The sequence below is a fragment of the Cheilinus undulatus genome, linkage group 13 (genome assembly GCF_018320785.1).
Source record: "Cheilinus undulatus linkage group 13, ASM1832078v1, whole genome shotgun sequence".
In the NCBI taxonomy this organism is placed as follows: domain Eukaryota; kingdom Metazoa; phylum Chordata; class Actinopteri; order Labriformes; family Labridae; genus Cheilinus; species Cheilinus undulatus.
The window spans coordinates 9,627,387-9,685,285 of NC_054877.1; the positions used below are offsets into that span (position 1 = coordinate 9,627,387).

The 57,899-nt window shown below is 39.7% G+C and overlaps 3 protein-coding genes and 1 long non-coding RNA gene across 5 annotated transcripts; 2 read left to right on the plus strand and 2 right to left on the minus strand.

The window, feature by feature from the left end:
• Positions 1 to 7,262: 7,262 nt before the first annotated feature.
• nol7 (nucleolar protein 7) lies at positions 7,263 to 12,677 on the minus strand. The gene is made up of 8 exons (XM_041802505.1): positions 12,482 to 12,677; positions 11,826 to 11,886; positions 9,863 to 9,918; positions 9,748 to 9,773; positions 9,566 to 9,647; positions 9,039 to 9,160; positions 8,306 to 8,383; positions 7,263 to 7,824 (listed from the first exon to the last, which is right to left on the minus strand). Exons 1-8 carry the CDS (start codon positions 12,664 to 12,666, stop codon positions 7,751 to 7,753), a joined length of 684 nt encoding a protein of 227 aa, XP_041658439.1. The 5' UTR covers positions 12,667 to 12,677; the 3' UTR covers positions 7,263 to 7,750.
• A 7,874-nt stretch (positions 12,678 to 20,551) lies between these two features.
• On the minus strand, positions 20,552 to 27,537 carry LOC121520622. Its single transcript, XR_005992791.1, has 4 exons — positions 27,451 to 27,537; positions 26,042 to 26,081; positions 20,781 to 20,898; positions 20,552 to 20,680 (listed from the first exon to the last, which is right to left on the minus strand). It is a non-coding gene; the product is annotated as an uncharacterized LOC121520622 (long non-coding RNA).
• Positions 27,525 to 46,793, plus strand: LOC121520621 (zinc finger protein 721-like). 2 transcript variants are annotated; one of them, XM_041804168.1, is made up of 3 exons: positions 27,525 to 27,676; positions 28,056 to 28,147; positions 43,645 to 46,793. In XM_041804168.1, the coding sequence occupies exon 3, from the start codon at positions 43,668 to 43,670 to the stop codon at positions 46,626 to 46,628; it is 2,961 nt and encodes a 986-aa protein (XP_041660102.1). In that variant the 5' UTR covers positions 27,525 to 27,676; positions 28,056 to 28,147; positions 43,645 to 43,667; the 3' UTR covers positions 46,629 to 46,793. The 2 variants fall into 2 exon arrangements, with proteins under 2 accessions (XP_041660102.1, XP_041660101.1); XM_041804167.1 differs by lacking the exon at positions 27,525 to 27,676 and having other exon boundaries at positions 27,869 to 28,147.
• A 3,883-nt stretch (positions 46,794 to 50,676) lies between these two features.
• epdr1 (ependymin related 1) lies at positions 50,677 to 54,815 on the plus strand. The gene is made up of 3 exons (XM_041803777.1): positions 50,677 to 51,007; positions 53,390 to 53,598; positions 54,317 to 54,815. The coding sequence occupies exons 1-3, from the start codon at positions 50,772 to 50,774 to the stop codon at positions 54,508 to 54,510; spliced, it is 639 nt and encodes a 212-aa protein (XP_041659711.1). The 5' UTR covers positions 50,677 to 50,771; the 3' UTR covers positions 54,511 to 54,815.
• Positions 54,816 to 57,899: the final 3,084 nt, after the last annotated feature.

The window sequence follows — 57,899 nt, forward strand, 5'->3', positions numbered from 1 at the left end:
TTCATCCTTGAGTTCACACTGCTCACTGGTAGCATAAAGCTGTCTGGTTATTGTTTCTAAAGCTGCTGTTTTCAAGCCTTCAGGTAGGAAAAGCCCTCAAACTACCCAGCATCCCTCATTGGCGAGCGTACTCTGCCCGCCAAGTTACCGTTTGTTACAATACTTCATTGGTAGATGCACATAGATGCCACTTCTCGGCTCTTACGCTTGCTCAGTCTTGGAGAAGGGTAGATCTATGATGATGGAGGTCTATCCACAATTAAATAAGCATGACTAGCTGAAATATTAATCTTTTATCAAGGATTGTTCTGTTACAAACATCAAACGTCTGTTAGAACCAAGATAAGGTCCAAAAATCCCAGCCCTACCCTACCCCACCCCATGCATATTCTCTATGAAGACTGCCCCATCCCATGTCATTAACTGTATTAGATGTAACATTCTTTTTCCCACAACACCTGCACCAAGTCACACAGATGGGAAAAAAGAATCTTACATCAGCATTGAGCCGTTCTTTGACCTTTCCTTTTTTTTTTTTATCTTATCATTTTTATGTTTAAATCGTAAAAGGAAGATCAAAGATTAGAACACAGGGCTGTAACATTCTTTTTTTTCCCCACTATTTGTGAGTAGGTCCAGGTGTTGTGAAGAAAAGTGTTATTGCCCTAATGTTCCATTCTATGAGCGTACTTTAAAGATCCAAAAAAATTCTTAGCTTAAAAAAAGAAGATCAAAGAACAGAATACTGCTGACATAACATTCTTTTTCAAAACACACGCACCAAGTTAAACATATGGAGAAAAAAGAATGTTACAGCCCAGTGTCTGTTCCTTGATCTGGCTTTTTTGATCCAAAAATTAGATAAAGAAAAAGAGGCAAAGGGGATTTTTTTTCTTATCCTAAGATCAAAGAATGTTACACTGGTTTGTAACATTCTTTTTTCCTTCCATTCGTGTGACTTGGACCAGGTGTTTTGAAAAAGGTACTGCCCTAGTGTTCCATTCTGTAACCTTACTTTTTTGATCCAGACATAAAAAGAGATTAACAAATGGAAAATCAGAGAACAAGAAAAATGGTAATGTAACATTCTTTTTTTGCACAATACCTGCACTAAGTCACAAGGCTGAACAGTAGAAATATGAACAGTCTGTTTTCGGTCCTCATTTTTCATTTATTTTTTTTTCTGTTTTTGTTTTGGATTTAAAAAGGACGATCATACAATGGAATATTGGGGCTGTAACATTCGTTTTTCACGACACCTGGAGTCACAAAAATAGGAAGATAATGTTGCAGCCCACTGTTCCGTTCTTTGATCTCACTTTTTTGATCCAAACGTAAAAATGTTTTCAAAAAAGTTATCTCAAAGAACAGAACACTGGGGCTGTAACATTCTTTTTTTCCCCTATTTTCATGACTTAGTGAAGATGTTGTGAGAACAAAAAAAAACATTACCAGTGTTCCATTCTTTGACTTAGTTTTTTTATTATTCTTTTGTCCAGATCAAAAAAGTAAGATAAAAGAACGGAAATGGCTGTAACATTATTTTTCCCCCATTTGTGTGACTTGGTCCAGGTGTTGTGAAAAAAAAGTTGCATCACCGGTGTTCTGTTCTTTGATCTTCCCTTTTTATCCAAAACAAAGACAGAGAAACAGAAAATGAAAAAACGAACAAGCTGTTCGTTTTTAATGAAAACACCTTTATATTTATGATGAGCCATGCCTGCCCCTCTCCAAGATGGCGCCTGTGTTGAGATATTCCTACTGTGAAGAGTAGGTGGCATCTACGTGTATATATCTATGAAAAGAACCTCGTCTGACCTCTTTTGGTTTGGTTTTAGTGCTCAGAGTATAAAGGAGAAAAACATTAGAGAAGATCCAGTATTTTCCACTACACTGTGGCTGCCGCACTAACAAGATAAAGAACCAAATAGTGAGAGAGCATCGCAGCTGTGAGTGTGTTCGTGTTCAAAATGCCGAGGCTTTTACGAGAAAGGAGCTCCACCCTTTCCCCGTAGTTTTTACCCAGGGGACTGGAGTTGACTTTTCCCCTCACGGTGGAACCGAGCTTTTCTGTACCTTGGTTTGTTTGGGTTTTTCTTTTTCTTTTTCTTTTCTTTTTGTTTTTTTTTAATTTTATTTTTTAATTTGGATCGCAAGCAGTCACGGCATCGTTTAGAAAAACTTCTTAGACAAAGTGTCTGTTGTCTCTTTCTGAGTAAGGTCTGAAACCTATGCATGCCATAGTAAAGTGGTGGTAAGATCAAGTTAGATGTCTCTTATTTGATTCTTTTTGTTTCTCCTTCTTTTATAGCCAGTTCACGGTGTATAAGGAAGATGTCAACCAGTAAGTTGTCCACTGCTGACTGTGTGTCCATTTGGAGAAAAAAAAAGTGCAATTTGTGTGAGGGTGAAAAGATTTATATTAAAAATGAGAAATGATGAAGTGATTGTCTGGATGCTGCATGACCACTCTGGAGCTCGAGTCTGTCTGTACATCTAGAAATGTCTTTTTCCTGATTGAAATAATGGAGTCGCCGATCGTCTAAGGCGGAGATCACCGTAATGACAGGAGAATCCTAAAGTGTTCTTTAATTTCATCTGGATGGAGACGTTCACCTTTACAGAAAGTAGAAATTGTTTAAGTAGAACTACAGATAAGGATGAAGTTATTAGCCCCCCATGATACAGCTTTTCCTAACATCCTAGTTTTATTTTGGGTGCTAACATTATTTTACTTTGCACACAGAAACAAAAATATTTCACCAAAACCAAAAACTACCGGGGTGTAAATGATGGTCCCCCTAGTCCGAATAGTCGGTCATCCCCTTTTTGCTGGATAACAGCCTGCAGTCGCTTGTTGTAGTTTTAGTCTCCAACTCGTCTCCTGAGGAATCCCAGCCCATTTTTCTTCAGCTAATCTCTCAAGCACATATTTGATGGCCTTCTGGCTCAGACCTTCATCTTCAGTTCGCTCTGCAGATTTCCAATGGGGTTCAAGTCAGGGCTTTGGTCAGGCTAGTCAGTAAAGTTCACTTTGGTCTGAAGGTAGTTCTTCACCAGGAGCCACAGATGTTCTGGGTCGTCATGGTGGTGAAGACAAAGCGATGACCCAGACCCAGTTTAGCTGCTGGCTGCTGGAGGTTTTCTTTAAAAATCTTCACATATCCTGTCTTCATAATTCTTTCCACCTTTTCGAGATCCCCAGTTCAAGACACACTGAAGAATCCCCAAAGCACAATCCTTCCAGCGCCGTGTTTCACTGTGGAGACGGTGTTCTTTGGGTTATATGCCTCGCTCTTATTCCTCCAAACATCAGCATCATCTCTATGGCCAAAGAGCTCTAGTTGGGTCTTGTCTGACCAAAGGCTTCCAGTATGCAGAATCTTTCTCCAGGTTGTCCTTAGCAGATTTCAGTCTGGCTTGAGGGTATCTCTTCTGCAGAAGTGGACTTTTTCTCGGTCCATTGTCTTCTTTGAGACTACTTAGCTAAAGCCTGGTATACACTGAGCGATTTTGGGCCATCCCAGACAAAAGACAACCAGTCATGGTGATATCTCTGGTCATGCCTCTAGAACACGGGCGTCAAACTCAGTCACAGCAGGGGCCGGATTCGGGATTCAGGTCTAACCTGAACAGGGTCACCTTTTTAACCATAACCAGTCAACCTTATTTCACCAGTAATAAAATGTAAAAAACAACAACAACAACAAAAACTAAGCACTGATGATAATTGATTTTGAGGTTAATAAAGTAAAAAAGATACATTTGAAAGCTTGTAACCTGAGAAAAGTAAATTTATTTGTTCAAAAAGGTCAAAACATGAAATAAATTTTTTTTTTAAGGCAAATATGTTAGAAAGTCAAAATTGAGTTTAAAGGGTCAAAATAAGAAATAAAATTGGCTATCATGAAATTAAAAGTCAAAATATGATTCAAATTGTGAGTCTAAAGGGTCAAACTATGGGATTATGAAGTCAAAGTTTGAGAGGAAATATGAGACACAAATACAAAACTAGAATGGCCGTCTGAGGCAGCAGACCCACGCCTAAGCAGCGCCACTGAGGAACTTACGCTCCCATTGATTACTATGATGTTCAAAAATTTGAAGTCCGAGAAAAACCAAACAGGTGCGCGGATCATCACCAAAATCTAATCGATTCTTCCCTGTCACCATCCCGATTTTCCCTGAAAGTCTGGTGAAAATCTGACTTTCCGTTTTGGGTTATCTTGTACACATACAAACAAAGAAACAAAGAAACGAACAAAGATACGGAACCCTTTACACAACCCTCTGCCGATTTCATCGCCGTGGGTAATAATCTGTTAAAAAGGTCAAACTATGACTCTAAAATTATGAATCTTAAAGCTCAAAATATTATATAAGAAGTCAAAATTATGAGTTGAAATGCTCAAGGTATGAAATAAAAAGTCAAAATACTAAGTTTGAGTCCTAATTGTGAGGTGCAAAATTTGAAATTGGAAATTAAAACACAAATCAATTTATTTTCCCACATTCCTGACTTCTTATCTAATTATTGCTACTCCTTGCTTTTTCAGATTTTATGACTTAACAAGGATATCTGAAATCATCAAGGATAAGTTCACATTTTTATACTTGAGGAAATCTGCAGACCTCAGACTGATGGGCTAGTTATAACAGAAATATGAGATCATCTTGAGGGATGGACTGAACTGTTCCACGGGCCAGATTTGGCCCCCGGGCCTTGAGTTTGACACCCCTGCTCTAGGAGGTGGTCCTACATCACACTGTGAGACAGGTCGACAGACGGCTGTTGTCCTGGTCTTGCCACCAAAGATAGCCTGGGATAAAATTCTGACCGTGTCAGAAATTTAGACCATCTCACAATGTGACTGCTGTAACGTATGTCGACTAACCAGCCAATAGGAATGCAGCAAGAAACAAAACAATAAATGTGACACTGGAGCCAACTAACAAACAAGTTAGCATAAGAATGGTGAAGATGGCAAAACACAAAAGTTTGTGGGATTCCAACAATGAGGAAAATCCTGATTTCAGATGTTTTTATAAGTGACTGAATGCTAGTTACAGCAGTTTTGTTGTTGCTTTGCTTCATTATTTCCCATGGCACTGGTGGTGTAGATTGATGGTGCCCACTGATGACGTTTATTTCTTGCATATCAGCGTACGACGTAGCCTGTGATTCAGTGTCTTCAGTCTCTGAAATCTTTCTCTTCCTATCTCTGCCAGGCTTGTTCTGGACTGTGTGGTTCTCTTCAAATTCTTGATACTTCTCACTCCAGTCCTTGGCTCTTGGAAATGCTGTGATAACTTTGTAGATCCTTCTCCTGCTTTGTGAGCATCATCAGCTCTTTTTCTCAAGTCTAAACTGGTTTCTTTGTTTTTTGCCATAATGCTTCCTCCAGTGACAGCTCAAACCTTTCCTAACGTTTTTAGACTGTGAACATGAAGATAAGCCTAAGTTTAACTGATTTTACAAGCTTTGAGAAATACAAATTTAAAGAACGTCATTGAACAACAGTGGCTGGTGCTATGGCATAACAAAAAGGTCAGTTCTAAAGGGATCATCATTTAGACCCTGGTAGTTTTTGTGAAATAATTTTGTTTGTGTTTAAAGTAAAATAATGAAAGCAGCCAAAATAAAACTAGGATGTTAGGAAAAGCTGTTATTTCCAGCACTTTGGAATACTTAAAAATGTTATTTTCACAAGGGGGCTAATAATTTTATCCCTGGGCCCTTTACCAAGCGCTGATTATTTCTACCGGTGTTTCACTGACTTATCCTCATATCTACAGTTATAGTAAAACAACACAATCAAATTCAATAGAAAGGATTCTTAATATTACAATATTCAGGACAGTTTCTATTGAAAAATCGAATGTTTACAAATTCATAGCTTTCAGTCATGTGACTGCGCTGAAGCCTTTAGGGCAAAAAGAGTTTAGAACAGCAGCTGTTACCATTGACCACTATGTGGAGCTGCAGCACTGAGCATTTAATCTGAATTTATCTATTTATACTGTAGAGTCTCTTGTGCTTCAGCCCCTCCACAGGTGGAGGTTGGTGCTCACAGAAAGGACCAGCAGGTGTTTCAATGGATCTACCATGTAGGTAAACCCAAGGAAGAAACTGGAACTCACAACCCACTTCATGCAGTTTAATCAGGTGCAGAGGACCAACATTTCAACGCACATTGCATCTTCATCAGTCAAAAACTAGGAATTTAGACAAGTTTTCTCAGCCAATTAAAACAAAACAAAACAAAAAAAAATTAATGATAGACCTTGTAACTAATTGTAATTAACTGCTTATTGATAATATGAGAAAAACTGCATTACTGATAAGACTTCAAGATGGTAACAACATGCTTCTGAACGGCATTAAATTCTCTTATTGCTTTTGAAACACAAGTGGAGACTGAATTCCAGTTTATCTAGGATGGCGTTAATCTGTGAAATATGAACTTTTTCCATAAAATTACTTTAAAAATTAAGAGCACAAAATTTTTACGTACTCCAACTAAGTTACAAATTTACTTTAGATGGTCATGTGATGGCATCAGAGTGCGATTATTCAGCAAATGTTAAACTGCATTTCCGACCCTGTGATTAAATAAAAAATCTTAATGGCACAAATTTAAACTGCATATTTAAGCCAAGTTGGACCCTTATCCAGCACCCAGGACACTATCTAAATCACTAAAACCAGAAAAATCTAAGCCAGATATTAGCTTCAGTGATAATGTCAGCTGTCTGTCAGTGTTCTGGTGCTGTAATGTTAAACATAATTTCACCAAATTAACACTTATTTGATAGCAGGATTAAGAAACGACAGTGCTATTGTAACTTTGACACTAATTTCATCCTCTGGGTTGGTGGGTTTTCTTTCTGAGGACATCCTGTAGAATTAAAACCAAGGCCCTTCTCATTAGTCAGTGCATCCAGTTAAACAACTGTCTTAACTAAACCGGCTAAAACACATAAGATGACAGCCGAGATGACCAACCTCTCTGTAGCGTACAGCGGTAGGAAGGCTTGCTTTCACTCCACGGGGCGGCTCCATGACTGATATCATGTAAAAGCTTTTAAAGGTAATTTTGCTGCCTCTATCGCCGGCTTTCACTGCCTATAGGACACTTAAAATTTAAAAACGTGAAGAGCTGATAACTGAACTCTCCTAGAGGAAGTCATGTTCAGACTGTATTTTTTGAGGATTCTCTGTTTCTGCTCCCTCATTAGTCTGAAATAAACAGAAAATACTCTTAAATTTTAACAGTTTAATACCAATCTCACTATGGGTTTGAAGCTCTACATACAAAGGAAACCTGTAACATTGAGATTATCTTTTAAAGATACATTAGATTTGATAAACAGTCATTCAAGAAAACAAAATGTAGAAAAGTCAAAGGTTTCTTCAGAATGGTTATCAAAGACTTTGAAACACTTTTTAAACACGTTCTGCTCTTTAATAAACGAGAGCAAAGTCCCATGTTTGTCACTGACCCAAAGACCGCAGCTTTTTACAGTCCAGCCTCCGATAAATCCATGAACAGTTTGATTTTTATTTGCCTGTAATCTTCGGTCTTTCACAGAGTCTGCTTCAGTCTGTTTTATTTGCAATATTTATCTCCCCCCCCCTGGTCCAAATCCTCCTCTGATTGTGGCCATGACACTTGCAGCTGCAGAATCAGAGCTGGAAGAGTGAAGTGGTGGTCTGCTGAACCTTGCCGAGGTTTATCAGAGACGTGGGTCAGCAGGGGGAAATCTGCTGCTTATGGATCCATCGCTTCTTCAGCTTCTCTGCTTTGGCTTTTTCTTTACAGGCTGCAGGAGTAGACGGACAAAATGAGGGCCATAGGACAAACGGCAGCTAGTACATTTCATCTTGCATGGAATGATTTTGTGCTGAAAAAAGTTCCACTTCCTCTGAGAACTGGCCAGGTAGATTTTCCCAGTCCTCTAGGTCCACTGGGACTTTATGCTAGCTAGATTCACCGGGACCACTGTCTGTTCGATCTTCATGTAAATTAGCGATGTGCTGCTGCTTCACATAAACCTCAGCTCAGTCTCTTCATCAAAGCTCTAAAGGCGACACTTCTTAACATGCAATTATTTTTATTTATACATTTAGTAACGGGCTTACTTTCCATCCTGACATTTTGGCTGATAATGTCTGTTTAAGGGAAATTATGGACAGAAATGTTTATAAGAAACGTCTTGGTTCATTCCTACTGTGTTGAATTAGGTTCCTTTAAAATACAAATGTGATTATTAGTATCAGAGGTTTTTAGAAATAATAACTCACCCCAGTCTTTCTTGACAAACTGCACAGCCGCACTTTTATTTCTCCCCTTCTTGTTCTGGAGGGAGAGCATCTCATTACCTGAAAATAGAGGGAACAAACCTTAGAAACATTAAAACACATGATTAATTCACTAAAGACACATTTAGTCAAGCTGAAAAAGATGAATGTCGCTGTCGTCTCAGCAGAAAACGTCCTGGCAGCGCGGACGCCTCGGTGGAGCAGACAGCCGTCTCTATAGCAACGCTCAAATTGAGACAGATCATCGTCTTTACAGACTTCTGCCACAGAGTGTAGCGTGCTAAAAACAGCTTTATCATAGTAAATAAGCAGAAGGAAAAGCTGGTTGAAGATGTGTTTCTACATTTCTTTTAAAAATCAGTCATATTTACTCACTAGAGTTCAGGTCAACCAAAACTAAAACTAATTTCAGTCAAATTTTACTCTATATTGGATAAGTCTGAAATTTAAACTAGCATCTGCTTCATCCTTGGCCTTAAAGATACAATCCTTTCCACTTTAAACAGAGCTCAAGTCCAGCTGGTGCCCAGAGTAAAGCTTTAAGTTTGTAATAACTTCCTGCCTAAATGTCGGATGTGACATTACACCCGGGCGTACGCCCAGCAGGTGCACTCCGCTCCTGGATTGGTGATCACCAGACGTCAAACAAAGCCAAAGCTTCATGAATGTTTTCATCGAGTGAAAGGAAAGCGTGGTGAAGAGCGGCTTCTCTCACTTGTAGTCCTGCAGCTTCCTGGTCCGTACAGTCTGGACTTGATGAAGTCTTCAGCTGCCTGCTGCTGGCAGGACACCAACTCTCGCTCCTTCACTGTTGTCACCGTGTAGTTTCCCTTCAGGCTGAAAAACACAAAAAACAACAGTTAATGAGGTAATGGTTTAAACCACATCATTATTTTAATGCCCAGGAAAATACTTCAGTCCTGTTAAATTTAGATCCAGCTGTGGTGTTCTGGTTTCTCTGTATTAAAGCGTATTATCACCACTCACCACATGTCTGGTTCTGATGAGGTTTCTGTCTGGTAAAGGATCTTTTTTTCCCTGCCACTGCAGCGTTGTTAAATGTTTAGGTCTGAGTTTAATGTAGATTAAAGCTGGGTCTTTATAATAACATGTAAGAGTACAGTGCAGACCTCTTAGTAAAGTGCAGCGATACCTTGGGTTATGAATTGACACCACACAAAAAAATCATCCACCCATCCATCCCAGTCCTAACAGTTCTAAAAAAGGTGAATGTTTACAAACCTTCTGGAATGTGGCGGGTTCTTGCTCTTCTTTTTCTTCATCCTGATCTCCTCCTCACCCTCTTCCTGCTGCTCCTCTTCATCTGGGTTGAGAGTAAATTAGCCATATTAAAACTAACTGTAAGGCTCTTATAGCTTCCTGTCAGCTCAACATATTAATATTAGAAAAATGAGCCTCTTTACCTTCATCCTCGCTCTCTTTCTGCTTCCTGCAAAATAAAACAGATTTAATTGAGCTGATAGAGGCAAACATGCTTAAAGTCAAAGAACCAGTGAAACTGAACAAACATGAACTTACTTTGAAGGGGCAGAGTCGATTTCCTCCAACACATCAGCAGGTAAAAGTTTCCTTTTCTGTCAGAAACAGCAGAGTAAGGACGATTAGCTGAAGGACGATTCCAACTAAATCCAGGATGCTGTTTTATTGTTTCACACAGATAAAAGGGCAAATAAAGAAAATATCAAAAGATGTGTGGGTGTGATGAATGCACCCACATTTCTGAGACATTGCCGCTGCGAAGCGAAGCTGTAATAACGCCGTAAACATTCATATTGTGCTACGGTGCTGCTCCTAACTGGTTCAGTTGATCCTGTCTAACTTCTGTACCACCTTCATGATTTCTTAAAGCTGACAACAGAGGGGATGAAATCGTCCCTGCCCCTTTTGCACATCTAGGACATTCACTGTGAAGGCAGAACATCACAGGGGCGTAAATATCATATCTTGAAACACCGGCAATGTGAATCAGCCAAACAGCTTTTATGAAAAATTCACACACAAGTCATAAAGGGTAAGGAACCAGTTTTTGATACTATTTGATGCCCTATGTTTGGACTCAACAAGAGACCCATGTCATTTCCTAAAGACATGGTGGACACCTGGCATTGATATGTGGTCATAAATAGGGTTTCCTGACATTATATGGACCTGTTTTCAAGTACACAAAGCCTGGTTTGTCAGTGATAAATGCGAAACTGAATTTGAAGAGTTTTGTTAATACGAAGCTTCAGATCAGGGCTGTCAATACTTTTTCCACTGAGGGACACACTGAAAATTGTAAGGATTGTGGGGCCACTTTTATATACCTCACCTCTGTGATACTGAAGCCAGAAAATCCAGACTAATATCGGTAAAGATGTGCTTAGTGATTGGATAAGTTTGAATGGCTAACAACTGTCTGACAATGCAAACAGCCAATCATTTGAAGGATTTTAAGAAGGCCTATCAGATGTCAGTTGAGACCTTGTTGGCCCTGGCTATCACTAGATGTCCAGATCAGAACTATGTATCAGAGAATTTAGTTTTGTCTTAATTTAAGTCCAAAAAAAGCACATCAATAAATTGTCCTGTCAAAATGTTTGTTAACAATTTTCACAGTAGCACTGCCAAACTATAATTTTTGTGTTTTTCTGTGTAACAGATAAGTAAAGTTTTGTGTGACCTATCTGGACAAGTCCCCGAGGTAACAAAACTATAAAGTCACTCAATAAGAAAACACAGATAAAATATACACTACAGTCAAGCACGAGCTTCATGATCTAATGTGGCCTATTTTTCATTTATATTATAGAATTTGCTATGCTATGCGATTAAAAATGGACCAAGGGCCATATTTGGCCCCAGGCCATGGTTTGGATACCCCTGCTTTAGATCCACAGCCCGGCTTGGTCTAGTGGCTTCTGCGGTACTGTTCAGATCCAAACATATTATTATAAATATATTCTATCAGCTGAGGATCTATACAGGCCACGGTGAATATCATTAGCATGTAGTTATCATAAAATAATTTTTCAGCTGAAATAACGTCGCTAACGGTTTACGAGTAACTGACTCCTGTCGCCAACTCCTGTTTTCTGTCACTCAGCAGCCACCAGAGACCTGCACTGCAGGTGTTGATATATATATATATATACTTTAATACAGAGAGATATGTTTGTAATTTTGTGCAATTGTACAGTTGCACTTCAGCATAACGACAACAAAGCTTTTATTCATAGCTTACACTTTTAAAATGTTATTTGCTAATTGGCTCTTCGTGGGAGGTACAGTTTTTTCTTTCTCACTAATGATCAGACTTTAATTGCCTTAATTTGGATCATGCATTGGCAATAAAAGTCAAGGTTAAGAGGTCTGTTTGGGTTGTTCACAGTTGTGACAAGCATTTTCTACATCTTTTGGGGCATTTGTAGTTATTTACCCATGAAAATCTTGTGCAGATTCATCTTCTTATAAGACTTAGATCTTACATCCATGCTCTTACCTTCTGTTCCTGGAACAGTTCCTGTCTTTTTCGTCTCTTCTCTTTTAGTAGCTCCTTTTCTCTGTAAAAACATAAATGTTTTTTTTTAATTCAAATCAGGTGCAAAGAATCCAATGTAGTTCAATGTGAAGACAGGCGTATGCAAACACTATAAACTGGCTGTTTATAGTATCTCTACTAAAGCTCTGTTTATTCAGTGATTAACACAATATTTCCCACAAGTTCTACAAAATAAAGCCCCTTTTTGTTATATAGCTAAAATACTTTTATTGTGAAACAGCCATACCAGGAAGTGAGGTGTTTTCAGTGGCTGCAAGAAAACTGAACACAAATGCCAGAAGGCACCTTTTGCAAGGATGTATGCACAGACATGAGTGAATCCCAGGGGTAGCAGGAGGTCAGATGGCTTAGAATTGCATTTCAATGTGTGACCTCTTTAATTTTGTAAAACCGCTTTTACAAAAGACTGAAGTTACCCCAAAGAGCTAGAAAAATAACGTGATATAACTGTAGGTCATATCTTCCAGCTCCAGTAACAACAAATACTGAAGAAAGCCAGTGTCCCAACGAATAAAACCAAGGTCTCTAGTTAACACGGTCACTCTTTAGACCATAACACCGGCTGGTCTCTTCATATAGAGGAGGGCGTTCTGTACCTTCTGGCTCTGTCCAGCGCCTGTCTCATGCTCTGTAAAGCTTCAGTCTTCGCATCTTCAAATGTCACCTCTTCGGGAGCTTCGTCATCACTGGACTGAAGAACTAGACTGAAATTTTCCGACTGCTCGTCGATATTTGCCATCTTTGACGACGAGGTCTCTTCCCCACGTTGTTTCTTCGCCATGTTGGCTTGGCTCGAGGCTGACGTCATCATCCTGCGCCACACTGTGACACCGTTATGTCTGCCCTCTAGCGACAGGGGAGGCTGAACATTTTTACTCAAAAATAGTGCTGGGAATATTTTTTATATAAAATGAGCAGACTCTAGAGAGGAACTGAGACCCAGACCAGGAGGGGCTAGAGTCTACATGGATTAAAGAGGACCAGGAGGGGCTAGAGTCTAAATAGATTAAAGAGGACCAGGAGGGACTAGAGTCTACATGGATTAAAGAGAACCAGGAGGGACTAGAGTCTACATGGATTAAAGAGGACCAGGAGGGGCTAGAGTCTACATGGATTAAAGAGAACCAGGAGGGACTAGAGTCTACATGGATTAAAGAGAACCAGGAGGGACTAGAGTCTAAATAGATTAAAGAGGACCAGGAGGGACTAGAGTCTAAATAGATTAAAGAGAACCAGGAGGGACTAGAGTCTAAATAGATTAAAGAGAACCAGGAGGGACTAGAGTCTACATGGATTAAAGAGAACCAGGAGGGACTAGAGTCTACATGGATTAAAGAGAACCAGGAGGGACTAGAGTCTACATGGATTAAAGAGGACCAGGAGGGGCTAGAGTCCACATAAGGACCAGAAGGAAGAGCAGGCCATAGTGAAGGAGGATAGATAAATTCATGCTGACTAACCTAGGGTGAACATATTTTGATTACCAAAAACCAGGACACTCGGCCCAGCAATGAGATACTCAAATGATACTCGAAGTTTACTCAAAGATGCCTGATAATTTCAATACATTTAAAGTATGCCTCCTCTGTGTGGATAGAAAATTGTTATATTACCAAATGCTATCTATAACCAAAGACAGATTCAGATAGGCTTCTCAGAGGTCACTCAACATCAGGGCCGTCACTAGGATTGAAAGAGGGGGGCTTAGCCCCGAGGGCTGCAGGTGATGCTTGGCATATAGCGTGCACCAAATTCTTTTCTCCACACCTTAAAATACTTCATTAATTATCAGTTGTAGAGCATTTATCAGGACATATAATCTGGCTCACTCTCCTCTCCTTAGAAGACTGTCCTGTCCTGAGCCTTGAGCAGGTCTTCCTTTTTCCTAACAGCCTGAGTGAGTTTATGAGTTGGTATTTAAAGGTCTATATGTGGAGTGAGTTCATGCAAAAGATGCTGAAAAACATACCCATTAATGCATTTAGTTTAAAAATGTGTTATATAATCTAAAAATGTACAGTTTCATAACTCCTCTTCCTTCTTTCAGTCTGTTCACGCTTTCCAAATAAAGCTAGTTTATTCTGCCTGTCACTGACATTTCTCTGTCTGAAGACAGCCTATACCAGTGGAACCCAACCTTATTCTACCAGAGGGCCTTATTGTCCATATGGTCTTAAAATACTTTAGAGAGAGCCACATCCCAACACAGAGGATGTAAGAAGATCCATAGATCAGCTGATCCATAGTGGAAATAAAATAAAACAGTGAATTGTTGGATTATTGTGTAGTTAAATAGGATGCAATAGGCCACATAAAAATGTCTATAGTGTTAGAGTAGAGGATGTTACTAATAATGAACATATATTCTTTTTTATTTATGCAAGTTCCACCTGGTCTAATGACGTGTTAAATCAACATTTAGTTTAGATCTGTAGCTTTATTAACATCAAAGAGATGTTTTCTATTTTTTCCTCTCACTATTGATGCTTTTAGCTAAAGGGGGAGGGGCCTCATAGTGGTCTTTGCCCTGGGCCTCAAAATAACTAAAACCAGCCCTGCCTCACACCTGCAGCTCTCCAGACACATCGTTCCACCCCACCTCATTCTGTAGCTTTAGTTTTCTGTTTCTGCACTTTTGACAGTTTTTATTATCAGCAGTACATTAAAGATCAAATAAAACACTCACGTTTGGACAAGTTTCACTAGTTATTACATTATCTCAACATGTGATCGGTGTGTGTGAGGGTCGCTGATGACTGACAATGCGTATCACAATGATCATTATAAAACACGAGTGTGGGAGAGCGTGGACAGGAAGAGACTGAAGAAACCTGTTAAAATGAGGGCAGAAGAAGCTTCAGTTTGAACACCAGACAGCACTACTGCATGAATGACCTTACTGAAGAGACGCAGCACCAGCTGACTTACTCTGCTCTCTCCTGCGCGCATTCCTCCACCTGACGATCATAATACACGGGCTAAATATTAATCTCTGCTCGACGTGTTTTATTATGCCTGTCAATTTAGTGGCCCAATGAAAAACAATGAAAACCAGGACATTTTCATCACTTTATAAAAAACAGACAGGACGGCCAGGACAGGACCTGAAAACAGGACATGTCCTGGGAAAACAGGATGTTTGGTCATCCTAGACTAACCTAGGTAAAGGGGAACTACAAAACGAACAGCTGATACTTTCTAAAGGCTCTCATGTCGCTAAAAATCAAAATCCAACAGGAAATGATCACGAAGACTCAGAAACATCTAGAAAATCAGAACCAAAAGAAAAGATTAAACTTATTTATAACTATCAGCGAGATAAAAGGCGATAGGTACATGCGGTAAAGTTATTTTTCAGTCGACTTTTTACTTCTACTTCTTACATTTTCAAGCAGTTATCTGTACTTTCTACTCCTTACATTTAAAAACAGTCTTGTTACTCCTATTTCATTTCAGCTTGGTTTCATTCCAGCTTGTCATCGTTCAAAAAAACACAAAAAAAAAACCCCAAAAAACTACCCAGATAAATTGCGCCATCTGGGTAGAGTGAATTTGATTGTGGTTGGATGAGAGGTATAAACAAAATACCATTCTGACACCCTATTGGTTTGTACGCAATCCATCGCACCTGCGCACGACGTGAATCACGTCACACTCCAACAAGGAAATAGCAGACGTGTGTAGCCTAGTACAAAGATGTCCGTGGCAGAGACTCAAGAGAACTGGAGCGAAATGTCCCAACCAAGCACCAGTGAGGAAGCTGGTAGTACACATATATGGTTCTTGAATGAATTTGCATTGTACTAAAATGTGTTCATTTTCAATGGGCATAAATGCGGCTGAAATAAGTGCATCCCAAATTTTTCATGACTGTTCAAATGAGAAGAGCTCACACAGGTGAGAGGCCATACCTTTGGAAGATCTGGAGCAGAAGCTTCTCTGACTCCTCTACTCTTCCACAGCACATGCAGACATGTAGCTGTATGTGTGCAGAAGCATTGGAGATGATTTTGGGTTTACATTTCTCCAGTTCAAACATGCAGTTCCTCTTCCTAGAGCCATTAAGATGTTTCATTGCTTTTATGACTCCGCCATGGTGATCGTAAAGGTCAGAGGCCTTATGTTTCTGAGTCGTCCGTCTTTCGGAGCCATTCTTGTGAACAGAATCGCATGAATTTTAATCAAAGTTTTCATCAGTTGACCTAAAACTGTCTGTGTACAGTCCCCTCCAAAAGTATTGGAACGGTGGGCCCAATTCCTTTATTTCTGCTGTGGACTAAAAACATTTGGGTTTGACACAAAAATATGAGACAATAGATCAGTATTTCAGCTTTTATTTCCAGGTATTTACACCTGGATCTGATGAACAACTTAGGAGATAGCATTATTTGTAACGCAGCACCAAATTTTTAGGTGAGCAACAGTATTGGAACAGATAGACTTTAAGCAGATTAAAGTGAATTAGACTTACTATTTAGTTGTAAATCCTTTTCTTGCAGTAACTGCATCAATCCTGTGACCCACTGACACCACCTAACTTTTGCATTCTTCTTCTGTGATCCTTTTCCAGGATTTCACTGCAGCCTCTTTCAGATGTTGTTTGTCTTGGGGTGTTACTCCCTTCAGTCTCCTCTTTAGCAGATAAAATGCTCTGTAGGGTTTAAGTCTGGAGATTAACTTGGCCAGTCTTAAACTTTCCACTTCTTGCCCCTGATGAACTCCTTTGTTGTTTTGCCAGTGTGTTTTGGGTCATTATCTTGCTGCATGATGAAGGATCTCCTAATCAGTTTGGTTGCATCTCTTTAAATTGGCAGACAAAATGTTTTTGTAGACTTCTGAGTTCATTTCTGCTGCTATCATGTGTTACATCATCAATGAAGATAAACTCATTGAGTGCCATTGACGTATATATACGTAATTTAAAAAACAACACTTGAGTGCCATTGACATATATATATGTCAAAGTGTTTTTTTGGCGGCTGGCACAAGGGGGCGCTCTCACGCTCCCTGTGAGTAATTTTGGGGCTTCTGGGATACGTAGTCGGAACACTACAGTTGGAAGTGACAGTAGATCAAACATCATAGGTGGAGACCCTGGGGTCAAAGAGCAGAGCGATTGTTACAGAGGTAATCTAAGCTAAAAGTTCTAACTTAGACGCTGGAAGAAACTTGAAACTTTTGCCTGAGAAATCGCTTACTCACTGAAACCGACACTGAACTTAACGACAGCGAAACCAGGGATCAGTGCTTTTATTGATCTGCCTCAGCCAGCAAAGAGGCTAAAGAATGCCGTAAGGTCTCCCCCGTGAGTGGGAGAAATAAGGCAGCCTCTCACCAGCTGGATGCATACAGCGACAAGCAGGAGAGGACGTGGGCGTATAGGGGGGTCCTGTGGAGGCCGTCCAGTCCCAGAGTGTGAATGACATGACAGTGACTGGAAGCATTGTTATTTATTTTACAATAAAATAACATTTGTAATACAATTTTCAGATGTCTTTTATGTCACTGAAGGCAAAATTATAACATTCAAATCACTGTTCTGCTCGACAGACTCTCTTTCACTAAAAAAGGCATTTTTCTCAACTTTCTAGAAAAAAAGTGTCTTTTTGGTGAAACTAGCCTCTATTCAACTTACGATAAATCAAGAACGGAACAAGCTACAAACAAATGTTTTTTACCATGATGAAATAGAGAGTTTCTTCTTTCATTTGAGCTATTTGGTGTTTTCAGAGTCATTGTACAAAATATTCTGTGGGTCTTGAAAGATGACTCAAAATGGCCAAAAACACTGGCACAAGCCACTTTCCGTTTTATAAAAGGGCTGACACTCAATGAGTTAATGAGCCTGTCCCAGAAGAAGCCATGCAAGCCCAAGCCATGACATTACCTGTGTTTTACAGATGAGCTTGTATGTTTGGGGTCATGAGCAGATCCTTTATTTCTACACACTTTAGCCTTTAAATCACTTTGGTAAAGGTTCATCTTTGTCTCATAAGTCCATAAAACTTTGTCACAGAATTGTTGAAGCTCATGTCTGTACTTTTTGGCAAATTTCAGCCTGGCCTTCCTGTTCCTCTTGCTAATAAGTGGTTAGCATCTTCTGGTGTAGCCTCTGTACTTTTGTTCATGTAGTCTTCTGTGAACAGTAGATGGTGATTCCTTCACTCCTGTCCTCCTGAGGTTGTCACTGATGTCTCTAACAGTAGATGGTGATTCCTTCACCCCTGTCCTCCTGAGGTTGTCGCTGATGTCTCTAACAGTAGATGGTGATTCCTTCACCCCTGTCCTCCTGAGGTTGTCACTGATGTCTCTAACAGTAGATAGTACGGTGGCCGAGAAGGGTCACAACACATGCAAACGCCACAATCCTTGCATAATTAGAAAACACATGCAAACTCAGAAAACGGAAATGTTTCTAGGGGACCATAATCAGTGACGGACCCACATCCTGTTTAAATCGGCCAAAACAAAGACATAATATACGTAGACACCTCATTGGCCAGAGGTATTCCTGGGCAAGATGCCTCACTCATGTGCTGCGTGGCGCTGCACAGAAGAGACAAGATCGCGTGGAATAACATTTCATGGGTAAATGAAACAGTTTTTTTTTTCATATTTGGCTAGAATAACTACACGTTCAGAAGCATTTTCCCTAACATTGTTGTTTAGTGGATTAATATCCGCAGTTAAGCTAACTTTATGAAGGGGACATATTATGCAAAAATCATTTTTTCAGGCTTTTTTAACACAATTATGTGCCCCTGGCCTGTCCACAATCCCCTCAAGTACCAGAAAAATCCATTCCCTCTCTCTTTCTCCACCTTTCAGAAAATGTGTGCTGAAACAAGTCTTTACATCTAGTGACCTCACCAGGGGCCTAAACACCCGCCCCCAGGTTTGGTTGGCCCTCCCCCACTTGGAGGAAAGTTCGGCCCTCCTCTACTGATCCGCTCAGCGACCAGCTAGAATGCTGGATAGCTCAGTGGGTTACCCTGCTGACTACAGTCTAGGAGATTGATGGTTCAAATCCCAGTCTAAACTTTGGGGATAAAAAAGTGTCAGTGATATCACAAGTGCTGCATCCATTTCCTGAGAGGGGTGTGGTCAGGGGTGGAGTCAGACAACTAATTACCATTTAAAGCCACAGAAACACCTTGTTCTGAGAAGGGCTGAAACAGAGGGGTTTTTAGACATGCAAAAATCCAATACTGGAGTTTTTTTTTAGCAATAAACTTCACAAGCATGTTTTAGAGACCTCTGAGAGCTATATAAACTTGTCTTAAAAGGGGAAAATATGTCACCTTTAACAACATTTTGCCTAATGGTTATTTTGTTTCTAGGAGAGAAGGATGACTCGATTGCTGTCGGTTAAAAGATTTGATGCAAAAATGTATCATAGAGAAGGAAGAAAGTATCCAAATTAACAATGTCACTGTTGTACACGTCTAGCTAACTTTATTTCACTTTAAAGATTTCCAAAAGATGTTAACCGACGGAGGCTGTGTAGAGCCAACTTTGTTGTTAAGCGGATTAATATCCGCGGTTAAGTGAAATTGGTTTTATATTCGACATTTGCTAGTTTTTTGCGTTTCTAACTGTAATAACGTGATGAAAAATGTACCAATTTCTTCCAGGTTGATATTATTTTGTACAGACAAGAAAGGCTGACATTTCACAGGTCTGACTAACTCACCAACATCAGCAGGTCTGATGAAAGTTTGAAGAAACTATGCCGAATATGCCTCTGAGTACCGTACGGCAGCCAGGATGCCAAGGGACCATCATGAAAGTGCAATCGCTGTAAATTATTTTTTAAATAACTCATTGAAATTAAAAGCTATCAACACCAAACTACTTCTCATCTGTTTATAAGCTTAATATGATACTTTCACAGCCACTAGTTAAAAAAAATTAACCCTTTAAATTTTTTGAGACAGAATAAGTAGTCAGTGAGCATAATTTTTTGATATTTCTCACTTTATTTTTTAATATCTCGCTGGAATTTCAAGTAATCAATGCCAAACTACTTCTCATCTGTTTATAATCTTATTATGCAACTTTCACAGCCACTAGTGTATTAAAAAAAACTTTTAAAATTTCTTAGACAGGATAAGTAGTCAGTGAGCATCATTTTTTTATATTTCTCACTTTAGTTTTTTAATAGCTCACTGGAATTTCAAGATATCAACACCAAACTACTTCTCATCTGTTTATGAGCTCATTATTAAACTTTCACAGCACTTGTATTTCAAAGAAAACCTTTAGAAATGTCTTGGACAGAATAAGTAGTCAGTGAGCATCATTTATTCATATTTCTCACTTTATTATCTCACTTATATATATATATATATATATATATATATTAAATAGACACTTGTTTGCTGAAATCCACAAAGGCCACAGTCCCATTGAGATGTATTTTCATCTCTTTCCCTAGCCCACTCTTCGTCTGACATGGCAAACATGATGGATGGTACCATCTCCTGCAGTTGTTGCACTCGATCTGAAATCAATTTTTAAATCACATATCCAACATCATTAGATTATGCTTTCACGAATATACTGATCATTGCACATCTGAAATCAGATGTTTTCAAAATCTGTATCCATTATAGGTGCTGCTGTGACGTGTAGGTGTGGTTGAACCCAAAATGCAGAGGCGGATGGCCAGTTTTAACAGATTTATTGAACACTGAATTGTGCAGGAGGGAGGGGGAAATCCACGGGTCCAGAGTAGTGAGAGTTAAGGGGAGAGAGTGCTGTGGCTGGGCTGTGGTGGAGCGGTGAGGGAGGCACTGAAAAGGAAGGAGAGGCAAGTTAGTAAAAGGTTTACACAATAAACACTGGAAATGCACGAAATCTTCCAGAGAGCGTGAGCCGTGAGCTGGAGGTTACCACTAGCGAGTGGCAGGCAAAACTCTGGCACTGAGGGGAGTCTCCGGAGGTCTCTTGTAGAGAGCACTGATGATTAACTGTGATCAGTCTCCTCAGTACCGTGGGGGAGGGTGGCAGCCTCAGGGGAAAGCACAGTGAAGTTAGCAGCAATAAGTCACGAAACTGGAAACTGGAAATGTCCAAAAACAAAACTAAGGCAATGAATAAACAGCACAGCTACAGCCATCCTTTTGGATGGTGTGTTTGAGTGTAGCTGGCTGCCACTTAACACCCACCCAATCAGTCTTCTGATTCTGCCTCATTCTGAAGAACTGGCTGTAGTGATTGTTGAGGAATTTAAACAAAATCTTAGCCTGATTGTTAATATAATTTAATTGAGGGCATACTTTGCTACAAGAAAGAAAAAAATTAAAGACAAAATAATTGGAAACAACAGGTCTAAACAGATAAATACATATTATTTAGTGTTAAATAAAAATTCACCATTCTGTATGTAGTTGACAGATATAATTTATTAAAAACACACTGAGGATCTCCGGACAGTAGTATGGATTTTCCTTACAATTTCCATTCATATCTTGGCCATCTGACTGCTGATTTTCCAGGACATCTTCGAAAATAAGTCGAAAGGGTGAGTTTGAGAGAACAGCTTTAGCTCTCTTTGGTGGTTCAGGTTGTGTTTTGATTGACTGTGTACTGTAATCACCCGGACTGCTTTCTCTAAGCTCTAAGCTCTTTGTAACTAACTCAGTGGAGGACCTAGTTGCAAAAATCCAAAAAAGTGACTGCAGAATTGAGATTGCTGCTGTTTATGAGATGTGCCACATAATGATTGGCATATTCCTTCAAGCCTTTATCTCTGGTCTTCCTAGAAAAGGACACTGAAACAGCCTTCAGGATATGTGCTGAGCACAGATGGAGCACAGGGATGGCCTTCAGCTCTTTCTTGGTAAAAGAGCCCTGAATGATTTTGTACATCATGTCAAGGTATCCCAGAACATCTTGCTTGTTGAAGGCCAGCTAAACACCTTGCATTAGAGCCCAACTGTAGTCAGCTTCTATTTGGCTTATGTTATTTACTGTAATTCTTCTTCCTTTCGCCAAAAATTTCATCAGCCAAAAAGACAGATTGGCGACTGTGTGGTCATTGGTGAGATTTCACAGACAGGAAGACAGGAAGAGGAGGTTTGTTTCTTCCATCACCTGACAAACAGAGGGCATAAAAGAGTACTCTCTTGGGTTGGTTGGGGCGATGGCGCACAACCCCACCAGTGGCATTAAGAAAAAGGGTCACTGGATTACTTTGACGGATATGCTGCACAAGGATTGAAATGCCTTGCTAGGTATAAAAGCGGACACTAAAGGGATCCACTTGCAGATGCAGAATGTAACCTTGACAGAAAATGTAACCAGGTTCAGACTCTTTCATTATCTGATGGGTCAGTATCAGCTCCATCGACATGTCATCATGAAGCCTTGTGCTCTTCTTTATCTCTGCTGACACTACCTTTAGTATGTCTACGATCCAGAGCTGGGCATTATCTTGTCCCGTTTGTCCCTTTTTATTTGCATTTTAAATGCCTTTGGTCCAGGTTGTGTAGGTCTGATCTTTGGATCTCTGGACATGTCAGTGACCTCTTTGCCATCATCCTCTTCACTCTCACTAACATGCATTCCATGCTCCATGGCATCAGACTCAAGGGTGGCTTTCTCTTCACTCTATGCTTCTTCATTTTTGTCAGTGCCTGTGGTGGATTTAAGCACTGATGTATCGAAAGAGCCAGGGTCTTCACCTTGCACAGGAGCTTGTGGCTTCAGTTTTTCAATTGCGTTAGCATCTTAGCTAAACTTTAGCTCCGCCATCTCAACAGGTGAGATTTATGAGCTGCCGTAGTTCTTAACTGCTTTCCTCCAAACTGTAAAGACGGGCGAAGCTACCTAGTGTTGCCACCCAATCCGTCCTGGAAACCCGATTTGTACTGTGCATGTGCAAACACGCGTCTACATAAATTAATTCTAACCATAACCAGTGGAATATAAATGCTAAACCTAACCCCAGGAAGCTAATTAATTAAAATATAAACCTACCCCAATGAGCTACCCCTAAATCTAACCAGTGGAAATTAAAATGCTAAACCTAACCTAAAGCTAATTAAGGCCTATCTAAACTAATCTAAGTTAACCTTAAACTAAGCAAATAGCACAAGTGGGCTGCCGAGCAGATGCAGACACGTGTTTGCACATGCGCAGTACAAATCTGGTTTCTGGACGGATCGGGTAGCAACACCTATGGTGCTTCTCGTAAACAAAGTTTTGTCCATCCTCGCCTCCTCTCTCCTCAACTGACCCGGAAATTGTTCACCCTCTGCCATGATGAAGGATCTTCCAATTCCTTAAATGCACCTGGAGGAGCGTTGAGCGAGGAAGCACTAGTGTATTCTCCACGGACGCCTTTTTATCAAAGGTGCAACGTGATTGGTTTGGAGGCACGGCATCTGCCAGACTGTTTATATTCTTGCAGCACTTATTTTCTAGAAATAAAACCCTTAAACAAAGATAGATTAAATAATAAATATGTTTTATGTTTCAACTTTATTCAGGATGATATGATCTACAGAATTTCGGCCTCACTAAGGCAGAAGTTTGTTTACTGTTCCTATTTAACTAAAAAAAAATCAACAAACTCACAGAGCTCTGTCATTTTATTGCAATTTTTTTCTCCATTTTTATTGTGAGTCATCACAAAGGTTTTTGAAATCTTTTTAAATATTGGTCTGCTAATGTTTGGGCTATGATGTGAATCAGCTGATCATCAGTACCTGATGTTGCTCAGACTGATGCTGTGAAGGATTTCTCATTCACCAAGTTGTGCCTCCTCTCTCCTCCTGTCTCTTCCTTGCATCTCTCTTTCAATTCCTCGCTGGGTGGTGCTAAGACGCGAGGAAACGACGCGAATGGAGGAAGGAAGGATACCAAAATGTGAAATGAGAAAGACTTCTAGCGAGCACCTACGGCAAACGGAACTCTTGTTTAAAGGTAAAAGGTCACCGTGAGTCGCACGAGATTACAGATGCTGAGCCAGAGCATGGCGGAACAGGCTACGTGAACAAGCAGCAGAGTTTCAGTGAACCAATCTCTAACGTCAAAAGAGCAGTTCACGCTGCATTTTACCGATTCAGGGCCCCGCCGACCATACACTCGGACCGCTGACGTCTAGATCAGGTAACCGATCCATATCGGATTATCTTTACACCACTAGTATGCATGCACGTCCCTCTGTAAAAGAATCCTTGTGCAAAAAGTGTGGCACTTAAATGCAGTGGAAATACTTCGGCAAATGTCAATATCTGAACAAGTATTAATAGAGGATGAATAATCAAAAGATTTAAAACATGGAAAAATCTGCCTTATTCAGAAAGCCCTGCAGCATCTCTACTGTCAGCTCTCACATACACACATTGTAAAAGTTTGAGAAAGAGAAACTCAGCATGAGTTTGATCAGTGATTATTACAAATCTGTAAGAGACATCAATAATAGGAGTCATTCCTAAATAGCTGGAGAGGTTGTCTGTATTTTAAGTCTGTATGTGGAGGAGAGCTGAAGATATAAGAAGGAGTCAAAGAGGATTTAAGGAGTTTAACCATTTGAAATAATGTGAAGTTTTTTTAAGACGAAGCAGGATAGTTGAGAAAAGTAAACAGAAAAAGTGTGACAGCTGAAAAGTGCAGAAAAAGCTAAAGAGTTTAATAGTTGATTTTAAAAAAAGCATAAGAAATGGCAAAGTGATAATCAGTTGGAATAAGTGCAAAATTGCAATATATATATATATCCCAATTTGTAATGGCAAAAGAATATGTAATTATAATAATAAGAAGAACAAAAATAAAGAACTTTATGACACTAGAGTGTAAGCATTCCCACCAATGATTTGCTACTTTGTCCTGTCTCTTCAATAGTTTTTTTTTTTAATTTAGGGTCCAAACTCCATCATGTTCAGTAACAAGAAAAAAATTGAGTGGTTCTTAAATATTTGGGTTGGGGTTTCTCTTGAAGAGGAGGTGGTGGGTCAGACTGAATCCAAACTGAGTTCAGTGTGGAAGTACAAAATTGACAGTCCCTTGAGCGTGCACCTCTTCCATTTAATAACAACTTTAACATTGTAATATGTGGAATTTCCCTCTTATTCACTGGCAAGGACCACACCACAACAGAATGCGATTAAAGTTTTAATCAAGGTTGATAAGAATGTGCAGCGAGACTGTTGTGATGGAAGATGAGGGATGTGGGTAAGTAGTTGTAGTCTAGTCTGGGAGATGCATGAAGGCTCGGCAGAGGGAGACTCAGGATGGGGGTTCCGTCTCAGGCGTCATTTTGCCCAAGCTGATCTCGACCTAGACTGTAACTAGAATTAGATAAGTCTTTGGTGAAGCGAATGGATGAAGGAGATTAATGAGTTAGAGAAGGGACGGAGGGTGGGCTGTAGACTCTCAGGCTGATAGCGTGACGTGGGTTGGCTATGTTTAAGTAGGCTCGTCAGGTGATTGAGGGTGTGGTTTCGGTGTGGCCCTGCTCCTGAACTTAAGTTAAAATAAATATTAACTGCATTTATTGATACCCTAACAAGCTGCCCAACATATATACTGGTATTAAGTACGTTATTGCTCTCTGCTCACTGTGTTTTTTTACTGTTTGTGTTCCTCCAGATGTACCGCAGCAGCATGTGTCGATGGAGGAAGAGGAAGTTGTGGATGAGAGGCAGCTCTGTGACCAGGAGAGGAACTCCAGCGTGGACCAAGAGGAGCCAGAGCCTCCACAGATCAAAGAGGAACAGGAGGAAGAGCAGGTCACAGCAAGGCAGGAGACAGACATGTTCATGTTGACTAACCTTAGTGAAGGACTACAAAATGAACAGCTTTCTAATGGCTCTCATGTTGCTGAGAATCAAAATCCCTCTGGAAATGAACACGAAGACTCAGAAACATCTAGAAAATCAGAACCAAAAAGCTCATTTGTAACTACCAGGAAGAATGTGATGCATGTGGTGAAGACCATAAGAATAACCCTCTGTGTGTCCACTCTGGTGGGAAGATATATTCATGCAAGACTTGTGGGAAAATGTTCAGCTCCAAGAGGAACCTGAACAAACATACAAAAACCCACACAGATGAGATGTCATATTCATGTAAGATATGTGGGAAAGAATTCATTTTTGTTAGTAGTTTAAAAGCCACATGACACACACAGGTGAGAAGCCATTTACCTGTATAACATGTGGCAAGTCTTCCACAACAATCCAGAACCTGAAAAAAATATAAGAAAACACACACAAATTAGAAAAGACAATTTGGCAGACACCAAACACTTCACATCAACAAAAACACACTAGCCCCACTGTGAAGCATGGTGGTGGCAGCACCATACTGTTGGGATGCCTCTCAGCAGGTGGCCCTGGAAAGCTTGTTAAGGGAGAGGGTAAAATAAATGCAGCAAAGTATAGAAAAATCCTGGAGCACAATCTCATTCTGTCTGCAAAAGAACTACAGTTCAGAAGAAGATTTATATTCCTGCTAGACGATGATGAAAAGCATACAGCGACAGCTACACAGAAATGACAGTTTCACGATCCCTGTGCAACCTGACAGAGCTTGAGCAGTCAGCAATCAGCATATATATATATATATATATATATATATATATATATATATATATATATATATATATATATATCCAGTGCTTAAAGGGATACTTCAACATTTTGTCAAATTTGGCCATTGCCATAATCCTATAGTCTTAGTAATAGGTTAATTACCTTTAGTTGTCCGTGCAAGCTATTTTTAGATCGGCACTGCTGAGTTCGGAGCTGGACACAGATGGTATTTTTGGCTGTCCCTCATCAAACTTAAAGCAAAATGCAAAGCCTGAACTGCCAAGTTACTACGGCACTGCCCCACTGTGTCACTCCGCCCAGTGGTTTACTCGGAAAGTAGTTCCGAATATTTGCTTCATGTGTCGTAATTATACGTTATTACTTTGTCCTGTCTCCACACTGCGGAGACAGGACAAAGTTCAGGAAGGAAAAACATTACTGTGTCCCCTCATCTATCTGGGCTTTATGGCAAAGTGACAAGATGGAAGCAGGAGGCGGAAATCAATAAGGGATCAAAGAAGTTAAAAAGAGAATTGAGGATACAAAAAATAAAATAACCTAGCACCTGCTCTTTCTTTTGTCTGTGTGAATCATCGAGATGATCACCACTATGAACTGCAATAAATGTTTTTCCCAGTAAATCTGCTTTTTCTTTATCTGACACTACCAATTCATCTCCATTAACCAAAGTAGGAGTTTTACCTGACTTGATATTTCCATTCATTTGTTTAAACATAGTCCATACATTATATACAATTTTGTTTCTTTGCCTATGGTGGAACAGAAATCCCTCCATGATCTCCTTTTACTATCTTCAATTATTTTCGGAGCAAAAGTCCTTTTTCTTTGAAATTGTATAAGGTTCTCTTGAATAATGTTTTCTTTAACTTTCTAAAAGCCCTGTTTCTCTCTTTAATGGCTCTGCTGCACTCCTCGTTCCACCAAGGAACTACCCTCCTCCTGCTCCTTGTTGTTTTCTTTGAGACAGATTGATTAGCAGCATCTAAAATATGTTCAGTTACCTGTTTTACACAATCATTAGTATCTCCTTCAAGACTTCTAGAACTTGCTGAGGCTTCACAACAATATCTACGTTTCTTCCATTCAGCTTTATCGAAACAAAGAGGCCTAGCCTCAGCTCCAGGTGCCTTTTATAAGGTGAGCTGATTGAATGCAGGGGGGAGGGGGCGAGTGACAGGCTGCATTCAGCAGCAGCAGCAGCCAGTCCTTTCAGCACTGCTTACCACAGTAAGAACAGTTTTTTTCACTGTAGGGGGTTTGTTTTTCCATATAAAACTGCAAAGAATTCTATATAGTTGCATATGAGGCTCTTGATAGTCCTGCTTTGCCTGACAACAGTCTTCCAGCTGTTGCTGATTGGCCAATCAGCGCAGCTTAAGAGCTGTTGGAGTCCACTTATTGTAAGCGATGGCTGAGGTCACAAAGGCTTTGTCCAGTTCTTTCTTCTGCAGTCTATTTTTGAATGTAGCTGTAACACAGTGTGGCCTTAGATTTTGCTTAATTTTGATTAAACCACAACACGAACGATGAGTTCAGTCGAGGGTCTTCGAGAGTTTATCACAGAGAGACTTACTGCTGCTGCTGAAGACATTTTTGTTGTTTTTAGAAGAACTATTGTCGAGTACGAGGAGGAGATCCATCGTCAGTACAGTCTGCTGGATATCGCCTGGAAACCTCACATCTACCTGCACAGAATAGGTGAGAAACTGTGTGGTTATATATATATATATATATATATATATATATATATATATATATATATATATATATATATATATAGATATAATTTTTTATTTATTTATTTATTTATTTTTTTTTAATGATTAAATTACCCCAGGGGGGATTGCCGGTTCTAATGGTTATGTCGATGTAGACAGGGGCAGACTGGGGGGAAGTGGCCTGGGAGTCATCGACAGACTGGAGCCAGCCAGCTGGAAGCACACATTTCATGTAACTTGATGAAAAAAATCTATGCATTTGGTGTTTTGACTATAATTCATACAGTTATGAACAACCTGAAGAACCCAACTGAGTAGCCTACAAAACACTGCAGTGATTTTAATGCCTATAGATGATTGGTTCAATAATCTAAGGACCTATCGATTTGCCAGGCTGTTGGACAATGGACTATCTATAGCCTGAATAAACCACTAGAGGGCAACATAATTACAACAAGAAGCCATTTTAAATGACCTTTTTTTTAAAAAATACATTAACAAAGCTAACAACAAGTGCATAAAAACTTAACCCAGAGCATCTATGAAAATGAAAACTAAACTGAAAATAGTAAACTGACGTGTGAAAAATAAAAAACTTGAAAGGTGAAGAACATTCACTTGATTTTCCTTACTCAAGCACCTTTCCTCTTGGTCCTTACCAATTAACAAGTAAGTAAATAAGTCAGTTTGTGCCAGTCTGTCTCAAACTATCCCCCTCTTGATTGTGTAGTATAAAATTGAGGGACGTAAGGTGCATTGAAACTCAACAACACAATGGTATATAGAGTACTCATCCATGTAGTTGCTTAATGAAGGCTGGGTTGAAGTGGTTTATGCTGACAATGGGGCAGGGGTAGAAAGTAACTAATTACATTTACTCAAATTACTGTAATTGAGTAGCTTTATTGTGTACTTGCACTTTTTGTGTAGTTTTTAAAATCACTATCACGTAAGTATTTTTTGAGTGTATTGTTCTCACTTACATTTTAAAAACCATCAAGTACTGAGTAAAAACAAAAACAAAAGAAAAAAAAACGCTAAAAGCCAAAAGGAGGTCCAAGCTTTTGATCAACAACATAAAAAATGACAAGTCATCTGGCTTTCGCAACACATAGCAGTCAGTACATGCATGTAACAAGAGAACGATTCCACATTTCTTCCCTAAACAGCTGCTGCGTTGTACTTTAGGTCAGGTCAACCATTATTATTGGAATTGCATGCCTGAACAAATTTCGGACGCAACTTTTTTCTCTAAATCATAGCGCCACCTGCTGGCAGCATGAAGTACTGTATTCATATAATTGCCTCTAATTCCTCCAAAATTGGAGATATTGCATTCAACCCTTATTCAATTTAGGAAGTTTCATTGGAGTAATCATATTTGTAAAGCTCACACGTCTGCTTGTAACTCAGTTGCCACAACAAAGGATCCTTCGCCATGAAACAGGAAGTACTTATTTGAAGAGCTTAAATTTCTTTTAGAGCCCTGAAACTTGGCACAAACATGCTCAGTGGAGATAAAAATATTTCAAAAATTCAGCCCCTGCAGCAGGTTTAACCTAGGATTTTGAAATGCTTGAGCTTATACATCAACTCAAGATCTACAAAAAAGCCTCTTGGACCTATGCTGTAAAACAAACAGGAAGTCCGCCATTTTGATTTTTGTGGTCAAAAGCAGCATATTGCAGATGTCACATTTTTCAAAATTCCTCTTGGGGAATTTATCCAAATACCTCCTAGTTAGGTATGTTGTAAGAAGACATATCAAAGTTCAAAATTTAATTGGAACTTTTGCATTACTCAAAGGGGCATGGCCATGGTCAATTTTTCTTTGCTATGAACAGGAAGTAGAATTATCCTGGGCTTAGAAATCTTGCAGAGTCTTAAAACCTGGCACAAAAATTCATAGTGAGAATCTGAGATGACTGCCCTTGGTGTTTTGGGTGGGTTTTGCTTACTGGCTCAGTGGCGCCCCCTACAAAATTTCAGAAAATCAGCCCCTGGAGGACATATTACAATTACATAGACGTTTGAAAACACTTGAGCATGTGTGTCATCTCAGGACCTACAATTAAGCCTCCTGGATCTATTTTTTAAAACAACAGCAAGTCTATTTTTTTTTTTTTCCATTTTGCGTTTTGAAAGTTTCAAAAGCATTTCTTCTCTTAATGGAACCAAAACTAAGGCTACGCTGCCATCTTGTGATGATACAAAATACTGCAACACTATTTAGGACAGGGTCGAAACAGCAAACAACCCATTACAACATTTGTATCTGTTTATCCATGAAAATAAGAGAAAATGATAAACTGAGGAGATATTAAAGCACTGAAGAAAATGATGAAAGAAACTTGGACACATCTATAGCTCTGTATTTGCTCCTCTGATCTATCTTAATCACCAATGATTGGATCATTCAGTCAAGACTTTCAGCCACTCGGTCATTTTTCTCCTGTGGAGTGAGGCTGCAAGCATGCAAGAGAGAGAGAAAGAGCGGGGGGGCTGTAAAGTTGACAATCCAGTGATTTGTTCATATTTTGGAGCTGCATTCAAAATTTTCAGGGCTCATGCCTCCCGCCCATTTGTTCAAGAGACAAGATGGCCGACATGGGCACCGACATACATCCAATCCATACTGGAGGTCTCAACCAGAAGTTAGTTAATCGCCGCTCGCTCCATCACCCCCACTCGCTCCCGACTGCTTCTTCCCCTGCTGCAGATAGCAGCGGATGCTAACCGTAGTTTAGAGTGAAGCTACTGCTCTGCCATGGACTAAACCTGACCACTGATGGCTTTCATACTCACTGAAAAGGTAAGACAATACTTAAAACCATGTGAAATGTAATGTATTTTGGAGTTATCTTGCCCTTGTTAGCATGCGCGCTAACGGGAATGCTAACGAGCTAACACCAATGTGCAATGTTGGTAACTTTTACTTTCTGGATTCTGTTAATTATATCAGAGTATTTCTGGTTTATAGCTTTGACCACATAGTTTGTGCTAAAATACTAACTTTATAACACTGCTTTCTAAGAGTGATGCTCTATAAGCAGAGCTAAGATACTGTTATGAATGAGGTTTGTAAAGAAATACTAGTTGATAACGTTGAGTCATTAGATCAAATAAAATATAAGAACACTGTAGGTAGTACTACAGGATTATGATTGTAATGTATTGCACTGCTGTCTAAATATGGATGTATTGTTTTTCCAGATACAAGGAAACAACAGTGATGGAGTCCAGGCCCACCTGAACCTTCACCATGAAGCAGATGGGATTATCACATCATCACATCATCCTGCGTCAGAAACTGGAGATAATCTAAGAGGTATGCACATGTAAACAGTGCTTCTATGCATATACAACAATGCTAGATATTTCTATATCAGATAACAGAAATACTCAAAATCTGTTTGTAACATAACAAAAGCTGAACGATGTCAGGCATGGCTGCGAGACTCCTAAGAAACAAGGACTCAAAACTCAGCTGAGCCCTTGTTCAGATGAGGGAATGTCAAACACATGACCACAGTTCTAACATCTCTAATCATCATATTTATGTGACATGCTACAGTGGAGAATTTTAGAATCCAGTACTTAGTATAATCATACCAAAGCACACTTTACCTACAATACTGTTAAAACAAAATGTAGTCGTATTCGTGGGGTGTCATCACAGTATGAATACCGTACTTGTCAAAATTATACAAATGTTTATACCTTATATCACTGCTGCTGCATGTCCACATAATGCTTTTAGCAATTAAATGAGTTGAAAGTATTTTTTCCAGCTCCTGCACACCTGAGCTTTCTTTTCAGGTAGCTCTTATTCAGCATCGAGGTCTTACATGGGCCAAGATCTGCAGATTTGAGCTGGAACAAGTACTTCCTAAGAGGAATGGTTTGTAATACTGCATTTACAAACTCCTTTTCTCTCTCCCTCTCCCTCTAGAAGAACACTTCAGCCACTGAAAAGTGAGGGCAAAGTCAAGAAAACGGTGGATCCAAGCTCCATTTGTTTATTTATTATTTTTTCACAAAAAAAAATCTGCATGGATATAAATCTGTATATGAAAATTACAAAAATCTGGGTTATAATGATCTGATATTGCAGTAAAAAATAAAGCTTTTGAACAGAAAAGAACTTAAGGTAGTGATTTTTCGTAGTTGCATGCATGGATAAAACAAATGGTGCACCCTTTTATGCTAGACAGAAATGATTTAAAATGATGTTCTGTGAGTTTTTATTACCTGCACTTGTAACATGTCAGGTCCTTACCCTTCTAAATAAAGTTCTTGTATTGTATTGTATTCTTCTGATGACATGTTACATGTAGAGGAAATAAACATTCACAGGAGCATTATCCACATGTGACATGTGGAAGAAATAAATATTCACAGTGGCATTATTGACTGTGTAGACTTTGTTTTTGTGGTGCTGATATGTTTTTTTAATTGAATGAATCTTGTTGTCAGGATCAGTTAGCATGTCTCTGTAGTCACAGAAGGTGCCCCATGCAGGTTGGCCACGGTTTGGTACAGTTGATCTTGCTGTCACAGGCAGGTTTGTCCATGGCATTGAGAATAACCCAGGTTATCAATATCTGAAACACTTCCTCTCCTGCTGGGATGGCTGTTGACACTGTGCCTGGAAATCGAGCAGCACACAAAATTTAGATCACCTGTGCTCAAATAAAGTGGTTGTTTATATTTCTATAGCCCTTGACAAAAATCTGACACACCTGCATTTCTGTTGTCCTCCTCACTGACAGATCCAGCTCCTCTCTGAGTCTGTCAGAGCTCTCCTCCTCTGAAGCTGCACATCCCTCAGAGTTGGAGCCCTGAGAGTAGAAATACAATGACTATCATGAACAGTTTTATCACTCATTTTCTCTTTATCACATTCTGATTTAAACCATGATAAACCATAAGGGTACAAGGTTTGATTTCTGTTCTCAAACTAAAACATCCACAACGTATAGCGTTACCCCCACATGAACAAAATTGACAGTTTGATTGAGTTTTACCCCAGAAATAATAAGTCTGAGAGTTATGTATTTGTTATAATAATTGTGTATCTGTCACTAATGTATTTCCTTGCCTTCACCAATATGCAACACTGTTTTGGAGCAGTGAAGCTGTTGTTTTGCAGACGTGACCACAAAGTAAATATCAACAAAGTAAAAAGTACCTTGTAAGAGCACAGCATCAAGCTAAATAATTATGGAGCTCTTATTGTTGCAAAGTATGTGCAAATTCGTATTTGCAAGTATTTGCAAATCAGCGTTATGTCAGAGCAAATAATCAAAATATTAAAACGACTGTGTAGTGTGAACTGTAATAGATTGAAATGAATATTTCGTTAGGCCAGTCGTTTTGATCACACGTTGAAGCAAATTTTCAAGTCCTATATGTTTCCTGGCCAGGTGATAAGAAGTAAATGTTTAGGATATTGCAAGATTTGAACCCACGACTACATAATTGAAAACCCACAACATTACCACTCTACGACTTCATCTGCCTATCCATCATTATCGAAGTAATGTGATTTAAATGTCAATATTGGTCGGTGCCATTGGGCTCTGTACAAAATAGACAATCTTTCCCCTCCCCTGTTATTTATATAAATATAAATGTTACAGACCATTCCATCGATCTTATTGCTAACATCACCTGGCTCATACAGCGTCATAATGGGGATTTCTGTTAAATACAACACAATGAACCCCTGTCTTGTAGAAATGGCAATTCAATCACTGCTGTGATACCATTTTGGAGATAAGGAACTCATTATTTTACTCACTCTTTCAATTCACTCTGAAAATATGAATAATAACAACAGCAGTATGATACGATAACATTTCTCCTTCCACACTAACGTTATATAGAGACGCTACTAAGTCTTAACTGCTGCCTCAGGCCTATGTGATGAGAAAGGCAGCCTTGCCTGTGAGCCTGCGCTGAGGGCAACAGACCCAGCCTCTACGCTTACAGATCTAAGTACACGCTTACAGATCTGACTACAAATCGTGCGCAGTACAAGTGTTGCAAAAGTCAAGTGTGTATGACAGCCAACTGAGAGGCAGATTCTGAACCAAAATGAACTAAGTCCACAATTTCAAATTGGTCTACATATGTGCAGATTACTGCACACATTTGTGCACAATTTACAAAACTTTCCACACATTTGCAAATCTTTACATGCATTTGTGGAGTTGTACACGCATTTGCAGATCTGTGCACACATTTGTGAATTTGTACACAGATCTTTGTACGCATTTGCAAATACTTTTGCAACAATAATAGCGCCATAGGTAACGATGCTCAGCACAGCTGTGTCTGAGCACTAAACTTATTAATTGTGGCGTTGTGTGTTACAACTGCAGCTTATTTAGCGAATGATTCTGAGGCTCTGGGAAAGCCAAGTTTGATATCAGTGAAGCTTGTCAACTAATGTTAGCTGACGCAGTCAGTGTACATATTACAAGGTAGTTATATAAAGTCAATACATCATAAAAATGTCACTAATATGTTCAGTTTTGTGCTCGGTAGAAGGCTGCTGATGAGATAAATAATAATAATAATAACTTTATTTGTATAGCACTTTTAAAAACATGGGTTTACAAAGTGCTTTGACAAGTGCAGAAGCAAGCAGAAGAACAAAGCAACAACCCAAAGAAAAGATAAGAAGACAGAACATGACATGCAGACAACATCAGCAGAATCCACACATTTAAAGAAACTAAACAGGAATATGGATGAGATAGTAATTCATCAAGATCAATATACATCAAAACCTAGATGTCATGTGAAGGCATGCAAACTAAGACATCACAGATATCAATCAGAGTGCAGACATGAAGCCATTCTACACAACTAAGACATCATGAACATCATCAGGATGCAGGCAAGACACAGACACCAAGTACCATAAAACAATAGGAACAATAGGAACCCAGGCAATGCAGGAACCAAGCTGCACAGGCTGAGACCGAGAGGACCAGAATTAAAATATGAGAAATTAAAAGAGAAACAAGGAGGAGTTAAAAAAAAAACAGGAGATAAATGAGAAAAAGCAGTAAAATGTAAATAAGAGGGCAAAAGCAGATAGTAAAGCGAGGTAAAATGAGCTGTAAAACTGTAAAAGCAGTAAAATTGATACATATTATAACAGAGGTAAACAAAAGGGAAGGAATAAAGACAAAAAAGCAATGACGTGAGGGAGACAGTAATGATTAAAAACAGCCAGGGGGCAAGGAAATAAAATGAGGTTGACAGGGAGTAAAGGAGAAATTAAGAGGAAATTAAACTAAAACAGGTAAGAATCTGTGAGAAGATAATAACCAAATAAGATGAAGACGAAGATGACATCACGTAAAAGCAAGTCTATAAAAATGAGTCTTAAGATGTGATTTAAAAGATGTCAATGATTCTGCATGCTTTATCTTCTCGGGCAGGTCGTTCCAAAGTCGAGGGGCTCTGATGGAGAAGGCCCTGTCACCCTTAGATTTAAGTCTCAACTTTGAAAAGACCAGTTAGCCCGCGCCCGAGGATCTAAGGCTGCGGGTTGGCTCATAGGGGGTTAAAAGTTCTCGTATATAGATTGGAGCCAGACCCTTCAATGCTTTAAAAGTAATTAATAGGATCTTAAAATCAATTCTAAAACTAACAGGAAGCCAGCATAAAGATGCTAAAAGGGGAGTGATGTGATGTTGTCTGTTAAAACCAGTGAGAAGCCTAGCTGCTGCATTCTGTACAAGTTGGAGGCGAGAAAGTGATTTCTGGGAGATACCGGAGAGGAGTGAATTACAGTAATCTAATCTGGAAAAGATAAAAGCATGGATGAGTTTTTCCAGGTCCTGTTGAGTCAGTATTGTTTTTATTTTGGAGATGGTACGTAGTTGAAAGAAACAAGATTTAACGACTGATTTTATGTGATTATCAAATGAGAGGTTATTGTCGAATGTCACACCTAGATTTCTGCCAGTGGATTTGATGTTAGTTGCTGCTAGATGACTCAGGTGGCTGTTGATGGAGGGGGAGAAGTGGGGATTAAACAATATGATTTCTGATTTTGAGTTGCAAAAAGTTTTGTGCCATCCAACAGTTAACATCATTTAAACAATCTGTAACAGCAGCTAGGCTTCTCGGGTCCTCAGGTCTCAGGGGCAGGTATATCTGTGTGTCGTCTGCATAGCAGTGAAAGGAGACTTTATCATTCTGGATTATTTCACCAAGGGGCAGCATATAAATAGAAAATAAAATAGGACCTAAAACCGAACCTTGCGGTACACCACAGGTAAGAATAGAGGAAGAGGAGGAGTGGTTACCTATGGTGACTGCAAAGGTTCGTTCTAAAAGATACGAATAAAATCATCAACAGTCGTAACACTATCATCATTTCCTCGTCTCCTCTGTATCAGATAGTGTTTCACCACTGTGTCAGCAGTCCAGAGTCAAACGTAAATTATTCTCAAATATAAACTATAAACTTTCAGAAGTGTAACTTCACTTACCTCCTGTTAACATGATGCAGGTAAATCCTCTCCCAACTCACGTTAGCGTTCTGCATGTAGCAGCAGACGGCCAGCTAGCAGGCACGTCCAGAGCGAGTGAGCCCCTTTAATATTAGTTTATGTAAACAGTAAAAAATAAAATTTAAAAAAAAAAAAAAAAACGCACTGTAAATCATTGGTGGTACTGCCCAGACATTATGCATTGAGCATACAGCAATACATCACACGAAGAAGAAACTTCCGCTTGGGACTTCCGACATGGATTGGATGTATAGCGACGCCCATGTCGGCCATCTTGACTGCAGTTGGGTCCCTCTCACATACCCCATGGATGCAGCACACCTTGTTGCTGGCACTCAACGGTTGCTACACATCCGCGGTTGTGACACAACCCGACAGGCAACGGGTTGCGAGGGCCCGTTATCGTTGCTTGCAGCTTTCATTTTCTGAATGTTATTTTTTATTATTATTTGTTCATCATCATCCCGATATTAACTTGCCAAAACAGCCTGAACCAAGATAAATAAGAAAGTTAATTAAAACGTGCTAACACATTTGATCTTGTTACGTCTTAATGAATTGATTTCTTAATTGAAGAGGATTACCGCACATTGTAGTTTTTCCTCATTTCAGACAGGCCTAATACACACTGGTTAATTTCAAACAAACAGTAACATTATCTATAGGCACATTAACAAATACAGGAAGCACTGAATAATGTTAATTTTGGACTCTGTTAATGCTAATATTAGGCTAGCTATCACTATCTCATTAAGGTCATTAAAAAGTGAACTAGAATTAGCCAAATGAGCATTTTCACGAAAAGCATCACCAAGTCCCGACCACAACTAACCATTACGTTGCTGGGTCTTTGGTTTGGCTCTGGAGACCACTTTGTAATCTACTCTGCCGTCTCAGACTCTGGGTCAGACTCATCATTGCTGGACTCAGGTTCATGTCTGGAAATTTCCAGCTGTTGAGGATCACTGCTGCTAACGCTGCTGATGCTGGCAAAAGCAACATCAGATCCTTGTCTGCTGGTGATGGCTGAGCCTGAACGATGACCATGCAATGCACCTTCCTCGAATGCTTCCTTTCTCTCTTAACTCTCTTGCGCTGGCTCACTCATGTCACTGCTGTTTGATTGACAAGTGACAGATGCAACAGCCTGAGGAAACGGGCGGGACACACCCACAGGGACCAAAGGTGATTGGTTTTCACCATAGGTAGTGATAGGTGAAATTCCTGAACTTCCTTACAAAACACAGGCATAGTGTATCACAAAAGCCCAGCCCAGCCCCCTCCCCCCACAAACAATTCCTTGAAAGGGCCTGTGTCCACATCACTGTGGGCCATAGGCCCTGTCCACACAGAGACCAAATCGATATATTTCTGTTTTGTTTTTAAAAAGTTTTACATAAATAGGGGACGTTTCAGGAAATATCCGTGTAACCACGGAACCTCGGAAAACGACTGGAAACGCTGTAGTATATGTGACCAAAGCTGGTAAAAACTCCTGCAAGTCATCCGAGGTCATTTTTGAGTATTTTACACATTATGAAATCGTAGATTCCAAGCTTTCAAATGGTGTATCATACACCCTAATCTGAGCATATTTGACAAAGATATGCTCATTTGAATGTTAACTTCTAGTTTCTGTTTGTTCTCAAAGTTTCAGGACTTTTCCTACCTTCAGGCAGGCCAGGTAATGGGCATGAATAATAGAGCCACATTTACATAAAGTCCACCCAAACCGAGCTTCTGAATGGGACTGGTGACGCTCATCAAAATATTCCCATAGGAAATCTGCCTTCGTCAAACTTTCACTGTCGAGTGATCTTGAAGTTGTCCCAAGTCTGTTGATAATTCTTGCTGCTTCTTCATCGTCTCTTCTACTTTTCTTCGCTGCAGGGCACATCTTGAGGCTTGTTGATAAAGATGATAACTAGAAACAGCTGTAGTTACATGCCGACAGGGGTTGGAGTTTGAGCCATGTGGTGTTTGTTATTGTCCATCTCAATGAGTGAAACTGGGAACAATGCCAGGCTGAGTGGCCAATTATCACCCAGCAGTTTCGCTTTCCCCTCCCCTCAATCTCCCTGCAGAAGCTACGCAAAGAGGGCATTTTTAAACACAAAATTAACACTTTTAAATATCACATTTGTGTTACTTTTTTCATCTAATGAGTAGTTTAAATGTCGGACCTGCATAAAATGCGAAAAAATGAAAAATGATCGACTTTGTATCCATTTTTCTCAACCACCAGAATGCCGACCTGCAGGAACTTTATCTGGCTTCGGTCACATATATGCCAAGCCTGTACATGGCGCTGTATTGCTTTCACAGAAATGCACCAGAAGAGAGAAGAAGATCACAGAAAACTGCCCCAAATTTTCTCCTACTTGCCCTCCTGGTTGTTCACCGCGGTGGATTTAAGAATATCTGGAATCTGTTGATCGCGGTGGTGGTAAAGGAGCATCCGATTTTGCTGTAAAAGCCATAATAAGCTCAATAGCTTCTGCAGCATGAACACACCCATGTAACCCACCATTGTTGTTTTGGTTCTATATGCATATGCGGGGTAAGTGTGCTGCGCTATGTGTAACGTAATCGTTTCAAGAAAGATGCAGTTGGCTGTCCACATGGAGACGAAACGGTAAGCTTTTACATATTGGTTCACTCTGGGACCCATTTTGAAAAAATAGCGTTTATGGTCTCTAAAAAACACCTTTTCTGTGTGGATGAAACACTGATACAACAAAAAACCTTTGCGTATACTCCTGAATTTGTCTCTGTGTGGACGAGGCGGGGGGCATAGTCGTGCTTTCCTTTCCCCCCCTTTTCTGTTTTTTTTCCCTTCTTGCCCGGCCAACTGGCCCATCAGCCTGTTGGCCCACCGGTGAAATCCCCGGCTTCCCCGTATGTCAGTCCACCTATGGACGTAGATGCTGTTTCATAAAAGGAAGGCGAAAGATTTTTTATAGGAAATTGTCACAGTTTAAAATAAAATGTAAGTTCTTTCCCCTGTCTATGGTCAGAAACAGGCGAGCAAAAGTAAAAAAAAAATACTTTGTTTTAATCTTCCATTTAAGGGTGTTGAAATAGCTCTTCATTTCCTAAACAAGACTTTAACTATTGTAGAAACTAGTGGTTGTCAGCTGGTGAGAACCTCTTTCTGTTGGATCTTAAATATTTGCAAAAAAATGTGGCAGCATTCTTTGTATGGAAGCCCTAAATTGACATAAAGTAAATCCATATATGTATTCTTATTTAGATTTTCTTATGATGCTAAGTAAATTTAAGTATTTACCTCAAGATTTCTTCTCATTTGTCTAATTTTCTTTGGATAATAAACCTGGTTTTCCCAAGATAACGAAGAAATTCTTCAGGAAAAGAAAACATTTCCTTGGTATATTGAGATAAGGGACCAAAATAAGATGCAAGCATTAGGGGTGCTAATCTCTCCTTCTCAAGACGATTCGATTCAAATCTCGATTCACAGACTCAATTTGATTCCCTGACGATTCATTAAAAGACAGAACAATTCAGTCCGATACAATCTGATTATAGAATCATGGTAACTTTTTGCTTTAACAAAAATTGGCAAAATTTCATAATAATCTAAGTTTATTTGATCTTATTTATAAAACAGACTAAATGCCAGGCCTCCTGTGCTAACATTCTGAAAATATGTTTAAGAAAGTTTTCATCACACCCAGGTGTCTTACTCTGACATTCAATTGGGAGATAAATTTTAAAATAATATTGAAAACAGTCAAATTAAAACAGCTTTCTATACATTTTTCCTTTCATAATTCCTCTTAATGTGAGTGTTCAGTCTACATGTTGCAAAAACATAATTATTTCCTTTCTCTGTGTATCTGACCGTTCTTGATTGTTTTCATTCTTGAATTAATTCACTGGAGAACAGCTGATCTCCAGCTCAGTGAAGTCCTCTCTGTTTCCTCTCATATTATTATGATTATCTTTACACCACTAGTATGCATGCATGTCCTTCTGTAAATAGAAAAAAATAATCCTTGCACAAAAAGAGTGGCACTTACATGCAGTGGAAATACTTCTGTAAATGTCAGTATCTGAAAAAGTATTAGTAGAAGACGAATAGTCAAAAGATTTAAAATATGGAAAAATCTGCCTTATTCAGAAAGCCCTGCTGCAGTCTCTGATAGCATCTCTACTGTCAGCTCTCACATACACACATCGTAAAAGTTTGAGAAAGAAAAACTCAGCATGAGTTTGATCAGTGATTATTACAAATCTGTTAGAGACATCAATAATAGGAGTCATTCCTAAATAGCTGGGGAGGTTGTCTGTATTTTAAAGCAGGAATTAAGTCTGTATGTGGATGAGAGCTGAAGATACACTGCCTGGCCAAAAAAAAAGTCGCCACCAAAAAAGGTCACACACTAATATTTCGTTGGACCGCCTTTAGCTTTGATTACAGCATGCATTTGCTGTGGCATTGTTTCGATACGCTTCTGCAATGTCACAAGATTTATTTCCATCCAGTGTTGCATTAATTTTATAATATTGTTGATGGGAGAGTCTGACCACTGCGCAAAGCCTTCTCCAACACATCCCAAAGATTCTCAATGGGGTTAAGGTCTGGACTCTGTGGTGGCCAATCCATGTGTGAAAATGATGTCTCATGCTCCCTGAACCACTCTTTCACTATTTGAGCCCAGTGAATCCTGGCATTGTCATCTTGGAATATGCCCATGCCATTAGGGAAGAAAAAATCCCTTGTTTAAGAAATGAGAAGTTACTCATTGCATCAGCTGGGGTTAAATAACTTGTTGCCAGCTGAAAGATAATCGCCCATGCAGTAATTATCCAATAGGAGACTCACACCTATTTGCTTAGTTAAATCCAGGTGGCAACTTTTTTTTTTGGCCAGGCAGTGTATAAGAAGGAGTCAAAGACGATTTAAAGAGTTTAACAATTTGAAATAATGTTAAAAGGTTTTTTTTTAAGACAAAGAAGGATAGTTGAAAAAAGTAAACATAGCAAAAAAAAGTGTGAGATAGCTGAAAAGTACAGAAAAAGCTAGAGTTTGTTGATTTAAAAAAAAAAAAAAGCATAAGAAATGGCAAAGTGATAATCACTTGAAATAAGTGAAAAACATAAATATCCCAATTTGTAATGGAAAAAGAATGTGGAATTATAATAATAAGAAGAAGAAAAATGAAGAACTTTATGGCACTAGGGTGTAAGCTTTCCCACCAATGATTTGCTGTTTTGTCCTGTCCAGCGTTTCCGCTAGACATTATTGTCCCCGGTCAAAATGACCGGCAGTCCTCAAGAATTCCGGCCATTTAGAACAACTACTGGACATTTGCTTTAACATTATTTTGCTGCATTAACAGCAGCAAAATAAATAAATCTGATATTCTGTGATAGATCGATACTTACAAGTCTGCGCTAAATGGGAGAGAGGACACATTTTTGTTTCCAGACCTGTCTCAAAACCGAGACAGTAGAAACCAAGCAAACAGTAAACCTGAGTAATTATTAACGCTATTACAGACACATGATTAGACCCTAGAACCGACTGCACAAAGACTTTCTCTTATTTTTCTTTGTGTAAGTGGTTTAAAGTATCAAAATAAAGGCTGCGCACTGTTCCTTACACACGCAGTCAGTTACACAATATACGCCCACGTTAAACTGATAAACAACAACGTTACCGTTTAGCTTCACATTAGCACAGTTAACCTGTTAGCACACTGGCTGCTACTATTAGCAGCTTACAACAGCCAAATACCATCCTCCACCAGCATCCAAACATAACTTCCCAGTGCTCTGTCAACTAAACACGGTGTTAAAACTCTACATTTCAAATGAAAAATGAGTCTTACCGTCAGTTGTATTAGTCTTCATGATATCACTGTAGCATCTGCTAAACCAGTAAATCCAACCATCCTGGTTTATTTTGACTAGTCCCGAAAAGACAAAAGCTCCACAGCAGATAGCCCGGTCCAATCCTCCACTCACTAACGGCTTATCCAAGACTACTACTGCTAATTAGCCGGCGTAGGCCTCTCTCTCTCTCTGCTGCATCAGTGTTTCAGCCACTCAGCTATAGTTCCCTTCTTTTCAGCCTCTTCATTACTTGCAGCAATGAAATACTCAAAATCCCCCCATACTGATTTTGATATTAAGCCTTTGGTTAACCAGGAAAACCTCACTTAGATTAAAATTCTGCTTTACGAGAAAGCTCTGGTCAAACTTTCTCACTTTCCCTGCATAGTCTCCAGCAGTATTGAGCATGCGCAGCAGAGAGATCACTTTGCTTTGGCGTCATCGTGCATACATAATTAGCCATGTGCTTGCTGTCTGAGGAGATAAACAACCCCAGCACCGCAGGACAGTAGATGTAGTAAGATTAAGCAACTTTTAGTTTATATTAACACATTTTCGCAACATATCTTCTAGGTTACACAAAATATAATATGCAAGTATTCAGTATTCACTTATCTGGTAATTTGCATGTTTTCTACCAGACATTTTGACCAGTTATATTTTTATTTACTTGACTTCCACCCTTTTTACCAGCCAATGACCGGCAATTACCGGCTAACGGAAACTCAGGTCCTGTCTCTTTCAGAGGTTTTTTTTTAATTTTTTATTTAGGGTCCAAACTTCATCATGTTCAGTAACAAGAAAAAAATTGAGTGGTTCTTAAATATTTGGGTTGGGGTTTCTCTTGAAGAGGAGGTGGTGGGTCAGACCGAATCCAAACTGAGTTCATTGTGGAAGTACAAAAATGACAGTCCCTTGAGCGTGCACCTCTTCCATTTAATAACAACTTTAACATTGTAATATGTGGGATTTCCCTGTTATTATTGATACCCTAACAAGCTGCCTAACATATATACTGGTATTAAGTACATTATTGCTCTCTGCTCACTGTGTTTTTTTACTGTTTGTGTTCCTCCAGATGTACCGCAGCAGCATGTGCTGATGGAGGAAGAGGAAGTTGTGGATGAGAAGCAGCTCTGTGACCAGGAGAGGAACTCCAGCGTGGACCAAGAGGAGCCAGAGCCTCCACAGATCAAAGAGGAACAGGAGGAAGAGCAGGTCACAGCAAGGCAGGAGACAGACATGTTCATGTTGACTAACCTTAGTGAAGGACTACAAAATGAACAGCTTTCTAATGGCTCTCATGTTGCTGAGAATCAAAATCCCTCTGGAAATGAACATGAAGACTCAGAAACATCTAGAAAATCAGAACCAAAAGAAAAGAAAAAGCTCATTTGTAACTACCAGGAAGAATGTGATGCATGTGGTCAAGATCATAAGAATAACCCTCTGTGTGTCCACTCTGGTGGGAAGATATATTCATGCAAGCCTTGCGGGAAAAAGTTCAGCTCCAAGAGGAACCCGAACAAACATTCAAAAACCCACACAGATGAGATGCCATATTCATGTAAGATATGTGGGAAAGAATTCATTTTTGTTAGTAGTCTGAAAAGCCACATGAGTACACACACAGGTGAGAGCAGCACCTGTGGAAGAAAATTCACCCACATGTCAAAATTAATAGTTCATAATAGAATTCACACAGGTGAGAAGCTGTTTACCTGTGAAACATGTGGCAAGTCTTTTGGAACAAATGAAAAATTGAAAATCCATATAAGAACACACACAGGTGAGAAGCCGTTTACCTGTGAAACATGTGGCAAGTCTTTCGGAACAAACCAGAACTTGAAAACCCATATGAGAACACACACAGGTGAGAGGCCGTATTCCTGCAGCATCTGTGGAAAAACATTCCCCAGGAAATTAGCTTTAAAAACTCATAAGATAATTCACACAGGTGAGAAGCCGTACTCCTGCAGCACCTGTGGAGGGAAATTCACTCATATGTCAAGCTTAGTAGTTCATAAAAGAATTCACACAGGTGAGAAGCCGTTTACCTGTGAAACATGTGGCAAGTCTTTCAGAACGAACGCGATCTTGAAAATCCATAGAAGAGGACACACAGGTGAGAAACCATTTACCTGCAGCATCTGTGGAAAAACATTCCCCACAAAGTCAGGTTTAAAAATACATTACATAATTCACACAGGTGAGAAGCCGTTCAGCTGTGAAACATGTGGCAAGTCTTTCGGAAGGAAGAGTAATTTAAAGGTCCACATGAGAATTCACACAAATGAGAGGCCGTACTCCTGCAGCAACTGTGGAAAAACATTCCCCAGGAAATTAGCTTTAAAAACTCATAAGATAATTCACACAGGTGAGAAGCCGTACTCCTGCAGCACCTGTGGAGGGAAATTCACTCATATGTCAAGCTTAGTAGTTCATAAAAGAATTCACACAGGTGAGAAGCCGTTTACCTGTGAAACATGTGGCAAGTCTTTCAGAACGAACGCGATCTTGAAAATCCATAGAAGAGGACACACAGGTGAGAAACCATTTACCTGCAGCATCTGTGGAAAAACATTCCCCACAAAGTCAGGTTTAAAAATACATTACATAATTCACACAGGTGAGAAGCCGTTTAGCTGTGAAACATGTGGCAAGTCTTTCGGAAGGAAGAGTAATTTAAAGGTCCACATGAGAATTCACACAAATGAGAGGCCGTACTCCTGCGGCATCTGTGGCCGAGGATTCACCCATATATCAGAACTGAAAGTTCATAATAAAGTTCACACAGGTGAGAGGCCATTTACCTGTGAAACATGTGGCAAGTCTTTTAGAAGAAACCAGAAATTGAATATCCATATCAGAACACATACAGGTGAAAAGCCGTTTACCTGCGTTACATGTGGCAAGTCTTTCAGAACAGACACAGAACTGACTGTCCATATAAGAAAACACACAGGTGAGAAACCGTTTACCTGTGTAACATGTGGCAAGTCTTTCAGAACAAACCAGAGCATGAAATTACATATAAGAACACACACAGGGGAGAAGCCATTTCCCTGTGAAACATGTGACAAGTCTTTCAGAACGAACACTCAGTTAAAGTACCACATGAGAATTCACTCAAACGAGAGGCCCTTCTCCTGCAGCATCTGTGGCCGAGGATTCACTCAGATGTCAGAATTGAAATCTCATAATAAAGTTCACACAGGTGAGAAGCCGTTTACCTGTGAAACATGTGGCAAGTCTTTCAAAACAAAACAGGGCATGAAATTACATATAACAACACACACAGGTGAGAAGCCGTTTACCTGTGAAACATGTGGCAAGTCTTTCGGAATAAACCAGAACTTGAAAACCCATATAAAAACACACACAGATGACAAGCCGTTTATCTGTGTAACATGTGGCAAGTCTTTCAAAACAGACACAGAACTGAATATCCATATAAAAAGGCACACAGGTGAGAAGCCTTTTACCTGTGAAACATGTGGCAAGTCTTACGCATCAAACCAGAACTTGCAAATCCATATAAGAACACACACAGGGGAGAAGCCGTTTACCTGTGAAACATGTGGCAAGTCTTTCAGATCAAAGCAGAACTTGAAAATCCATATAAGAACACACACAGGTGAAAAGCCGTTTACCTGTGTAACATGTGGAAAGTCTTTCAGAACAGACATGGATATGAAAATCCATAAAAGAACACACACAGGTGAGAAGCCGTTTACCTGTGAAACATGTGGCAAGTCTTACACATCAAACCAGAACTTGAAATTCCATATAAAAACACACACAGGGGAGAAGCTGTTTACCTGTGAAACATGTGGCAAGTCTTACGTATCAAACCAGAACTTGAAAATCCATATAAGAACACATACGTGTGAGAAGCCGTTTACCTGTAAAACATGTGGCAAGTCTTACAGAACAAATGCAAAATTGAAAATCCATATAAGAACACACACAGGTGAGAAGCCATACACCTGTGTAACATGTGGGACATCTTTCAGACAGAAACCACATTTAGAAAAACACTCAAAGGTTCACAGTCGCTGAAGAAGCTATGAAACATGTTGCAGGTCTTTTGGATAATCATACCTTTATGCTTGTTTAAATGTGATGAGCTCACAAAGATGAGAAACTGTAATTTTGTTAGATCTGCAGTAGAGGATTCTTAGTATTGTTGATAATTTTGTTCAAGTGATCACAGCATTTTTTTCATTGAAGAGAAAATAAACATGCAGTTCCTTTACAAGAGCGCCATCATGATGTTTCATTGTTTTTATCACGCCACCCTGGTGATAGCCAGAGTTAAACATCTCATGTTTTTGAGCCATTGTTGTGAATAAACTTGAAGAACTCATCAACAAATTTTCATCAAACTTTGTACATACAGAAATTACAAAAATACTCACCCCCTTGGATGTTTTACCTTTTTATTGATTTTATAAATCAGTCGTGGTCAATATAATTTGCTTATTTTTTGACAAAAACCAAAAATGTGAAACCTGTTTAGTGTCAAAGTGAGAACAGACTTCTACAAAGTAATGTCTATTAAATAAAAATACATAACATAAAACAAGTGACTGCATAAATACTCACTCCCTTCAAAGGTACTGACCTAATTTAACAGAGGCTGCTAGTAGTCTCACAATTAGTGAAATGAGAATCACCTGAGTGCAGTGAATGTGTCTCAGTGATTGTAGCATAAAGACACCTGTGTCTGGAAGGTCCAGTCGATGATTCATCGGTATTCCTGGCTACCATTACACCATGAAGACAAAAGAACACGCCAAGACACTCAGAAAAGGTTATTGAAATGTAGAAGTCAGAGGATGGATACAGAAACATTCGGTTAGTTCAGATAAATCCATCATCAACAAGTGGGAGGAATATGGCACATGTGTAAATCTGCCTAGATCAGGTCGTCCTCACAAACTGAGTGTGCAAAAAGGAGACTAGTGAGAGAGACCACCAAAACACCTATGACTACTCTGGAGGAGTTCCAAGCTTCAGCACTGAGATGGGAGAGACTCTGCAGACAACAACTGTTGGCCGGGTAGTTCACCAGTCAAAGCTTTATGAGAGTGTGGCAAAGAGAAAGTCACTGTTGAGGAAAAATCTGATGCACTCTGGACTAGAGTTCACCAAAAGGCATGTGGAACAAAGTCATTTGGTCTGATGAAACCAAATTAGAAAAGACTATTTAGCAGACACCAAACACACCAAAAACACACCATCCCCACTGTGAAGCATGGTGGTGGCAGCACCATACTGTTGGGATGCTTCTCAGCAGGTGGTCCTGGAAGACTTGTTGAAAGGAACCCCGCATGATCAGACCAGTGCATCTTGTTGGATAGATATATGTATCTCTCATATACATATTGAACTGAAAAACTCACTAGATATCTGCATTTTGAGTCATTTGAGATTATAAATGAACCAGGAGACCGCCATGTTTTGGTCCGTGCTGGTGCTATGACGTCACAGTTCTGCGGTGCTCCTCGCTGTTTCCATGCAGTAACCTGTTTCAGACTGGCAGTCAGTGTTAGGGCTGCATCTCAGAAACGCAGGAGAATTATAAAATTTAAGGTCTCTTTTCTTTTTATTTGAACCACGAGCAGTTAATTGTCCATCCAGACAGGAAAATGATAAATACAGAGCCATATTTACCTTCTTGAAGAAAATATATACATCCATATCGGTAGAATACGTTTGACAGAAGTCTCTTGATGAACCAGATGAAGGCCACAAGCTAAAATGCGTCTGTTTAATAAAGTTGTTCCCCGAACTTCTCTTCTTTATAAAGCTTTCTGTTTCCACATGGTTCAGGTAAAGATAAACACAAAACTAAAGGACTTCTGGTTTGCGCCTTTCAATGTAAAAGTCTACTTGAGCATTCCTTTGGAGAAACTCAGTTCGTATGTGCATAATGCTTTTATTTTGAAAAGCTCCTGGCATGCTTCCACTATACGCTGAATCCAGTCACTTGTAGAGAGTTTTAATGAGGTAAAACCAACACGCAGCAAACTCATGTCAGCAATGGCTGCAAGCAGGAAAACCATCTGAAAAACGGTTACTGCATAGGAACGTGAAGGAGCGCTGCAGAACTGTGACATCACACGACCGCAACATGGCAGCCTCCTCGTGAGTTTATGTGCTGAAATGTACTCAAAATGCAGATATCTGGGATATTTAGTGAGTTTTTTAGTTCAATATACATTTGAGAGCTACAAATATCTATCCAACAAGATGAACTTTTCATCAAGATTTAATGGGTTAAACATTTATGCGGTTACTTACTTACATTACATATTTTTAGTTAATTGACATTATTTTGTAGAAATCTGTTTTCCCTTCTGCTAAGTCTTTTTTTTTTTTTGTTCAAAAAATAAAAACTAAATAGACCATGACTGATTTATAAAATCAATAAAAGGGTTAAACTTCCAAGGGGATGAAAACTTCTCATGGCTAAATCCAGTTAGTGTTTATTTTTTATTTCTCACAAGTGTCTCTCTATGTTTGCTTTTAATGAAATGTTGAATGCACCACTGTTATTTTTTTTTCTTTCTCCCTGCCTCTTTATTTTTAGAATCCTTTTCTGCAGCAGAACAAAACACAAGTTTAAATATTACCCCATTGTCAAAAACAAATTCTTGGTTTCTGTTACAGTTTATATCATGCCAGAGCAGTCTTTTAGAGTTCTCCTCCAAATGTTTAATGTAACGCTCATGACTCTTTTGGTGCAGGAAACAACAATATTAGACATACAGTGCATTCAGAGCCTTCCCAAAAACATTCAAAATTTAGCTCAGGTCCCTCCCATTCCTCTCAAGCTTTGCTGATGTGTTTCTACACATTGATTGGAGTCCACCTGTTGTAAAATAAATTGACTGGCCATGATTTAGAAAGGCACACACTCCTCTATAGAGGCTGACACAGCTGACAATGCATATCAGAGCAAAAACCAACTAATGAGGAAACTGCTGGCAGAGCTCAGAGACAGGATTGTTGCAATGCACAGATCTGGTAACCTTGCAAAGCCGATGGATACGTCCGTTTCCGTGTTTCTCACTGGTGAATCCATCTTGCAAAGCTCCCGTCTGAACCGTTTGGGCCCGGTTACAAACTGAGAGAACCAATCAGCGATGAGGGGCAGTACTTTCAGGCACAGCGGAGTCGTGACATTAGCAAGCAGCAGCAAGAGGCTGGTGCAATTATGGCGGAAGAGATTAGCGTGGATGCTGCTAAGGCGCCAGTCTTATCAGAACTTGACAACATTTCTTCGTTATAAGAAGAACAAAGAACAGCAGTGAGATGTTTTCTTTTCAAAAACAACAAAAGTCATGTACTGACATGTCTATAGTCACCATAGTTCGCGTTTTTCCTCAGTAGCTGCGCACACACACCACGGTCACAGCTACGTCATGTGTTTTGTTGATCTGATTGGCCCGTAAAGATGTGACAGACAGAACGTTCATCCAATCACACTCCGAGTTTTTTTCAAATCTTCTGCCCTTTCCCAACCGCTTAGTATTGAAGGTTTTCCAGATGTATGTGTGAAACAAATCCATCTGGCGTGTCAGGTTACAGATCTGGGGAAGGCTGCAAAAACATTCTGATGCACTGAAAGTTACCAAGAGCACTGTGGCCTCCAGAATTCTTAAAAGTAAGGCGTTTGGCACAACCAGGACTCTTCCAAGAGCTGGTCATTCGCCAAACTGAGCGAGGTCAGTGACCAAGAACCCAGTGGCCACTCTGACTGAGCTCCAGAGATCCTGTGGGCAGATGGGACAAAGTTCAGGAAGGACAAACATTACTGTGTCCCCTCATCTATCTGGGCTTTGTGGCAGAGTGACAAGATGGAAGAGGGAGGCAGAAATCAATAAGGGGTCAAAAGAAGTTAAAAAGAGAATTGAGGATATAAAAAATAAAATAACGATAATAAAATAATATTTCCAAGAGAAAAAAGCAAACTCATTCTTACTTTTGTGGAGATTATATTACAGCTACTCATTAAAGGTTTTGATGTAGGATTCTTTATATTTAGCTTTGAAAGGGTGCGTGTGCTTTTACTTTGAAAGCCACAACAGGAAATGCGTTTAGATCTAACTGTATGGAGCTTGCTTACATCAGGTGCAGCACGCACAACAACAATAACGGCTCTCAGCTAGCATTTCTGTGGTTCTCTCCGTTACAATGCTACGGCCCTTATTTGTATTCGTGGCCGCAACAGGCTCCTCCGTTCTCGGCCTCCGCAAGTTCGACGTCTTCGCGGCTGCCGGGCCCTGCCAAGCCCCGGTCCAGTGGGAAGGCAGGTGGGTGCAGTACGACCACAGCACCGGGAGGAACAGCCGAGCCGCTGTGTCATACGACAGCCTGAACCAGAGGCTCCGAGTGCTGCAGCAACACAAGAAACACACCCCGTGTCAGAAGTAAGAGCCTCCATTATGTCGTATTACAGCCGAAAAACAATGTAAATATACGATGTAAAATATGGGAAAAACGCGTGAATCAGAGGCTGAGTGATTGACTTAATAACTTTATAATTACGCATTTGTCTACGTATTTTTTAACATAAATCGCCTATCTATAATGTAGGACCTTCCAATAGTCACACAGCCTTAACACTACGTTCACAAGGCGCTTGAACGCGAAGTTTAAAAATGAAAAATTGAAAAAATGAGACAATTCTTTACAGACTTATAAGCTGTTCATAAGATTAACATTCTAGGTTTAAAGGTTAAAAAAATCAGCTTTAAGCTGGAAATTAATCCGTCATGTTTGGAAATAATACTGGTGTAAGTGTAGGTTTTAATTTGAATACACTTTAAGGTGTAAAATACACTTTTGAGAAACAAAACTTTATGCATATCATTAATCTATCTATTTAATACAGAGGGAGATGTTAACAGTAGTTTTCAAAGCCAGAGAAATCCTTTGTTTTGAACAGGTGTGTCTTGTTATGTTAGCTGCCTGACATGGAAAGACACGTCATTTTCCCACACTAATGTGCCCAAGCTTGTCAAAACCAAACAGATGACAAGTAGATTTAACATGTATGAACAAACTGTATCAGGAGATGCTAAAGCAAGCATGCCCCTCCTTTCTACTTCCTGTCTGTAGTTGAACACATCCCTCATACAAATCTATCAGATTTATAATCACTATCATCCGTCTGTCCATTAAAGCCAAGGGTTTAAAGCCAATCCCAGCTTTTATTGGGTGAGAAAAGGGGTGCACCCTGGACTATCGTCAAGAGACAAACAAGTAGGCGCGCTCACATTCATGGGCAATTTAGAGTCACTAATGAACCTAACAAGCATGTTTTGTTCGGGAGGAAACTGTCTAGAGTACCAGATCTGCTCATGGGCTATCTGTGTTATTGGTGCCGTAGTCACACTTGTTTATTCTGTGGATTGTAATCACTTTAGGATTGCTAGCAGGCTAATTCCACCAGCAGTAAGACAGGAGTGCCGGGTCACTCTACTGAAATATGCATTTTTCTGTTCCTAGTCTTCACTAAAGTATTTTGCTTGGGGGGAAAAACTTCATTTTTACCATGAAACTGCATGATTCGCACAATTGTACTTTCTTTGGTTATAATCTGTTAAATGTTTTTATTTGAACCAGTTACATAGATGCCATTGGCTACAGTGCCTGTCCCTATAGGACTTGAGGATGATGGTAGTATTTTGAGGCCAAAATATTTTTTTTCTGTCATTTAAAACATAAAAAATATATACATAACCATCAAATACAGTGCATTCAGAAAATATTCAGACCCCCTTCACTTTGTTATGTTGCAGCCTGATGCTACAGTCCAAATATGTAATTTTTAAGAGCTGGTTGCCAGACCAAACTGAGAAGTAAGAGAACCTGATGGTCACTCTGACTGAGCTCTAGAGATCCTGTGTGGAAATGGAACAAAATTCCAGAAGGACAACTGGAGCCCTCCACCGATCTGGGTGACTAGACAGAAGCCTCTCCTCAGGGCAAAACACATGAAACCTTGCTTGGAGTTTGCAAAAAAGCACCTGAAGGACTCTCAGACTGTGAGAAACAAGATAACCTGGTCTGATGACGGCAAGATTGAACTGTTTGGCCTCAGTTCTAAATGTAATGTTTGGAAGAAACCAGGCCCGGCTCATCACCTGACCAATACCATCCCATAAGTTGTGGTGGTGGCAGCATCATGCTGTGGGGGTGTTTTTCAGCAGCAGGGACTGGGAGACTGGTCAGGGTTGAAGGAATGCTGAATGGAGCTAAGAACAGCAATATCCATAATAAAAACCTGTTCCACTTTGTTCAGGACCTCAGACTGGGCTGAAAGTTCACCTTCCAATTTCTCAGCTCAGGTAGATCATCAATGTATTCTGTTTCTTCACAATCTCAGATGGGCCTGTGCTCTTAATCAAAATTAATTTTGTTTCAACCCAGAACATCTTCTTGAAGATTTTTTAATGGTTTGCTGCATCTGTGTCAGGCACAGCCCTATGTTGCCTCCAAAACCCCCCTGTGGCATTCTGTGGGAGTGAAATCCATCCAGTCTTTAAGCCTGAACACTTAATGAATTGTAAATAAGAGGCTTAAGTTATTTTCCTTTGGCATGCTTTAATTTGTTTATTTTGTATGTCAGGTTTTTTACTAGCAGTTTTGAATGAATTAGAGCTGCAACAATAAGTTGATTCATCTGTTAGTCAAGTAAAAGAAAATTAAGTTAAAGTTTTCCTTACATAAGAATTTCTGAAGCAAACAATAGCAAAATAAGTGATGTAAATATGTTTCATTTCCACCTTTCTCTGCCTCTGCTCCAGGTTTTTTGAGTACATCTTCTTGTACCAGAGCATGGTGATGTTCCAGATTGACCAGAAGACTAAGGATTGCTCTAAGATCACTCTTACTGAGGCCTGGGATCCCTTTGACATCCCAGATAACTCCACCTTTGAGGACCAGTACTTCATTGGAGGCCCTGGGGACAATGTGGAGGTTCAGGAGTGGTCAGACAGGAAGCCGGCACGCCAACGTAAGCCTAGTTTTGAACTATTTTAAACACAATAGCATTGAAAACATCCCTGCATACAAAGTAATAAACATGAATTAAAATCAGTGTTTACTGTCAGTTTTAGCTCAGATTTTTTCTTTATGCTCCAACAGCAAATTTAGATAACTAACATTTATGGTACTAAAACCAACCCTTTTCAGTACATGTTATTTTTTATCTATCTTTGGCACTGTGGAACTACTTTTGAGAGGAAGTACATCACAAAACCTATTTCTGCTGTAAAAATGGACCTTCTAAGGTTGCATTCACACCAGAGCTGTTTGGTCTTCTTTAAACAAACTCTGGTCCAGTTTCCTGGATGGTTCTGGTTCGTTTGGAGCGGTGTGAATGAGCTTTAATGGTGATTCCCTGGCTTTGCTTACAGCCTTAAGCACTCAGAATAAGGAGGAACAGCGCCTTTTTGCACTTTCATGTTGGCTTCCTTTTTCAACACCTTGCAGCTAATCCAGGACAGATGCATTTAAAAAATAGAAAGTAAAAAACATTTATCTAATTGCGTGAAAACTTTAAAGTACACTGAGGTGCTGTTAAAAATCCAGCGTTTATGCACATTGAAGACTTCCAGCCATTGCTTCACAGTAAAAATCAATCTTCATTAGATTTAAAGAGCATCTATTGGTGGATCTAAACCTCCAGTTCCTGTTAGAGCTGCTCTAACCTTTCCTCATCTCTCTGCCAGATGAGACCTGGGTGGGCGTTTACACCCTGAAGGACTGCTACCCGGTTCAGGAAACTTACACCAGGAACAGCAGCGTCACCACCTCCACCCGTTTCTTCAACATCCAGCTGGGCATCAGCGACCCAAACGTCTTCACCCCACCCAGCACCTGCCAATCAGCTCGGCCTGAGCGGATGTCTGAGTCTGACTGCTGAGGCCTTGCCAGCCTGCACCTTTAATCTTAGATACTTAAAGAGATAATCTCACTGATTTTTTCTGTTACATAAATGTCTTTTGCCTGAGCTAACACAAACAGCATTTGTACCTTGCAAAGTTAAAGATAAAAACTACTGACAATGACAATGAGACCATTCATGTGCTCCTGTGACAGTGCTTTTCCAAGTTTGTTGTGAATGCAGGATTATACCAGGGCTTTCTGTAGGCTGTCAGCCAAACAGCCACTTAATCACAGCCGGCTATGTTTTTCTATTGTTGATTCTAATAAAATAATATTCACTAACAAGTTGTGACTCACTTTTGCCATACAGTTTAGACTCTTCAAACCAAAACAAGCATGTGAAAGATGCCTTTCCATCTGTGTCGAGTGTGGGAGCATGTAGATGAGACTTCAGTGCACAATATTGTCAAAGTAAGTGTAGACAGGAAAAAAAATGTCAAACCTCTGGTAAAGGAGGAACAGTGCGGATTTCATCCTGGCTGTGGGACAGTGGACCGACTCTTTACCCTGGCAAGGCTCCTTGAGGAAGCATGGGAGTTTGCTCATCCAGTCCACATGTTTTTTGGACTTGGAGAAGGCTTATGACCGTGTCACACACGGGGTAATGTGGGGGGTACTGCGGGAATACGGAGTCCCAGGGCCACTGAGTAGAGCCATCAGGGTCCTGTATAACCAAAGTGAGAGTTGTGTTTGCACCCTAGGCATGACGCCGAGCACACAACCCGGTATGTGTTGGCCTCCATCAGGGCTGCCACTTCTCCAATCCAATCCAACTTTATTTGTAAAGCACTTAAAAAACAACCACAGTTGACCAAAGTGCTGTACAGGAGAACAAATAAAAATACATAAAAAACAGCAGCTCACAAGAGATAAAAGATCCTTCTGATTCTGTTTGTGATTTTCATGGACAGGATCTTGAGACGCAGCCAGTGGGAGGAGGGGTTGACCTCAGAAGTCCGTCTCTGGTTTTCGCAGATGATGTGGTTCTGTTGGCTTCTTTGGCATGGGACATACAGCAGGCTCTGGGGCAGTTTGTGGCTGAGTGCAAAGCATTCGGGATGAGGGTCAGCACCTCCAAGTCTGAGGCCATGGCTCTCTACCGGAAAATGGTGGATTGCTCCCTCCAGGTGGGGAGGGTGTCTTGAATGAAGGAGTTCAACTATCTTAGGGTCTTGATCACAAGTGAGGGTAGAATGGGCCGTGAGATTGACAGGAAGATTGGAGCAGCAGATATTGCAGACGTGGCGTACCATCGTGGTGAAGAGAGAGCCGAGCCAGAAGGCATTAAGACACACAGTCTTAGCAGAGATACCCCAAAATGCGCTGAAGAGAAGTTGTCACAAAGGAGTACATCTGGTGCCTGTCAATCAACATCCACTCCTCACAGGTATAGTAAGACTGGGAGGACCAAGGACTGAGAGTCTCACTTTTGTCCACATGCTCAGATACCAGGAACACCACACTGTCCTACTCAGCAAACCCATCACCACAAATGCAAGTCCGACTCTGTTTAACCGTAGGGGAAAAAAGATAATGCAGATGGAAAAAATAGGTTAGGCAAGCTACTTATCGAATAAGCTTGTCATGTTTTATTTATAGTAAAAATGTTGAGATTGTTGACACATTGAAATGTTTAGGAGCTGTGGTTAATTCCCTTTAAAGTTCCATGGGAACGCAAAAGTTAAGAGCCAAATGAGTCATCTTTACATCTTCCACAAAGTCAATCTATGTTTTCATTTACTTTTTCAAACTTCTGGGCAGTGTGGGATGTGAAAATATAAACAATTTAAAAAGTGATCCTAAAGCTGATTAGAATGAAAAGTATCTGTGCAATGGTGGTGTTTGAAGCTGTCAAAGTTCTGGTAAGGTTTCCACATGACTTCCTGCTGGAAAAGTCAAAATGTAATACTGGATGCAAACCACAGGAGGGCGCTCTCGTCCTGCTGACAAGGGAATTATTTTCCACTTTTTACATTTTTATGCAAAAATGAGTATAAAGCAAAACTACAATGTTATTTAACAAAACAAAAACGCGTAATGTAAATTGATTGTCAAGCTGAATGAAACTGAAATGAAGGCAAAGGAAAATCCTTTTTAAGAGCAGGCTTTTAAAGGGATTAATTTTATCAAATTGGAGTCCCGTAAGGTCAAGTTTCAGCGTGTAATTCCATTCAGACAGATGTGGCGTCTCCCTGTAGTGGTCTTCAAGGGGGGGAGGTGGTCAGGCTGTCTTAAACCGGTATCATTATTTCTATATTGTTGTGTAGCAATTGTTCACTGTAATCTGGGGGATAATTTGGGGGATTGTTTGCGGCAGAGAGGTCTATGCTTGCATTTTAAGTAGTGCTACTGCTTGCTCTGAGATTCCTGTTTTAAATGTGTGTGCAAGAATTTTAAATTGTTCAGATAACCAAAAGTGTCAAGTAAAAGCAGCAAAACCTGGTGTAAAGAGGTCCAAATTCAAGTATAAGTCAAAATCTCACCTATAAATTTGTGTAATTATGTCAAACAAAACATACTCACTTCATTAAAAGTAAAACATTTCATAATAATAAACTACTACAACTAGATTAAAACTACTGATGCAGCATTAATATTTAAATCTCTTTAATGTTACTGAGTATTAAGATCTAGCTTAATAAGAGGGATACTTTTCATAGAACATGAATGTATATGTAGACTTTTATAACAATAATCTGATTCAACATGTTAACTTTAACTAAGTGATATAAACCATTTCTTAATCAGTGGTAATTTTGGCAGCTATTTTTAATTTTAGTTTAAGATTTAGTCTTTAAATGAAATGCATTTTAGTTTTAGTCGCAGTTTAGTCATTTCTATCCTTTTAAGTTTTAGTCTAGTTTTAGTCCATAAAAAGTCCTCACATCTTAGTCTTAACTTTTAGTCCAAGCATTTATTTTCTTGTCTAAATCTGGTACCAAATCATTATAGTCTGCTCTCTGAACTCTGCTAAACCTGGGGTCCATGCTTTCTACAGCTGAGAGGCAGAATAGATACAGCTGCATTGATTTTTGACAGATTTACCCACAGTGGAGAAATATCACAGATTCTGATTGTCTGACAAAAACTAAGTTACATTTTAGTCCAGTTTTAATCATTTTGACAAAAACTAAGTTTAGTTTTTGTCAGTTTTATTCATCACAGATCTGTTTTTGTTAGTTTAGTCTAGTTTTTTAAGATGGAAGGGAAATTAGCAGCAAATTCCCTCAAATCAGCTTCAGTCACTACTAACAGGGAGCTCTAATACTGAGTGAAATAAAAATACCATTCTATCTTTTAGTCCTCTGGTCAAATGGTTAAATAGAAGCAGTGCAGTTCATTGGTGTCACCTCAGATTCAACATTG

What these genes read in the sequence shown, in the direction of transcription:
- nol7 (XM_041802505.1), bottom strand. Translation starts at nt 12,666, where the DNA reads ATGGCGAAGAAACAACGTGGGGAAGAGACCTCGTCGTCAAAGATGGCA. An exon ending in AACTGTTCCAGGAACAGAAG is followed by an intron (nt 9,919 to 11,825) that starts GTAAGAGCATGG and finishes TGTTTCTGACAG; the next exon opens with AAAAGGAAACTTTTACCTGC. An exon ending in AGGAAGCTGCAGGACTACAA is followed by an intron (nt 8,384 to 9,038) that starts GTGAGAGAAGCC and finishes CTCTATTTTCAG; the next exon opens with GTAATGAGATGCTCTCCCTC.
- LOC121520621 (XM_041804167.1), top strand. Translation starts at nt 27,976, where the DNA reads ATGAGTTCAGTCGAGGGTCTTCGAGAGTTTATCACAGAGAGACTTACT. An exon ending in CATCTACCTGCACAGAATAG is followed by an intron (nt 28,148 to 43,644) that starts GTGAGAAACTGT and finishes GTGTTCCTCCAG; the next exon opens with ATGTACCGCAGCAGCATGTG.
- epdr1 (XM_041803777.1), top strand. Translation starts at nt 50,772, where the DNA reads ATGCTACGGCCCTTATTTGTATTCGTGGCCGCAACAGGCTCCTCCGTT. An exon ending in AAACACACCCCGTGTCAGAA is followed by an intron (nt 51,008 to 53,389) that starts GTAAGAGCCTCC and finishes CCTCTGCTCCAG; the next exon opens with GTTTTTTGAGTACATCTTCT. An exon ending in CAGGAAGCCGGCACGCCAAC is followed by an intron (nt 53,599 to 54,316) that starts GTAAGCCTAGTT and finishes TCTCTCTGCCAG; the next exon opens with ATGAGACCTGGGTGGGCGTT.